This window comes from Ixodes scapularis, unplaced genomic scaffold, assembly GCF_016920785.2.
Source record: "Ixodes scapularis isolate PalLabHiFi unplaced genomic scaffold, ASM1692078v2 ptg000922l_1___fragment_2___debris__unscaffolded, whole genome shotgun sequence".
NCBI lineage: Eukaryota > Metazoa > Arthropoda > Arachnida > Ixodida > Ixodidae > Ixodes > Ixodes scapularis.
Window position 1 is genome coordinate 55,761 of NW_024610069.1, and position 69,239 is coordinate 124,999.

General features: G+C 44.1%; 1 protein-coding gene and 1 non-coding gene across 2 annotated transcripts; both read right to left on the reverse strand.

The window, feature by feature from the left end:
• Nucleotides 1-5,453: 5,453 nt before the first annotated feature.
• On the reverse strand, nucleotides 5,454-5,526 carry Trnak-cuu. Its single transcript has one exon. It is a non-coding gene; the product is annotated as a tRNA-Lys (tRNA).
• Nucleotides 5,527-32,557: 27,031 nt separating this feature from the next.
• Nucleotides 32,558-44,826, reverse strand: LOC8053001 (putative defense protein). The gene is made up of 3 exons (XM_042288034.1): nucleotides 44,637-44,826; nucleotides 37,213-37,426; nucleotides 32,558-32,804 (listed from the first exon to the last, which is right to left on the reverse strand). The coding sequence occupies exons 1-3, from the start codon at nucleotides 44,824-44,826 to the stop codon at nucleotides 32,738-32,740; spliced, it is 471 nt and encodes a 156-aa protein (XP_042143968.1). The 3' UTR covers nucleotides 32,558-32,737.
• Between the last annotated feature and the right edge of the window lie 24,413 nt (nucleotides 44,827-69,239).

Consider the following 69,239-nt stretch of genomic DNA (forward strand, 5'->3'; position numbering starts at 1 on the left):
AGTGGAGTTTTTGGAAGCTCAGCATAAGGAATCAGTTTTAACTGATATGAGTCTACCGAGGAAGGTGATATAAGGTGCAGAAGAAAAGCAATGGTTTTCAAAACTTTATTATGAACTTGCCACTCACTGCGTATGTAGAGGTGCAGTTCTGAATAGACCCGATTTTTAGCATGTGGGGTTCAATACCTTAAGAAAGGTATATCCTACAGTTGAGTGTCGGATGCCACATCTGTTCTTAAGCTCGGAGCCAGTAATCAGTCATGTATGTAGCATATTTTCAGTGAAACAAGTTGAGAAGTGATAGGTAGGAGGAAACTGTCGCTAGTACATGCTCAGGCTGGTGCGCTGGGAAAGCGGCTAGCGTGTTCTTGCGCGTTCTAAAATTATGTCTCGATTGAAAATATTGATCACCCTGTCAGGAGCTTGATCACATCCATTTATATAGTACGACTCATTGGGGCTGTGGCCTAAGCAAGCCGTAATTCTGGAATCCTTGTAAATAATCCTCGGAAAATGTTCTCCGGATGTAGCGATGTACCCACGCCACTTTCCAAAGAGATTGAAAGGATGTCCCTGCATGAATTTGCAGCATTTCAAGAAAGTTGCACAAGTTCTTTGGATGTTCTGAGAACGTTCTTCGAACCTTGTTACGATATCTGAATGTTGATTGAATGTCCTGGTAATGTTTATGTCGTTCCCAGAAGATTCTAATAATATCCCTTTGAAAACATTCCCCGATGTAGCGAGAAGTGTCTGCGCCCCATTCTGACAACGTTGATATACTTTTTTTACGTAAATTTGCAACATTCCAAGATTGTTGCCGATGTTCTTTTGAACATTCCCGGAATGTTCTCAGAACGTTCTCGTGCTACGTGGGAAGTTTCGTCGGTGCCGGAACCTAACCAAGGTTGAAGCCCGTCTTCAAGCTCGCATCCACGAGGACGCCTTGAATGTGAGAGCGACAATTTACCGCGGGAGGACGTGTCCCGTTCCTCCCGAGCAGCTCAAACTCGACGCAACTCGTCTCAAAAAGGGGCAGAAATCGTCCGGCAAGACGCCTCACAAGCGAGACGCGTCTTCGTCGCCCAAGAAAGCCGGAAAGGACTGCACGTTCTGAGGCCGTCAGACGCGCCCCCGCGTTCAGAGTCCCGCCCGGCTGGCGAAGTTTCACTTCCTTCGTCGCCTAGGACACTTCGAGAACGCCTGCGAGAAGCGGAACAGAGGCCTGAACTTTGTTCACCTTCCTGCCGTGTCGGCCAGGGATCGTGGCAAATTTTGCAAGGTAGCTAGTTTGACTTCAAAGTCGACTACAGGGCTGTGGCCACTGTTGTACCAACCACGTTTTCCGGAGCACCTCGGCGTCTTGAAAAGCCGGAAGGACAGCTGGTGGTGCCTGGGAACTATCCCTTGAAATTCCTCGGAACGTTCCAAGCCACGCTGAGCTGGAAAGGAGTGTCACTCATGTAGCGGATGCTTGTCTTATCCTCTCAAGAACCCTCACTCCTTGGGTTTCCTGCCATCCAGAAGCTTGGCGTTGTGAAGATCGGTGACGCCCACTGCAGTCCCGACCAACGGACAAATCTTCAGGGTGACATCCTCGAGGGCTTGGTGAAACTCAAGGACGAGTACGTGGTTCGCCTCCAGCCAGGTGCAAAGCCGTTCTCGCTCAACGTCCCTCGGCGCGTACCGTTATTTCTTCATGACGTCGTCCGCAGGGGACTGGACAAGCTTGAAGCCGACGGTGTTATCTAAAAAGTCGATGATCCAGCGGACTGGTACTCGGGCATTGGCATCGTCCCAAGTCTGCAGGAAGCTTGATGCCACGGCCAGCTTTCACCACGTCAAGAACCCTGCAGACAGCCAGCTCCTCACTACCTTCACAGCACTCTTTGGACGGTACTGTTTCTGTCGCCAGCCATTTGGGATTTGCTCCGCTCCAGAGTATTTCCCGCGCCAGATGGGAAGTATTCTCGAAGGCCTGGATGGAATCGTCCACATGATCGACGATATCCTCGTCTTTGCATGCACGCAAGAGGAGCATGACCAGCGTCTGAAGGAGGTGTTGGGTCGTCTCAGCAGAGCCGGTGTCAAGCTGAACCGAAATAAGTGTGTCTTCTCAGCTCCGAACTTCAAGTTCTTGGGAGTCACGTTTAGCGCTAACGGCATTGGCCCCGATCCCAACAAGCTCAAGTCTCTGGCGAAATTGGAAGCTCCGGTGGACGTCAGAAGTTTCAGGAGACTGCTGGGAATGGTTAACCATGCAGGCCGTTTTCTTCCCCACCTGTCCGACGTGACTGCACCGATCCGAGCTCTCCTTTTAAAGAACAGTGCGTGGTGCTGGGCTCCCAATCAGGAGATGGCTTTCGAACGACTGAAGGACATGCTCAGCTCCAAATTTTGTGTGGTCAAGTAAGACCCCTCGTACCCTACACCGGTGTCTGCTGACGCGAGCTGCTATGGACTGGGAGCCGTCATGCTGCAAGAGCAGCCATCAGGAAAGCGTCGTGCAGTCGTCTACGCTTCGCGGTCTCTTACGCCAACGGAGACTCGGTACAATCAGACTGAAAAGGAAGCACTGGCTATAACGTGGGCAGTCGAGCACTTTAACCGGTTTGTACGAGGCATCAGGTTCAACTTTGATACCGATCACAGACCCCTCGTCACGCTGCTGAGTTCTGTAGAACTGAACACAATTCCTCCTGGTGACCAGCTAGTGGATGAGGATCCGTCTGATGCCCTACCAGTACAAGGTTCTGTACATGCCCGGGAAGCTTCTGGCAACAGCAGACATTCATTCCCGCGCTCCTCTGAAGGCCCCCGAAAACCAAGTCGACAAAGTCGAGCTGTTTGTATGGAAGCTGCTCATGGACGTCGAAGGTCTCACGTCCTCTCGTCTCGATCGTCTTAGCAAGCACCAATCCGAGGACGGAGTCTGTGTGGCTTGCTCAGGTTCTGCGAGGGTGGCTCTCCAAGGAAGCTGTCCAAGGAAGCTGTCCAATGTTCCTGTTCATTTTCAAGCCCACTGGAGGGAATGAAGCAGCATCACAGCATTCCAAGGGCAGCTGCTGAAGGACTGTCGTATCCTGGTTTCAAAGTCCCTTTGAAAGGAGATGCCCTAACTCCTCCCCGAAGGTCACCAAAGCATCGGGCGATGTAAAGCCAGGGCTCGTGACTCGGTCTGGTGGCTCGCCATAAACAGCGAGTTAGAACAGCTGGTTGGCACCTGTGAGAAGTGTGCGCAGACCAAGGTTCAGCCCTGTGAGCCACCTTTCGGAACTCCCACTTCAGGCTGTCCGCGGCAGCGAGTCGGGGTAAACTTGTTTAAACAGAAGGGTCACAACTATGCCGTCACAGTAGACTACTACTCTCGCTTCTCAAAATAGGTGAGCCTTACGCCTACGACATCAAGTTTTGTCATCGCTGTCATGATGAAGAGGTACTTCGCTCGTTTTGGAATCCCGGACTCTGTGGTATCAGACAACGGTCCACAGTTTTCTTTAAGAGTTTGCTTCCTTTCCGGCTACCTATGGGTTCGCACATCAGACAAGCAGCCTGAGGTACCCCCAAGCAAACGGGGAAGCAGAGCGCATGTTCCAGACGCTCAAACAAATTTTTGTCAAGTCGGACGACCCTCACATGGCATTGCTTGTCTATCGCGACACCTCCGGCGTGACTGGCTACAGCCCCTCGGAACTGCTATCGGGACGGCGCCTACAGACTCGGCTTACAGGGGTCAACATATCCCTCACTCCCAAGTGGCCATCACCGAAGGTCGTCAGACGTAGAGAGAATGTGGTGCAAAGTCGTCAAAGGAAAGACTTCAACTTTCGTCACGCGGCACTGTCGCTGCGGCTTTTGGAAGCAGGCGAGGACGTTTGTGTCCAGGTCATTTCGTGTATAGCAAAAGTATTCAGCCTGGCACAGCGACCCCGATCCTACGTCACCGAGACACCTAGTCCAGCCGTCCGAGTGACCCAGTTCTATGCCTGCCAGCCACACCTGGTCAGTCAAGCCCCGTAGCTGAGCCGCGAGTCAAAGCTGTGACTCGTGACTTGACGAATGTGCCTAGCACTTCTGCGACAAGCGCTTCTCAAGGTGTTCGGCTCACCCCTTAGGGCGGTGGGTGAAGCCAACAAAGGGACTCAATTTATAAGCTCGAGGTTAGGCTGCACAAGACCCCTCGAGTTCAAAAGGGGGATGTAGTGTTGTGCCCACCTAACAGATGGCGTCACCGTTCCACACGGCGACATTACATTCTTCTTCCCGGGAGCGGCGGGGAAATAAAAGTGTTTTTCGTTTAGCGCTCACTGGGTGCGCAGCTCGTTTTAATCCCTCCTCGGCCACCTCGGCTGCTGTCTTATCGTGGCCGCCTGGTCGCAGTTGTCGCGACCGGTCCTGTCATCCTGTTTTATCGTGTCCTCAATTTCCCAGGCTTCTTAGATGATCGTAGACAAGGGCCGAAAAATAGACAGAGGCAAGATGCTGTCGTAAACACCGGCGTGACACTGGCGCAATTCTTAAATGATCCGTGAGTCAGAAGCAGTGGCGTAGGCAGGGGGGGGAGGTGAAGTGGGGGACTCCAGAGGGGAACCGTGCGCGCATGCGCAGCACGAACAGCAGCGCCACCGCAGCGGTGTGACTTCAAAGAGTTAAGTTCGTTTATTGGAAGACCTCTTGCTATTGGAGCGTGTTGCAATCGTTGACGTACGAGCGTAAAACAGCAAAACAATTAAGACAAAACATGTTTGCGCGGAAGAGAAGCGAGGTGTCGCTACATGTCTTATTCGTGGGCCTTTAGCCAGACGAGATCGCAGCGTCGCCGTTGTGCCGCGCCTGACACTCGGAAAACTATACGGGAACGGGGAAGTACAAAAAAACAAGAAAACCTTACATGTGTCTAAAATCTAAACGTTTGCTGACCTCGTCTCAAAATGGATTACGGACCACAAACTAAGCAGCGAACTACAGCCGAACAAACAAAACGAACTGACCGCAAAGGAACGCCCTGTGATCAAGTATTGGTTCCAGTAAACGGGGGCCGCGTTCCAACGGCATATTTTCCAGACTGAGTTGTCTTAGAAATGTTGCCCCCTATTGACTGAGCATCATTACAACATACCTGGGCGAAGATTTCGCTATCGCAAACGACGTTTAGTTTTAGTGGTTACGCTGCGCTTATAGGGGATTATAGAAATCTCCACAGCCGCCTCAGTGCTTCTAAGTTCAGAACTAAAGTGGGCTCGTTCGTCGAAATAAGAACAATGAGCTCACAAATGTCGTTCATTCGCATTAATTAGGATAAACGAGGTCAGATGGTGCTACACAGTTAAGAAGGGAATGCAAAAATAGTAGGAAGTTGATACCGCAGCACTCTAATACATCAATGGCAGTTAAAACATCAATCAACTTTTAGAAAAAAGATCGTCATAATGAAGAAGAAAAAAAAAAATGAGCGCCCAACGTGGGGCTCGAACCCACGACCCCGAGATTAAGAGTCTCGTGCTCTACCGACTGAGCTAGCCGGGCGATGATGCGAACTCTGATAAGTTGCAGTACTGAAATGTACATTTTAAAAATCTGGCCGGGCATTTCTTGGTAGTGTCTTCTGGTTTTGCGTGGCTGTGAAAGTGAAAGTGCGAGCTCTAAGCCACGCTCCTGAAGGAAATCGTGCCTTGATCAATTTATTTCGTGGTTTTTGAGATATTTTGTTTTATTTATGATGTTTCATGCATGCTGTGAATATGCCGGTGTGGCGTCCTTCGGCTTTTTCAAGTAGTCAATGTGGCAGTTTTTTTTCTGCAGGTCCCCAGCATCAGGCACTTTTTTTATACAAATGCACTTTTTTAATAATAATATTAATATTAATAATAATAATATTATTATGATTAATCGTTTATTGCACGAACACATAAAACTCGGTGCAGACACGGGTCCATCAAAGCCGTCTAGGCTTTTTACGGTGAAAAACACCTTGATGAGCATACCTGCCCTGATGTCATACAGAAAATCACAAATGCTAACAAATTTTGTTTCTGGATACACTTAGGTAAAAGAAGTTAATTCACTATGATTATTCTCAGTATATGACACCACATTACCATAAAATCTAAAGCAGGGATGCACACCACTTCAGAATAAATAACACAAGACAAAATGCTCTTACTATCGGTCTTGAGATGGGCCTTAGCATACGCATTTAAGAATTTTCTTTAATTTTCGCATTGACGTTCTGTTATGTAAGTCTTCGTGAAGTTCATTAAATGTTTGTACATGAAAATACCTCACGCTTTCTCCTTAACACGCTCTTCTTCTGAGCACCTCATGCATTTATTCATGCATTCATTCATTCAGTTGTTGACTTTCCGCGCTCGTGAACGGCGAGTAGCCTAAGTAGTGAAGCACAGAATCAAAAGGAGCACACACAAGAAATTTACGGCACGTGCAACAGCTAGTATCTATTATGGGGGAACAGCAAATAGGTAACAGCTAAATATTAGCCATTGAACGACTAAACGTTGATTGCTCTTGAAAGACGTAGACACGCTCTTGGGGTAATAATAATAATAAGTGATAACAATAATAATAATAATAATAATTTTATTGAACACGCATTTAACAAGGCAGATACACGGGCCTGTCAAAGCAAGAGGCGGCTTGTGGGACAGCAACCTACAGTTCATGCTTGAAAGACTCCCCACAAACAAGTTCACGATTCAAACTCACCTACAGAGACAGAACAATGTAGGTGATAATAGGGATTCCAACATATGCACGCAACAATATACAGTCCCAACTTCTCTCCAATACCTGGAATTGATTCTTTCAATTTAATAATAATAATAATAATAATCGGTTGGCGGCAGAAAAAAAAAGTGGATGGCAGTACGCCGTGGGTTGCACGCACTAAGCCAGGGGTCAACGCTGCTGCGTCTGTTTTTCAATGATAACCTCCCTAGGCTCAACGGAGAGCCCTTCTGGATGACCCGTTCCCGCGCCAGAAAAATGAACTTCAAATTTCTATGCGTGAAGGACGGCAACATCTTTGCAAAGAGAGACGAGAAGGACCGTCCCATCGAAATCTACCGACACGCTGACCTCGAAAAAATAATGTAACTTGATAGCTTCGTTTCAGTTTCCTTTTTTTCAGCTATCGGATTTTTCGAGCCCTAAGAGTAGTTTCGCACTTAGCGACAGCATCACATATACTGTGGTACACGTAAATATTCGAAACATTATAAAATATTGGGACCAGTTTTGTGTTTTGATAAGAAATGTCATCGCCGACGTTGATGTGTTCGTACTATCGGAAATCAACGCTCATGACGGATCAACTAAATGTTATCATCTGGATGGTTTTAACCAATTTTGTTTCACACGACACGGCAGAACAGGGGATGGTATATCCGTATTTGTAAGGAATGGGTGGCATGCAGAACGTCGGGATCTCACGTTCGAAGCAGCCGAATACTTAGCTCTAAAAATAACAAACTCACAATGCAGTTTCTTTTTACTTGCTCTGTAGAGACCACCACCTGAAAGCATTCCCAGCTTTATTCGGGAGCTCCGGGCGGCGTTCGAGGGCCTGGAAGCTCAACGCTGTTTATGCGTTTCGGGAGATATTAGCATTGATACGCTGGCGCTTTCTAAAAGCCACGTGGTGTATTATTTAAATTTGATTGAGGATTTTGGAGTTGACTGGCTGATTAACTCGGCCACAAGAGAGGGGCATGTTTTGAACAAGTTGGTGCCAACCTGTATAGATCATTTGAACATAAAAGCGCCTGACGCTTTAATCAGATCAGTCGTGATTGGCCAGAAATTGGCGGACCATTTTTTTGTTACGTATTGTTGTGTTTTTGGGGAGAATGTGCCGCAGCGCTACCAACCCCGACGAACAATCACTAGAGTTGATTAGAAACGTTATGCTGAGTTCATCAGGACTTACCGGTGGGAGGATCTTGTTGGCTCGTCAAGTACATTCGAACTTTATGACAGGTTTAATGAAGTTCTAAATTCTCTAAAGATAAATTGCGTAAAAGATGGAGAAGTTCGAAAAAAAAAAAGCCTGACCTTCCGTGGTTGGATGGTGGCATTTTGGCAGCAGTTAAGCAAAAGGAGCTGGCATGGGCTCGCAGCAGGAATAATCCAAAGAGTAAACAGCTAAGACAAGACGTTAAGATATCCAGAAACCGCGCCAACGCTATGTTGCGCTCGGCTAAAAGAATGCATTACAAAAATTAATTTCTTCAATCATCTCGTGACTTTGCCAAGACATAGAGTCCTATAAACGAACGCCGTGGTATGCCGGTACGGGCAGCCTTTGAATCGGAGATCTGCTTTGGACGCAATGCATTCTCAGTTGCAAACGACTTTAATGCTTAGATCGCTTTGTTTTTGAGAGTTGTCAAAGACCGGGAGGAAAGAACCCTAACACTGAAAAGAACCGTAGCTCCGTCGGGTTTCCTTCCCTGCTTGGACAGGCAGGAGTTGCATCCTTTAATGTCTGGCCTCAGCTCCAACAAACCGGCTGGTGGTGACAACATTGGAATGGGTGAGCACCGAAGGAACTTTGACACCTTGTGTAATGTGCTACTCATTAGTCTAAGCGAAATACTAACTTCTGGTTGCATACCGGTCAACCTAAAAACTGCAACGGTTAGCCGTTATTCAAGGGTGGGACTAGAGGAAAGTTTGAAAGTTATCGCCCAATATGAATCTTGCCTCCGTTGTCTAAAATTTTGGAGAAGCATCTGTTCAAAGTTATGACTTCATTTTTGACAAGCATAACCTTATGTCATCCTGCCAATACGGTTTTGTCAAGGGTCGCGGTATTCACCTCTACTGGAAGAGCTATCGGACGTGTTTAACACTAGTTTTGACAATAATCAATATCTCCCGTGCTCTGTTTCTTGATGTATCCAAGGTGTTTGACACAGTTAGTCATGACACACTGCTTCAAGAACTTAATGTTTCTGGTTTCAGAGGTCCATTTCTTTCACTTCTTACTAACCTTTTAACTTACCGGTCTCAGATGACTTTTCTTGGCGATATAGGCGATATAGATATATATACATTTGCACTATAGTACCGCGATAGATATGCTGCAGGATGACGCTATATACCTGTTCGATTGGTTTGCGCCAAACCGTATTAATATCAATTGCTCAAAAACAAAACTGGTCTGTTTTTCAAACCCGCTGACGAGTGTTTGCCTAGATACGCCCTTGATTTTGCATACGTCATGTTGTGCCGATTGTACACGCGTTCCTGTTGAATATGTTTGTGATGTTAAGTATATGGGAATTGTGTTCGGTTCTGATTTATCCTGGAACGCACAGATGGCAAATATTTGCAAAAGAATGAGAAGAGTATCCTGTCTGCTGTATTCTATTGAAGTGTTTGTCCCGATGTCAATTCGGATACTTATTATGCAAGCACTGGGATATTGTATTTTAAGATATGGCATTACTTCATTTGGAAACTGTCCCAGGAGATGGCATAAGAGGATTGATGGAATCTTGAAAGGTGTGCTGAGAAGCGTATCTTACAACTCGGAGTTTCTTGCAGAGGACAACTTGTTTAAATCGTTGCAGTTGCCTAAATTTCAGACCCTTTTCAAGCACACTATTATCAGCAGGCACTACTGGGACAGTTCCTTTAAGAATCCCAAGTATGTGTCTAGGTCGTTCAGGAGAAATCAACGGTTTGAAGGGCCCAGCAAAAGAACGCGTTATGGAGAGACGCAAGATATTTTTATGTACCAAAAAATTAAAGCCGTTTACAACTCCCTGTAACACCGAATTAGAGCGCAGCTGATGAGGAGGAGGAGGGAAGAGTACTGAGGTTCACGTGTTATCGGGGGGGAGGGATGGTCACGTGACCTTGGAGGGGTCATATGACCCCCTCGCTAAGGTCCCGTGGGGGTCATGTGACCTGGGGGTGTCACGTGACCACGGGGGTCACGTGACCTCGAGGGGTCACCTGGCCTGAAGAGAAAATTTTCCGCTAGATTTAGCGGGGAAATTTTTCCGCTAGATTTAGCGGAGAGATTTTTCCGCTAGGTTTAGCGGGTAAAATATTCCGCTAGATTTAGCGGGGAAACTTTTCCGCTAGATTTAGCGGGGAAAATATTCCGCTAGATTTAGCGGGGAAATTTTTCCGCTAGATTTAGCGCAAGAATTTACCCATAATGCACCGCGCGGTTACGCCGACGGCGACGGCGACGCCGACGCCGCTCAAGCCGGAAACGGGCGCCTAAGAGCTGCGCTCTAAAATATTTAATGAGCTTCACGAAGGCTTAGATTACATAGAGTAGGCGGAAAAGTTACAGAAAGCTCTCAAGTGTGTTTGCTAAAACCCATCTCAAGACCGATCGAGAAAAAAAAATTCTGATGTTTTGTGTATCCGTGCTCAGTTTGATGGTAATGTGGTGTCAGACAGTGTGAGCAATCATATTAGTTTTTTTTAATTGAGTGACTCCGGAAACAAATTTTGTTATCATTTGTGATATTCTGTTTCACTTCACGAGCCGCATGCGCGTCAAGGTGGTGTTCATCATACAAACCCTAGATGGCTTTGATGAACCCGTTTCTGTACCTGGTTGTGTGTTCGTGCAATGAACTAGTATTATTATTATTATTATTATTATTGTGTTTTTATCATTATTATCATTATCATTATTAACGTGTGCGAAAAAAGTTTGTTTCTATCTTAAACATCGCTTCATAAGGAGGATGCTCACTGTTTAACATATGAGTCTGTGTTTTGCGTGTTGGTTTGCTTTGCTTGCAACGGCGTCGGGAGAATTTTGTTTAAAACGCTGCATGAAATCATCAATCCTCCGAGCCTGTTATCTCAACTGTGTCTTAGGATTCCACGTGTGCCTATTCGTTTTCTGTCAACTTTTTATGTTTTTAGAACGTTTAGTCCGGAAACCCAATTGTGAGAATGGCACAGCGTTTGAATCGTTACTCCGAAAAACTTGAAATTTTCCACCCTTGCTAGAGGACGTTTGTCCTTTCTATTAAAATCTTGCCCATGCAGGATGGGCATTGCTGAATTGGCTCTGTTATGTCTGAATTTCGTCATCTACATGGCGTGCTTTCTTGTGGTGCACTTGTTTTCCTACGGTCTTGTGTTCCGTGTCGAGTGTTACGGCCTTGTTTTTATTTTATTCTACTAATTACTCGTGTACGGCCTAGTATTATGCTAAAAAATCTTTTCTGCGGAGATGAGTATAATGTATTTTTTATTCAGCAGTGTACCAGCACCATAAACTTAGGTTTGTTCCTGGACACTGTATAATAAAGATTGATTATTATCATTATTATTATTATTATTCAACGCCTCGACACCCTGCACTCATTTGATGGACGCAGATTACCCTATCTTGCCACGCTAGAGGTGACCCATCTCTTTGAAATCCTACGAAGATCTACTCAGAACATCCCGGTGAGCCACCACCGACCGCCATCAAAACGACGACATTGCTCCGGTGCCTCCGAAGCTTGGAACGCTCGTCCATCAACAACCGGTGCTTGTCACTCGACTCCTACTTGAGCTGCAACGCTTGACCTATGTGCTTCGTGAGGTGAATCCGAACCTGGTCAGAACTGTCGTTTTTGGCCTCGGCTGCCAGGGCAGGTTTCCGCCTTATTACCCTGCAGAGCTTTGTGTTCGTCCAAAGCCAGCTGTCCAGCAAGACCATCTTCGCGGTGAGCTAGTCGATTTCTCGTTTATCTGCACGAGTCTTCTGAGCAGAGACTGAACTGGTGCAGACCATGGCTTCATGTGTGGAATGCGCTAAGTGCAGCAAAGAAATTCGGAACGATGGCAAACACCTGATTTGTACGACCAGCAAGAACGCTTTCCATCTTACTAAAAACTGCGCAGGCGTTTCTGAATCAAGGTTTACCGCCATGAGTCAAGTGAAGAGAGACAATTGGATCTGCAGGTCTTGTCGCAATAATGAGAACCTCTCAGTTCCAAGCCCAGCGCATTCCAGTGCACCAAATCCATGAAAAGAAACTGGCTCCGTAAGGGGAGAACTAGCATCCATGAACGCAAAACTTGAAGCCTTACTCTCCCTGAAACAGAGCGTCGACTCCTTGGAAGTGCTCCCCGCCAAGCTTGACGAACTCCTCGCCCTAGGGCCTATTGTTGAGTGCCTCCAGACGACAGTGAAAGACGTCCAAACATGCATTGCTGATTTCTCTGCAAAATATAACTCTCTTTTAACGCTAGCAACATCAAATAATCAAACGGTGAAAGCCCTCCAGGCCGAGGTCTCGGATCTCCAAGCCAAGATACAGTCCCAAGCAACAGAGATCCTAAAAATACGTACTGAGCAAAATGACAGCGAACAGTACTCGCGTCTTGCTAACATGGAACTGCACGGGCTGCCGACCTCTCCGGGAGAAAATCTCGTAGCGTCTATAGCCGAGCTCGCGAGTAAGCTGTCTATTGCTAAGACATTCCAGTGTTCTGATATTCAGGAAGTACATCGCTTGCCAGGCAGGCGGGACGGGATTGCACCAGTCCTAATCCGATTCTCTTCAGTCAGTCTGAAGGAAGCCTGGATGGCTGAGCGTGGTGCCCTTCGTTTGCTGAGTCAAACAGGGGACATCCCACGGCTTTACTTCAATGATAACCTGACCCGAGCGAGCAAGGAGCTGTTTTGGCTAGCAAGACAGAAAGGCAAGGCTCAGGGCTACAAATTCGTATGGGTGAAAAGGGGAAAAATATTTGCCAAGAAGAGTGAGGGTTCTGACCTCATTCGTGTCAACCAGATAACGGACATTGACAGCATTGTATAGGCCCCTAATGAATTTTGCTCGAGTGTCAGATTTTCACAGACTTCGTAATTCTTTTGAAGATTCTCTAGACTCATCCTGCACAGTAGTTCATGTTAATATCAGGAGCCTTCGAAAACATTGGAATGAATTCAAAGTAATATGTAGTGATATCAACACTTCAGTTGACGTTTTTGTTCTCTCCGAAATTAATATTGCAGCAGAAATTACAAGTCAGTTTTCTATGCCAAACTATAACAGTACGTTTACCACTCGGCCATGTGGCAGAGGGGGTGGGATTGCAGTCTATGTTCGTGACAACTGGTCCATCAATAACCTAACGGTTACGTTCAGTCACGCCGAATGTATTGCGTTCAATATCACAAGTGAACTTAGCTCTATATGTTTTTTTAGCAATATATAGGCCTCCATCAGAACACGTACGCAATTTTTTGGATGAACTAGATGGTGCTCTTCGGCAGTTGTCCACTCACGATCAATTATGCATCCTCGGCGATTTTAACATCGACATTTTGACCCCCCAAAGCCTTCAGTATGCACTTACCTCAACACTCTCTCTGGTAACGGGATTAGCAGCTTGATAAATGCTCCAACCCGTGAAGAAATTCTCTCGGGTCGGTTGGTCGTCTCATGTATAGACCATATCAATCTCCGAACTTGTTCACAAAGAGTCCAGTCAGCAATTATCACACAGAAGCTTGCAGATCATTACTTTATTTCATGTCGGTGATCCAATGTTAACCCTGCCCCGCAAAATACCTTACTGGGCACTAGAACATCTGTTATTGACACCGCTAAATTTGATCGTCTTGTTTCTTCCTTCGACTGGAATGGGTTTCTTCAATCAGTTAGTTCCACGGGCACATACCAAAAGTTCGCTCATGTCATTAATATGTTTTACGTTTCCTCAAGAAAAGAAATCTGCGTTAAAAGACGTCGGCCTAATCACTACTGGTTGAGTGCAGACATTTTGGCGGCAATAGCGGAAAAGAATAACTTGTGGGCTCGATATAGGCGTTCGCCTAGTAATACTGTACTTAAATCGAACTATCAAATTTGCAGAAACATGGTAAATGCTATGATTCGCTCGGCAAAGCGAAAGTATTTTCATAAAAAATTTTCAGAGTCTCGCTCGAACATGACACAGACTTGGATTCTCGTCAATGAGTTTCGTGGCAACCCTTCTACAAGTTCTGTTGATAACGTTTTGAAAAAAAAAACTTCGGTCCAAATCTTTCAACAGTTGTAAGAGATTTCAACAGTTTTTTTGCGACCTTTTCTGGTAAAAGCAGAGATTCTTCCATCACTTTCGACAATGTCGTCGCAGCTTCTGCTTTTCTTCCACCGCTCAATGATGTCGACCTGCACTCGTTACTATTTAGTTTCAAGTCTTCCAAATCTCCAGGCATTGACGGCATCCGAGTTTCCGATCTCCGCAGAAATTATGAGGTTATCAAGCATGTATTGCTTCATATGTTGAATGGCTTTATTGAGAGTTGCGTTCTTCCAGATGAACTAAAAACTGCTATTGTAAGGCCCTTATACAAAGGAGGTGGAGCGAATAAGATTGAAAATTACCGCCCAATTTCTATATTACCAATTATTGTTCAAATCCTAGAAAAACACGTATTCCAAGTTATGTCATCCTTTCTAGACGTGCATAATGTCCTCTCACCTAGTCAGTTTGGTTTTATTTGGGGAAAAGGAACTCAACCTCTGCTGGAAGACTTTTCTGATTTACTCTTTTCCGGTTTTGAAAGAAATCGTGTTAGCTGTGCCCTTTTTTTAGACGTTTGAAGGCGTTTGATACGGTCAGCCATTCAGTCCTCTTGGGAAAGCTGCATAGCTACGGCTTTCGTGGCCCGTTTTTTTCTTTTCTGTCCAATTACCTTTTAAATCGCTCACAGCTTGTAATTGCAGCTGAGTCCCGCAGTCCGCGAACAATGCTAAGAGCAGGGGCACCCCAGGACTCAATTTTGTCTCCACTTCTATTTAATCTGTTGGTTAATGATATTTCAACATCTCTCTCTGAAGCCAAGCTTTATCAATATGCGGACGATACCGTAATAGTCACTCGACATCTTAATTTCGAAAATGCCGCCCGCTCACTACAGTGTGCTGCGACTACAGTCATGGACTGGTTTCAGCGAAACCTTATGGATGTGAACGTAAATAAGACTAAACTTATCTGTTTCCATAATCCCCTTAAGTACGTCCGTCTCGATTTCCCTTTTGTTTTACATCACTCAAAATGTGTACCATGCAAGTGTGTTTCATTGGAATATGTTGAATCTGTCAAGTACCTTGGAATTTTATTTGACTGCGGCCTAACTTGGAGTGCTCAATTCGTGTCACTTTGTGCAAAGCTAAGGAGTGTACGTTGTCTTTTATATAACACCAAATCGCTTATGCCGTTTTCTGTACGTAAAATAATCGCCCACACACTTGCATATAGCGTGTTAAGGTATGGGATTACAGTGTTTGGAAACTGTTCTACCCAGTCGCATGGTAAAATAGATAGCATTTTAAGAAATATTTTGAAAAGTGTATCTTACGGCTTGCAAATACCTGACGACAGTGACCTGTTTAATTTCCTGCAATTCCCATGTCTCAGAAGTATTTTTACTCGAACTGTTGTCCAACGTTACTTCTGGTCTGATGATTTCAAGAGAGAAAACGTACCTACTCATTCCCTTCGTTTTCAAGAAACATTTAAAGTCCCTTTTGTCCGTACTCGATATGGTAGGAATACGCGCGAATATTATGTGCCTGAGACGTTTAACAATTTGCACTCTGAAATTCTGCAGGCTAATTCTTTGAGACAGCTGAAGAAATGTATGAAAGTTCATCTTTCCGGAGGAGAGATTACATAATGTTTATATTTAGTTGCGTATGTATTTGTGTACATATTATTCATGTTTTGTGCACTCCTAACTGCTTTATTCTTGTTTTTAACGTCCACGTTGCTTTATTATTGCGAATTTTTGTACTGACTTTGTTCTTGGTCGTTTCACAATTGTGTCTATATTTACTACATTTGCATTTGTGTATATATTAGTCATCCTGTCTTGTGCACTCCTAACTGTTTTATGATCGTTTTCTTTCCCGTTTTCTGCTTTCTTTGTGCTAATTTTTTACTGACTGTGTTCTTGGACATTCAACCTCTGTCTCTTTCTTTTTTCTTTTTTTTTGGGGGGGCGGCGTCACACAAGCCACCGTTGGCTTTGATTGCCCCCGCACTCCTGTATGAATTTATGAATGTTCCTGAATACAAATTTATTATTATTATTATTATTATTATTATTATTATTATTATTATTATTATTATTATTATTATTGTATCTGTCTCTAACAACTCTTTGAAGTCGGGTGCATTTTCGGAGGCGTGGATCGTTGCCGTAGTCATTCCTGTGCACAAGTAAGGTAACAGGGGACGTCCGCAGTTACCGAGCGGTCTTGCTACCATCTACCTTCTCGAAGTTATTTGCAATGGCAGATAAAAAAACTCTGTCATTTTCTTTCAAAACTGAAATAGTGCCTGTCCAGCACGTATTCATACCCGGACGCTCTAGAACGACAAATGTGGTTGCTTTTATGTCTGCGATCTCAAAGGCCGTGTGCAGTAAGGGGCAGGTCGATTCTATACTTTTTGACCTTAGTAAGGCCTTTGATGTTGTAGACCACGACATTCTGCTGTCGAAACTATGGCAGTATGGTGTATGTGGGACATTGCACCACTGGCTGCAAGATTATTTATTGCACGAAGCATGCGTTGTTCGAGTAAACGGAAAATACTCGTTGAGATATGGCGTCACTTCCGGGGTCCCTCAGGGGTCGTTGCTGGAGCCTCTACTTTTTTTCTATTTTTTCAATGACGTGTCTAAGTTTATCTCCAATTTTCAGTTTTGCAATATGCAGATTATATTAAGATATTTCGTGAAATTCGCAGTGTCACTGATTGTAGAATGCTTCAGGAGGATGCTTGTTCATTCTATAATTGGTGTATGACTATAACAACCTCATCTTAAATAAGGCTAAAACTATAATTAACTGCACGCGAAAAACGCACAGCATGTTTCCACTACACTATTCACTCAGAGGTTCTGAGTTTTGTTAGCGAAATTTGAAACTTTGCTGTGATATTTGATTCTTCTCTCCGCTTTGACGCACATATAGATCAAATGATTATGTCCGCCTTGCGTACTCTGGGTGATGCCTGAAGGATGTCTAGAGTGTTTTCGAAACCGAAGATATTCTTTGTTCACTACTGCGTGTTAGCTCGATCCCATCGGGAATACGCCTCGGTGGTCTGGAACAGGATCTGTCCCAGCAGCTCCATTAGGCTAGAGCGAGTACAAAATAAATTCCAGTCAATCTATAGACATAGGGACTTTAACGATAACTAATATTGGTTACGCAATGATTGTTTAATGAGCGCTCTACATTTGTCTAGTTTACATCAACGCCGTGAAAAAGTTGATGTTTCATTTTTCTTTAAAGCCATTCACGGCTTTCTTGACTGTCCTGACTTGCTGGCTCAGATATCCCTCAGGGTTCCATAGACGGCGACCCGTTCGCCTATGCTTTTTTATTTTTCAGTCGCGTCAAATGTACACAATACAGTGTTTCGTATGGAAAAGACCTACAATGGTCTTGACAGTCACCTGGACATCTTTTGTGGACAAAAAGATTTCTTTTTTTAATCCTTGTGTCTGTTGTGTGACTCCAGATAATACTTTCGTGGACGTCTGTCGTTAACGCTGATCTTATTTAAATAAAATATATGACATTTTCGTACGGGTACAGTGAACGGCTTTTAGTGCCCTCCAGCATGTTTTTCTCCGTTTGGCTGTACTCTAATAAATTTAAATGGGACAATGAAAGTAAAAGAAACGTTACAAAACGGACGAAGTTGCAAATGGTAAGACAAAAAATACGATTTTGTTTTAATTTATATAATCGCATTCGTATCTACAGGGTGCCGCTGTAAGGACCAACACATTTGGCACGCCTTGCAAAATCGGAAGTAAAACGTACATACCCGAATTTCAGTACGCTAACGTAGTTTGCCAGGAAGTTCTATGTATATTTTTTGTGGAGCTTGAGTCAGAGATGATAAAATATTAAAATCAGAACAAAAAAAAAAAAAAGACAACCGCGCACTTCCTACACTCTAAAAAAAAAAAAGGTGTCGTCTTACACCCTTTTGTCCCATATAATGGACCCTAAACTTCAGTACGACGCACAGCGCGCTATATTTGAACAGACGGCCCAAAATTTTATGAGGGGCTTGATAACGGTGCGATGTAACTTATTATATAGCGAAACGACGTATGAAGGACCACGGAAAGAAAACACTGGGGATTTCCAGTGGGACCAAGCAGACCCGGATTATGTTTCTTTTTTTGTAGTCAGTAACACATACTCTACATTAGCGTTTTTAATAAGTTGTATCACACGGCTATCACACCTCTCGTTAAAGATGGTACCGTCAGTTACCGCTCATTCACACTGGAAGCGGATCCGCGTTCGCAAAGCGGTTGCGAACGCGGTTGTATAAGGATCCAGTACAATTGCACGCGCACTTGATGTCATCGATGCGCGTGCAATTGTACTGGATCTTTATACAACCGCGTTCGCAACCGCTTTGCAAACGCGGATCCGCTTCCAGTGTGAATGAGCGGTTAGACGTGAGTGCGCTTTACATCTAACTGAAGTTACGGGTTGTCTCATATGGGACAAAGGGTATAAGAACACACCCTTTTTTTCAAAGAATGGATGCCCTGTACCTGACGTTCGTCGTCTGTACACCGGTTTGTGACCTCCCTCTTAGGTGGGAGGTCACATATTTTAATAAAAGTATTAACTATCGCCATTATCCTGCTAATCGCCAACACCTGCCATTGTATCTTAGCATTTTTGCGTTGAGAGAGCCACTCGGGGGCGTGTTCATGAACCATTGTGGAGACGTCAAACAGGCTGGTATGAGGCATAGAAGGCATACGGCCATCGATGTTGCTTTATTTATAATATTTTACTAATTAAGTTCTTAAGAAAATAGACATAAAACGTTTTACGAAACTACGTTCGCGTGCCTAATTTAGGCTTTGTGCGTCTGTAACTCGAATTTTGTACGGTGTGCCGAATGAGATGGTCCTTACTAGCGGACCCTGTACATGTCTAAAATAACGTTTTACGCGACAATGGTTCGAGCTCCAGAATATGTGGCATTTGTTATAACCGAAATTAAATATCTTAAAAAAAAATGATTTCGGTTCGCTTATGAATGATCATCCCAGGAAGCATACAGTATTGCGCCAATATTGGTGTCGGATCGGAAAGTCGGGCCAATATCATTCTGATGCTGCCAATATTGGCGCTGGACCGTAACGATCGGGCCAGTATTTCTGCGATGTGGCCGATGTCGGTGGAATATCACTTGGGTCGGCCAGCGTCACGCTGATGTACTATCGGGGAAAAATGAAATGCGAACAGAGGAGCGCGTGGCTCGCGGTACAGGCTGCGCCGCCTAGAAGTGAGCCTAGGAGCGAGGGTGTGTGGCCTACTTAGACGTGTTCACGCCCCTCCCTCTGCGCTCCCCAAGCTTCAGCAGTGCGCCTCTTAGTGCGCTGAAAGCTATCATCGCTATCTTTGCTGGCTCAGCGCGTGCGGTGCAAAGAAGCTCGCCGCTCTCGCCGAGCAAGCAAAGATAGCGGTGACAGCAGTGACAACTTTCAGCGCACTGAGAGGCGCACTGCCGAAGCTGGGGGAGCGCTAATCGAGGGGCGTGAACACATCGAAATAGGCCACGCACCCTCGCCCCTAGGTTTACTTCCAGGCGGCACAGCCTGTACCGCGAGCCACGCGCTCCTCTGTTCGCATTTCATTTTTCCCCGATAGTACAGTGTCGAGCGCCGTTTTCCGGTAATTCGTCGGGTCTAAACCGGCTATATCGGGCGGTATTAGGGACTCTTGGCCGTTTCTGAAACGATACTGAATCGGTCAATCGCGCCGGCCAACTGTGGCGGCCGCCACGGCTGGCCGGCGCCGAAGCCGAGAGCGCTCCGGGCAATCAGTGGCCGGAACTGGGTTTTTCCGTACAAACTAACGGAAAAACCTTTTTTTCTAGTAACTTTTATTGGAGATTAGTACAAAACGGGGGGGGGGGGGGTGATGTTTTCTAAAATCTTTAGTTTAAAGGTTAGTAGCATAATTATTATTGTTTTTATACAACCACGTCTCAGTGGTGATTTCACGTAGCGCGACCCGACGTCGCATCTCAGCTTCGGCAGTAATTCGCGGCGCGTCCGCTTGGGTGTCGGGGGTGGTACCCTTTAGGCCCCTTCCACCGTACCTGTTTCGAAACCAAAATGGCCGATTAAAGCCAAAATAGAAGTCACGTACAGTTCCTCGAGTGGCGAGTGCAGGAGAAATGGCGGCGTTGCGATTGCGATCGCTATTAGCCCGGTTCTCGAGTACGGAACGGTGCCGCTTTTTCGGAGGAGGCTCCATGGCAGCTTCCTAACTGATCGGTTCTAGTAACGTTGGCTTGGCCCAAGTCTGCTGACACCGCAGTGGCCGCGGCCATGTTAACCGATATTCGCCCATTTCTGCCGGAACTCGAAGCATATCGCAGATTCTGACTAATTCTTAAAACGATCGTTAATCGACATTGGCCCATACTGGGCCGTGGTGCGAAATATGGAACTGGGCCAATATTGTGAACAATATTACCCCGGCGCTGGCCCAGTGTCAAAGTGCTGCCTGTGATTAAATATGCATTTTTGTATAAATCGAAATAGGAACTGTCACGTGGAAAGTATTTCATAATTGTGCCGCCATAATCAAGAAAATACAGCGTGGTGAGGGCAATCCTATTTTATTTATTACTTTGTTTTTCTTGATAAAAATTATTTCTTCCTTTTTTTTCTGATCAACGTTGATAGAACATAGCGTTTTAGTCGCGTGCATTTAGCTTTCTTTTAGCTATTTGTCATTCGTGATTCGCAGTGCCTCGGGCCGTTCAATTTTATTGTCAACATACTTTAGTCATTACTGTAATAAGGGTGCCTCGTTTTTCTTTAGGATCCCGCCCCACCTGCGGTACACGGTTTTCTGTGAAGCCGTGAAGAAAGGCGACGATGCGAGTTGGAAGTTTCTCTGGGAAAAACTGCAGGAGTCGGAAGACCCGGCTGAACGGTCGGACATCGTCAAGGCACTCAGCTGCTCCAAGAGCGCTACTGTTCTCGCAGAGTAAGTTTGGGTATTCAGATTCTTAAGTTACTAAAACGGTACATTTTTCTTTACGCCCCACAGGAATTTGTTCAAAGCGGAACTTACCCGCGTTCTTTTTACCAGTAACTCGCAAAGGCAACTGTGCAAACGATATCGAAATTCCCGACACGGTGAATGCCCTGGCGGCTGGGTCTTGGTGTCATTCCGGTCATGTCACTTTAGTTCCAATAAATGTCCGATGTATATAACTGTGCTCAAGTTTAGTCGTAGTCGTTATAAACAACTAGATATTTAACTGTTATTTTACATAGGTTCTCACAGATCCACATCATCACTGCGTTGAGGGTCACCGGTGAATCATGCCACAGCTGTCAACAGTGCGGCCTCGAATATTCCGTTTCTTTTAGTTTTTTGGTGCGAGCGCGAAGTTTTTGAAAATAAACTTGCTTTTATCATTTCTATACATCCGGGAAGCACATAATGTGCCGTGAGTTTATTGTGCGTTTATTACAGCTTGCAACACTTGCTTGCGAAGAGCTTAAGGTGCTTTCGAATGGGCTGCACAGACGACACTCTTGAGATTCATCCGTGTTCCTCAGAACGATCGAGACATTTTTCTTTTTAATTTATTGAGAACAAGAGTGCGTCACGAGAATGGTTTAATTAAAATTTTCTACTGATGCGTGTAGTGCCTCGAAGTCTTAGTGATATTTGGTGGGTGTATGTAGGGGCTTGAAATGAATTATTGCTTTTGGATTTTAAGCAGCTCCTTGGTGTAACTGTGGTAATCGCGAGGGAAAGAGGTTTATCGCACCCTTTACTCTGTCAATTAACTTTTGTCTGAAGTTCTGACGTTACCCCCCCCCCCCCCCCCCCCCCCCTCTGAGCAATACCTTGGTACGTTATGATTCACCTCGGTAGTGTCGCGAGTCCACTTTGGTTTGGAACCAGTCGCGCGTGACGACAATAGAATATCGATTAAGTACGCTCGACTAAGTAGAGTTCTAGCAGTACGTATAGGAGCAAACGCAAGGCGCCGTGTCTTTGCATCAGCGTGGCTACCTCCACGCTGCGTATGCGAGTCGTCGCCTTGTGTCAATTCATGCCCGCTCTCAGTTTTGGCTCCGCGCACGCTCAATCTGGAACAAGCAACGCTAAACGTAAATGCACAGCGTGCTTACGTTCGCTCGCATACGCGGTGCTAAAGCGCACTAGTTTCACTTACCGCCGGCAGTGGACTGCGGTCTATACACCGTTTTCATTGAAGTTCGACCGCAGTCCACACCGCGATTTGAGGGCGCCAACCAAGTGGTGGCCGTAAAGTTGCTAGATAAGAGCTTCCTACAAGTAGCGACATTCTTTGAAGCGCCGACTGCGTGACGGTGCAGGTTATAGGAAGCGAACGGGGGCGCACAGCAGAGAAGTTCCCAGAGGTTTCTGGTTGATTTTTCTGGTTGGAAGTTCCCAGAGGAACTTCCAACCAGAAAAATAAAACGAGCACTGTGACAATCCAATCATTTTCCCGCTTGATTGGCTGCGTCAGATCGGGGTATGGGCTGTGATCGGATGTGGATATAATCATGTGTAACTAAGCATGAATCACTGCCGACGATCGCCTGCAAACTGAATACCATAGAATAATGCGGAGAGTGAGTTCGTCTGCTTGTTTTGCAGTGGTTGTGGTGACGTCAGAACGCCGAGCTCTAATTGGCTCTCATTGAAGGAGAGTGGGTAGACCTCGAACCAAGCTGCCTCGAGGGCTACACATTGCCCCTCAATCAGAGCCAATCGGAGCTCGGCGTTCTTACGTCACCACAAACCCTGCAAAAGAAACGGACAAACTTCTGCTGTGCATACCCTAGTTACACTAGCGCACTCGACTGTCATTAAGCCAAGGGTCGTTGGCATCTCCGAAATTTCACTGAGCTCAACTAAGTTGTCCGGTATTACACGGTACATAGGCTTAAAAACCACAGTCGTGATGCGTGTCACGGTACACCGATGAAACCGAAACAAAATCAAAATTGATGACACATTACTATTCTCTATATAAAAAGTGATGTAGATGAAATATATCAACATTATTCATTTATTATACACGTTTAGAACAATAGAAAATAAGCTCCTTTTTGTTTTTATGGTAAAAAACGATGGTCAGAACGTTTCACATGTAATCAAGCACGAGAGACATAACGAAAGTCTTATTGGCATCGACATCGCAATGGCTCTAATGGCCGAGCTTTGACTTTCGTGACGTTCCGTTCTCGTTCTAGTGGCCAGCTCTGGCCCCAACTCATACCTTTTCCGGCAATATTTGCCGGTACAATATTTTCTAGATACCTCCCAATCTTCCGCAATATTGAGTGCTTCACTGGTGCTGGCCGCGGGCGGCCATGCGGCGGTCGCCGCCATCTTTAGCTCTGTTGGTGCGAGCGCCCATCAGTTAACTGAGGTAGGCCAGCTCAGTTGAACTCAATTATGGTTATCGGCTCAGTGGCAGTTGGCACCGCCACGTAGCTCCGGCCGACCACGATTGAGTCAAGTGTCGCTAGCTTAAGTACAGTAAATAGTGTTAGCGTAACTAGGATATAAGTATGACTCACAACCAACACTTGCCTGCGGATACGTATGCTGGACTATAACTTTCCAACAACTGTCGCCTACGAGCTAAGTATGCTGGACTAAGTATGATTCGCCGCTAAGTGTGGACGAAGGGCCAAGTATGCTGAACTAAGAATAACTCGCCGCCGACAATCACCTTTGAAATATGTATGGTGGACTAAATGTAACTCGCCATCGCCAGTATCCTGCGGACTACCTATGACTCGGCGCCGACGGTCATCCCGCACTTGCCAAATATCTCATTTTGAGATTAGTCACCTCCCAATCTCTAAACATCAAGGCAAATTACTAGTTCACTCAACGAGGTTGGTTTTTGCCGTGCTTCCCCAGCAGCGGCGAACGTTATCGCTTAGCGTCTTATTTATGTAATTAAATTGAGCAGCTGGCATTGTTTAAAGCTTTTAGAGCGCAGCTCTTAGGCGCCCGTTCCCGGCTTGAGCGGCGTCGGCGTCGCCGTCGGCGTAACCGCGAGTAACCCTCGTAGCCCTCACGAGGGTTACGAGGGTTATGAGAGTTACCCTCATGAGGGTCACGAGGGTTATGAGAGTTACCCTCACGAGGATCACGAGAGTTACCCTTACGAGGGTCACGAGAGTTACCCTCACGAGGGTCGCGAGGGTTACCCTCACGAGGGTCACGAGGGTTATGAGAGTTACCCTCACGAGGGTAACGAGAGTTACCCGCACGAGGGTCACGAGAGTTGCCCTCACAAGTGTTACTAGGGTTACCCAAGTCACGCGACCCCCCCGGGGTCACGTGACCTAGGGATACCACCCCGAGGTCCCGTGACCCCCCGTCGACGTCATCGCCGCTAATTACGTCATCAGTGACGTCACTGATAGCGTCACCGGCATCCGAATCGTCATCGGCATCATCACTGATGACATCATCAGTGACGTCATTGATGACGTCGCCGGCATCCGCATCGTCATCGTCATAATCACTGATGACGTCATCAGTGACGTCACTGATGACGTCACCGGCATCCGCATCGTCATCATCATCACTGATGACGTCATCAGTGACGTTACTGATGACGTTATCGGTATCCGCATCGTGATCGTCACGTGACCCGTGACTCCCAGGTCACGTGATTCCCCAATGTCACGTGACCCCCCGCCCCCCGAGGTCAAGGCATGTAGTTGGGCTAGTTGGTGGTACATAATGTTAGGAGGGAACAGCGCAAAAAAGGACGAAAGACGAGGTCGAAGAAACACACAGACAGGGCGCTGACTTACAACTGAAAGTTTATTGCTCTGAAGAAAGAGAAATAAACGCAGAAAGGAGGAAGGGGAGAGAACAAACAAATCAAACCAATAACAAGCGGCATCACCCACGCCCACGCTCCGTCACTTGACCCCCGAGGTCACTTGACCCCCCCCCCCCCCCTCCAGTACCCTTCTCTCCTCCTCCTCAAGAGCTGCGCTCTAATTCGGCGTTACAGGGAGTTGTAAACGGCTTTCATTTTTTGAGCATGCAAACAATATCGGGCACAGATTACCTTCGACGAAAGTGGTCTGTACCGAACCAAGGGTATAAACGCCATCATGGATTTCTTTACAACTGCACACAAGATGTTCAGGACTGCGTACGAAGAAGATAGAATGAAACATAGCCTCGAGCTTTTGTGGTAACTTGACGATTGATTTGCTGGTCAGATGAAGCTGCCAGCGAAATCCGGAATTGGCTCCCTCATGACGATGCTCAAGTCAGTTCGCCATCGAAGCAAGCCGGGCAAATTAATAATACAAACAAATGTAACTGGCGGTAAGTTAATAGATTGGCTTGATATAAAATCAATGACTCTAAATTGAAAACACCAAAAAAGTTTGAATTATCATTTATAATACCTGAGCAGCGAGATGGACGTCTTCAACTCTGGTCATCGAGTGACATACCCGTCTAATACGTTGGTTCAGGGCTTCGTTGGTGTTTCGTGCCACAAAGTGGAGAAAGTACAGCGTAATAAAAAGAAAGAAAAATTCAGATGAAAACTGCTGAAGGCCCACTCTCAGAAGAGTGTATGCAAATTTACTCCTGAATTTTGATTCTACGCTTCATACGAAGCGAAGCAAAATAAATAGAAAGTACTGCAATCGAAATCTTATTCAGAAGCAGCCATGTCTCCAAGCATCGTTCGTGCCGAGCCCCGCTCAATGGAAGCAGCCTAAGAGGCTGCGAGATGACGAGCGTTACGCGAAGAAGACAAGGGAAATACACTCACATAACAAAGCTTGCTCCACGCAATGGGGTTGGAATTCTTTTGAATTCGATAATGGCAAGCCAACTGCTCTTTTCCTTCCAAAGAGCGTTGTCGTTTGACGCTGAGTACAAGAAATGTTTCTATCGTTCCCTGACTTGCTTCTACACTTGAAGCCACAGCAAGCAGGTATTTAGGAGCTGCGAAATATACAACTTTAAGGCGTGATTACTTAAAAACAAACTTGCACCTTGGCGCTAAACGGCTGAGAAGAGAGAATCCGGAGTGATGCAGCAGTGTAGTTGTCCACAAAGTAATGGCTTATGACGGTGATTTGAAACAATGATAATAATAGTTACCGCACACATGTCACATGGGTTCTGCTGTCCAATAAATCCGCTGCAAATCAGGCCGTCCTCTGTTAGAGTGAGTCTGTGGTCCACAAAACATTCCATAATGAAAATGCGGTACCCTAAAAGTTTTAGTGACACTAGTCTCAATCTTGATAATACAGATATTATTAAAATAAATGTCGGAGTACCTTGACATCTTAGTGTTCAGTGACCGCGCCGCGCTCGTTATCTAACTTATGAGCGTCGTTTTTTATGATGGTAAATTTCTTCTCCTGAAAGATTTTTCTTTCGCCGATGTATGTGACTGGGAAACCGCAACATGGCACTTTATAGACATCCGCTGGCGCGGCATAATCCGTTCAAGTGTTGACATTGACCTTTGTGGCATCTGGATGATCCCTCTTGCCAGTCCGTGTGCCAACGCATTGCTTATTTCTTGTACATAGAAAACACTGATGCGCGTGGTTCGGCAGAGCTGTATGCCTGCCTGCCTGTGGCTGTATGAGTCGATGACCTTGGCCTTGGCGGCGGATAATACGATGGATGAAATTGCTCGTGTACCATTTTTCCTAAGGTCGGCAATTACGGGGTGCTCCTTCTTTTTTTGATTAGTTCCAGACGAAATTATAATCTTCATCCTTGTATAAAACGGCAGGCGAAAATATGAGCAAACCGTATTTGGTTGAAACGATTCATCACACAATGAGCTCTAGTGAATCTTGCCATTCGTCAAGGTTGAGGTTATCGGCACCTCCAGTGTTAGGCAAATCCGCAGAAAACTGCACACCCGCATGCTATCTGGAGATGGGGTCAGAGTCACCCACTAGGCGAACACTTGGATGAACTATACCATGACAACTAGATCGATTATTAAACAAAAAGAGAAGCTATAATATTACTTGCTCAGATGAAATAGCCTCACACACGCTTAAAAAAAAGCCCGTGTGTTTGCTTTCCCGCAGGACACTCGGAGAGCCAATCACCGCAACTTACGGAGGCAGATCAGGGAATCACGATGCCGAAACATATGTTTAGACGAAAAACCGTAGCCTGAGTTGTGACATTAAGCAATGCAAGCGTGACGTTTTGCATTGCCTAATGGCACAACGCAGACTGCGTTTATTGGTCTAAACATATGTTTCGGAATCGTCATTCGCTGAGCTGCCTCCGTAAGTTGCGGTGATTGGCTCTTCGAGTGTTGTGCGTGAAAGTTGACGCACAGATGTTCTTTAGAGTGTACGTCGGCAAAACGAAGATCTGCCAACACCATAACGATGCTAGCAGCCACTGAACACTGCGACGTCAAGGACCCCCAATGACCTTGAAAATATCATCAACGCCCAGCCTGACTCCTGATTCAGATTTTCTTACAATATTGTCGCATTTAATCTATGCCAAAAACAATTAATAGTCTGTTGGCACCTCGCCAACGGCAAGCGTCAAAAGTCTTCGCAATATCCCTAATACAATTGCAGAAACACTCCCAAAGAAAAAGAAAAAAAAATACACAATATTTTGCCTCAATGGCCATAGCTATAAGGTCCCTGAAGAGTCCAAGTAGGATTGGTCCCTCAGAATTGTTGCTTGATTGGACGTCTTTCTTTAAATATCGATCTTGCAAACAAGTGAAATAGATTAGAAAACTGAAGAAATAATCATGCATCTTGGTAGTTCAGACAAATATTGAAACTTCAAATATGCGTTTGGGTGCACGTCAAGACGTTTAAGTTTTTATTGCATAGCAATCAAGTGGATTTAAAAAAAAGATTAGAGGGTATAAACAAACGAATTGAATAAAATAAGATAAAGCAAACGGGCGATCTATTGGGACAAAATCATATTCATAATTCTCAGAAAATTAAAATAATCTAACAGAGAATACTGTTTTGTGTGGCGTTGTCTCGGGGTTTCGATTACAATGGACTTCACCTGTTACACTCATAAAATGGCAGCTAGGATGCCCGTTGCATAAAAGATCGGTGACGTTTCACATGCAGCTACATGCGGTCCGTCCTTTTGCCAAAGTCGGAGATCCGGACCGAGGACGTGCCCTCTCTGCTGAGCTCTCTATCCACGAACCATGACGGCAAAGCAGTGGCTTTTAAGTTCCTCCGTTCTCAGTGGCCGTCTATTCACCAGAGGTAAAGTAGCGATTGGTCAAAGGTGTTTTTATTAGTCAATCTGAAGCTCTGTCTGGTGTGAACAAGCGTGACAGCATGATGCAACGTTAAAAGCACAGCACTGCACCAAGACACGGAATAGTCAGATTTGTCGACACCCTAAGAAATCTGGAGAGTAAACTTTTCGGCAACGACTTATGTAAGTGAATTCCTGCAATCAGCGGTTGCGGCTCGGTGAATGACAAGGCAAAAATATGTTTAGACCTCACAAATATTAGTCTGAGCTTGCACACTGAGCATGGTTAAAGGTTGGGTTCAGTGTTGCCGTGCCAGAACGCTTCCTTTATTCCTGAACTTACATACAGCCCTGTTATTCACCAACGTTCCTTAATTTATTGCAGCAATTGACTCTCCTAACTGGATTACGAAAAAGTAAACGCTCAAGAATTTTTTTAATGAAGTGATCCTGCACAATATTTGAATTCTGATTTTACTGTTCTTTTAATATTTGTCTAATTGACTCTGCTAAATGCGCTTTCTACGTTCATCAAATATACTGCAATTGCAATTTGTTTCTTGCGCACACTTTGTATTCATTGACTCTTCCGTTATATCTTTTTTTGTGCTGCTGTTTTTTCTTATAACCGTAATCTCGCGGCAAGCATACACAGCTTATGCGAGCATATTATTCCTATTATAAAACGATAAGCTAAAAATATCTGCCTATTTCTGTAAACGTATAAATACTATCTATTTAAGTCCGACAATATTGATTTAATTATTTCGTAAGTTAAACATCTTCGAAACTATCGTCTTCGCGGCCAGTTGTCTTCGTAATTTATAAACAAATAATTTGCGAAGTTTTTACTAAGCAGATAGAGATGACAAAATTATAAATGTGGTACGTATAAAGCGTTCCCCTTCCTAAAAGGTTAAAATATCTGCTTTTTGTTGAATGCACCTAAAATACCTTTCATAATGGACAATAATTTTTATAAAAAGAGTAGTCACCTTAACTTTACATATTAAATAATATTGTAACAGTCCGCATTTTTTTCTCACTTCGTATATACTGTGCGTATGTGTGTGTCTTGGTTAGTATTGTCGTAGGTTTTTCGCACATAAACTCACACAAATATATAAGGACTGAGTGCATAACATTATTCCGTTAAATTACAGGGGAAACCGTTCTCTCAAACATTAGGGTGCTTCCTTTTTTATATAGCGACCCTAACAATCGTAATGCCAAAACCAACCCTATAATACAATTTGTGTTTTAAAAAATAACGTTTGCGGTACCAGACAAACTTCTTTCTTAATATCATCTAGGTATCAGTTTAAATTTTTTTTATGATGCCCGTGAGGCATTGTGCACATTTGCGCGCTAGCAATCGTAGAGCATGAAAGCTTAAGGTCACAAATTAGAACAGTCATATCACAAAAGACTGCGCCATCGCGGCAGCTATTCTTTGAAGTAGCAGATAATTAGTATGAACGCATCTTGTAGAAATTTTAAATTATATGAAGTAGCTTCTCTGATACAGTAATTTATTCTGCGCTAATTTTCCACAGAATTGTTTACAAATAAAAAAAATATTGTCGCAATCTTGGGGCTGCCGGCGTGGAGTCGCAGCTTTACAAGAAAGCCATAAGCACAGTAGATAGTTATTAGTCTGGAAAGATAGCCATTGTTTTACAAAACATATAATTAAGAACAGCAGCCACGTAACCAGGATTTCATTTAGGGAGGGGGCGCGGGAGGTGCCCCTTGCAAAATATCATAGATGGGGGAAGAAGGACAGAAATCCCAGCAAAACTGAGCATTTCTGGAGAGGGGGCGGGGGAAGGGCGGGCCCCTTGGGCCACCCTCCTGGCTACGTGCCTGAAGAATACCAAACGGACTCTGGAATGTTTGTCACACTATAGCATAGAGTTTCAAAATTACAAATGAAGCGCACAAAATACAAGGACGACAAAGTTTGTACCCTCTATAAATAAATTGTTTGTTCTGTCTCCATTCGCGTATTGGTGTGTATTGTTACTTTTAGTTTAAAATTCTTGTTAACTAGATAAAATCACCACCGTTTCCCATTGAATTACAACAAAGTATTTCAAAGGGTAGGTCTAATCATGCACCCTATATGTCAGGTATCTCCAATCGCCAGAAGTTCTATTCCATATCGAGGAATCTTTCATCGAGTCTGCTAGCCACTCGGACAATATAGAAGAGGTAAGTTTACAATTTTTGGTTCGTCTAGTTTAGTACCTTGAACAATTGACAACGTCAATTCGCAGTGCCCACGTCAGTCCAACATTTCAGCTTTCCACTTACCACTCCGTTCACCGTTGAGCTGACAGAACGATGGAGGCTACATAATCGATGGACTAGTAATATAATCATCTGTCGCAACGTACGTCATGCTCTCGCCTATACCAAGAAGCACAAAGCGGAGTCAGGCGATAAAAGAGGGACAGTTGAGTGGTTTGGCAAGCGCATAGTTCCCACTGAACTGTAATCTTAATGTACAACACAGTATACCAACCTGGTTCCACTGGGAAAACAAACAACCAAGAGCGCTGGAAGACATGAAAGAAAAAACGCTTTCTGGTTGTATTCGGATGACTAGCCACATTCAGTTATTGAATTTGAGCTTTCTTTTATATGCTTGCCTTCACGTCGACTTCAATTGGAAGGCTTTATACAAACTCCTTTAGGAGCTGTTCTAACCGGGTGCTAATACCTTGTTGGTTTGTTTCACTAGCAGATATTTTGTTAGCACCATTGTTTACGTTTGAGCATCCCCACGCGATTTACCATTAAGGAATACGGCACAAGTTGTTTCATGCTTAAAAATACACCAATTAAATTCCATATTTTGCTGAGCATAAAACAAGCCCATAAGGGTATTGTCCCAGGAGGAGAAGTTGCAGTTAATTCCCTCCGTATTCTCGAGGGGAAATATAAAGTTGCGTTACTTCTTTAAATATGACGCACTATTTTCCCAATTTATTTACTCCGTAAATTATTAGGTTTTACTGAACTTGTTCGCTAAAATTAAAAGTATATCTATCAAGGCCGGCACTATGTTATCCCCCCCCCCCCCCTTCCCCGGCCGGCTCGACATTTTAGCGTTTTCTAACGTTTAAAATAACAAAATAATTTAGTTGCTTCTTATCCTTGTTTAATAGTCTTAAAAAATAGGCAATATTCTGCGCGACAGAGAAAACAATAAAATGCATAAAAACAAATTAGTTAACAAATTTGACAATAATACCTGTCTTTTTGGATATTTGTTTTTGCAAGATTGAACATTTATCTAGTATTATTATTATTCTGAAAACAGGTTTTTAAAACACCAGAAATGCAAACAATCTTGAGACAACTAAAACGGCATCCCGCATGCAAAGATATCACAGATTAAACTAAATGACAACATATTTTCAGATCAAGTGTTTCATTTTATCCTTCATGGTATTGAAGCGGGAACTTAAAGTAGTGATGTAATAACTATGATTCCTAAGTTGATTGCGGGCGTTATATGACTGTTGTCTGCAGCTTTTAATTGTTTTCAGTAGCATGCCGGAATATTTTGCTCTATGAAATTCTAACTACGGGTTATTTTGGCAACGTACACCCACGCTCGTGCTCTTGCGGGCGTCAACCGTGCGATGTATTGGTTTATTGTGCAATAAACATAATAGTATTGTTTAATATTATGCTAATGATACAAACGTTGTGCTTTATAATTTCTATTACTCAGCTAGTACGCTCGAGTAATATGAGTGTGTTCGTCTTGTACCTATTCATTGGTCCTCCTTTGATCCGCACCACTGTCAATGTCCACATGAAAGGGGTTTTCATAAGCAGTAATGCCATTCAACCCTTTAAATATCACGGAATGACTTTCTGCTAAGAGTCAGTTAGGTTTTGCGTTTTAACTATTGACCTTAGGGGTACCTGAAAGTTTGAATGAACACCTTTCTTCTCTTGCAGCTGCATTTGTTTTACAAGCACAACAAGAAGACTACCATGATTCCTGAATGGCGCTACAAGCAAGTTCAGGAAGAAAAAAAGATGCAGGACACTTGGCAGACGAAATACTATCCCATCATCAAAAACTGGCTGGAAAAAACGGTGCCCTTGTGAAACTTCGCCCGTTTGCTAGAATAAAGCCTGTTCTTCTGGAGCGTGGAAAACAACAGACACGTGTGTTCTTAAAACACTTTTTTTTTAAAGTAGCATTTAGGCATGAAAGCACTATGTACACGTGGAAAAGTGGATCATGGGAAGAATACGTTAATCTTGGGCTGTTCGTTGCCGAGAGAGACTTGAACGACAGTTCGTTCAGGCGGAATATCGGCGATATTGATGAGCGCGCTGGACGTTCCGGTCCCTCAATAGCCCGCACTCTGGCTCAGGAGGTTGGCGTAAAATTCACTGTAGGACTTGACGACAGTCGCTCTGTAAGAACAAATCGGTAAAGGTAATTATATTTGGGCCAAGCTACAGCAGGTAGATAAATTAAGAAATACACTCTGGCGTTTTTCCATTTGCCTTTTGCTTCTCAAACGTCCCAGAGGACATATTGATATGCACATGTATTTTTTTAACATGAAATGTAGAAGGTTTATAATACGTTTTGATGGGGTTACGTGTCGAGGCTCAAAGCAAGCCCAACAAACTTGACACCTTGACCGTGCCTACTTTGCGAACGCGCTCCTGTGCATTGCAACAATTGTTCACTGCATCATGCACGTAGCAGAAGATTCCGCAGAATAGCATATTCCAGTTTGATCAACCTATTGCCATATGCACGCTAATGAAGTATAAAATATGTTCGATTCATTAGTGAGTCTGCTGTTATGACTTCTGCCGGCATATATTCACCTCAACAACCTAACATCCACTAATTAACTGTTATGCAAATTTCCGGGATTATAAGGACAGCCTTTTTCGCTATTTTTACTCATATGATCGGGTTAACAAAATATTTAGACCTCGAGAATCGTTCACCTGATGAGACGCAGTCGAACCACTACATATATTTGGTGCATCTGTTGCGGGTGATTCGGAGCAAATAAATATAAACATAAACGTATTCGCGTCAACCACTGTAGTAAAAAAAACTCCGGGCTCTCGCAAAGCAATACTCATTTACTCTTTTATTTGGTGAATCAAGATATATGTGGGCAAAGTTTAGAATAGCTTGCCGTTATATCATTAAGACGTACAGGTTTTAAACACCAAACTCATAGTTTCATCCTCCTACAACTAAAGCGTACCGTGATGTGTTCCACCCGAGACTGGGGCGGAAGAAGGAAAGCAGTTTTTATGGTGGTAGGAAAAGAAACGGTTAAAGACAGTGTCTGTAACTCAGCTAAATATTTTATTTATTCACCTAAGCGAAATATTTAATTTATTCACCTGAGCTAAAGTCGTATTTAATCACCTCTGTTAGGCAGAGCTCCTTGCAGCTTGTTAGTAGATAAAAACAAAGTTTGTGAGTTTAATTTTTTTTAATTAGTTTTTGTTTTGTTGTTGTCAAGACTCTCTAGTAGAAGACTGAGTGGAAAGTGCTGAATCGCCTTGCAATATTTGTTAGTACGAATGAGTTGGTTGCTGTTGTGTCAACTGCTTTATTTTGAAGTAATAAAAATTCACGTCAAACGCGAACATAAAATTTGTGAAGTTATCTGTCCATAACACGTGTCGAACCTGTTCAAAAATACCAATCCTTTGCCAAACAACGGATAGACGCCGGACTGACACATTTGTCTTTTTGCGTCGTAATGAAAAAGCCTGTAAAATTTCTGTAATCATTCGTTGACTTTGACGCACTAAAGTTGCCATTTTTCTTAAATAAGTGGTTACAATCGTGCTTGTCACAATGTACTGCCAAGTTGCCTCCACTGTAAAAATTGGTAAATTCTGACACCCCCTCTCACATAAAATACAGCCCTAAACTTAAGTTTGACGTACAAGGCAGTAACGTTGAACCGACGGGAGTGGCTTGAGAGTCGAATTGAACAAATTATTCAAATAGCTCATGCACCTGTGACTGACTGCAAAAAAGTAATCGCGGTCTATTGTCCTGCTGCAAAACATCAGTCTTTTTTATTCTGTACTCTTTGATACGTAGTACTTTACATGTTTAAAATTACATCGCACCGTTATCAAGCCCCAGGTAAAAGTTCGGCCGTCAGTTTGATGTCAGTGCGCTGGACATCGAAGTAAAGTTTTGGGATGCATTATATGTGAAAAAGAGATTAAGGGTGCGAAAAAGGGGGTAAGGCTACACCCCTTTTTTAGAGTGGGATAACGATGATCTGATCAATAGAGCATGTTTTCTTAACCTCCTATTAACACATGCGCCGGATTGCCTATGTATACTTTCCCGCAGAACAGTCTAATGCTTTAATTTACGGTTACAACACACGGCACGTACATTACACTGTGTTTCTCTTTTTTCACATAAAAATGTGCTAGCTCTCCCACTGACAACTTTGGCGCATAGACGCCCCAACTTCGAAGGCGCCAAGGAGACCGCTAAAAAAACCATGATGTTGCGGTTCTTTTTTTTTTCTTTTTGAGGTTGTGCGAAACGCTATTTACGTACTCATGGCATGCACGTGTTGTTGGGAGTCTTTGAATGTCGAAAGTTTGTTTTATTCTATACCTCAGCAAAAAATATTTGTCGGGAAAAAAATGGCATTGAGGCATACGGGGAGGGGCAGTTTCGTTGTGTGAGCGTAGAAACCTTTTGTTATCTGTTGTGTTTTACCTCAATTCCACGTGCCTAGCAGCAAGAAGTGTGTATTGGGTCAAGCGTTCATCCTGTGTTGAGCGACATTTTTCTTTACAGCTGTGACCGAGACATTGATGGCAATCTTGGAAGTGACGTGATCACAGTGTTTAAATACGTTGCTACCTTTTGACATCCGTAGTCCCGCAAAAATGAGTATGTTCAAAGTAGAGCGAGTTTTATTAAAATCAGGTTGGAAGGGTTCAAACTGCATGCTGGCGGGTTGACCTTTACGAGAGACGACCCAGTATATCGACGGTTACAGCTTTTAGAGAATAAACTTCAATTTTCGGATGGGCATGCGTGCTGGAGTTGCAACCTTAGGATCCAGAAAAGCATACTTCCTTTTGGCTCCAGTTACTCAAAACTGATAAAGTGGGTATCGTGGTGGGGTGACTGCGGGAGAGGTTGGTTAAGTGATGCTGACACCGTCTGTTCACTAGTATAGTTAATCAAGCGACAAGGCTCACTGGCGGAGGCTATCCAGATGACTTACTGGCAGGACTGGCGGAAAGCCAGTTAAAAAGCTTCGAGACAATATAAGGCTGAGCGGTTATCTTTTATGTATAAATAACGTATAGCACAGCCTCAAAAAAATAGAACACAACGTCACAGTGTGCCAGTGGTTTTCTCGGCGCTTTCGGTGTGGGTGTGTGTGTGTGTGGGGGGGGGGGGGGGGGGGGGGGGCTGTATGCGCTAAAGTTGACAGCAAGCAGATTTTATCTAAAAAAAAAATACAGGATAATGTATGTGCCGTGTGCCGTCGGTGGAGTTTACAAAATTAAACTGTCTGTGGGAAAGTGTATATAGAGCAAGATGGCATATGAGTTAACTTGAGGTTCAGAGAACATGCTCTATCGATCAGATCATTGCCATTGCGGAACATGGCAGTATACTGTGAACGGTGTGATTGCAACCCCATAGTTGATAAAACCAACATTTTATGGCGCAACGGTCAACAGCTGTCTAGAAAAAAGTTAGGGGCTTTCTTATTTACAAAGCACAAGGACAGAGGCGTCAGTACGGCGTCGATCGCGTTGTTTGATAAAGAGCTTGCATTCTTGATCAGATTTGACACTTGTCCGGGACAGAGAATTTCATGTATTTTATGGTTTGTTTTTCACGTTAATTTCTGCTTCTTCAAAATATATCAGTTAAGATTGGGCGCTCCGTATGGGGGTACTTTATCTTCTCGTCCTTTTCTGTCACTGTTTTTTCTTCACCGCTAACTGTTTAGAACAAGTCAGGGGGGGGGGGGGGGGGGGAGTTCTGTGTGAACCTTGCAGGTTTGAGAGCCACGTTTAGAAATATTGTGTATCCTAATATTGTGAACTCATCTGATAGAATCAATGCAGTTCACAAGTGCTGTCCAACCTAAAATAAAAAATATATTGCGCATCGTAGTTTTTGTGTGTGCGTGTTGGCGTAGGTTCTGTGCGTGTCTTTGAGAAACAGAATGTTCTGCGGTGTGGATTTGTGTATATGAGGTGGTGATTAACTAAAATATTCAGCTCACTTAAAGACATCCCTGTTTTTTTGTTTTTTTTTTTCTTTTTTCCCACTGTCAAATCTTTTCCCCTCCTGTCCCAGTTCTTGGTTAAATAGGTCATGACAAACTTCCACCAGCTCGCCTGCGCACTGACTGTACTGACTAAAACTTGTAATAACTATTGCGTGTAACGCGTGAATAATATATTTTTCTTGGTGTGACACCGAGTATAAAATCTTCCAGATTTTCTTTCCAGACTTAACCGCTTGAGTTCTGCTTTGAGATAGTTGTTGGGTCAAATATGTATTGTTAAATAATAAAAAAGCAAAGTCTAATTGTACGAAGGGGAATACACGCTTAACGCGTCTACTACGTGAACTTCGCACCAGACTCCCTGTAGTCTGGTTTTAACACGTCATCACGTTCGCTTGATTATCAACGAATATTACGGGGTTTAGCCCACGCTCTTTATGGGTCGAGGCTTTACAGAGCAGATTGTCAATAACTATGTCACCTGCCTCCTTCAAAATTTATGCTCGCGGACAGTTTCGGTGTTCGGGCTAAACATTGGCGCGTACCTAAACATGACCGGACCGGACGTGCCGTGCGGCGCCTTCCAGTTGAGCGTGGCCGCCTTCTTGTTTCTGCTGTTCTCGTGCGTGATGGACGAGCACTGGGGCACCAGTTGCACCCCGGGACCGCCCAGAAACTCCCCGATCACCTCCCGGGTTTGTGGGTTGAAGCCCTGGACCAGGAAGCCCTTGAAGGACGGGCCGCTCGTCGTGATTGTCACTGCAAGAGAAGAGGAACAGTAGAAAATTGGCAGCGACCTTTACTCCTAAGAATCTTCGAATGCTGCGAATGCACGTAACTAAAGAGCGAACGTTTACATTTGTTTAGAAGACATTGAACGTCACGTGAGTTTATGGTGTCAAGTCCCGGGGTCATGTGACACCAGAACGTCACGTGACAAAGGGGTGTCTCGAGACGTCACGGTGCATTCTAAAAATCTAGTGCTTCTACTTTCACGCAAAGCACACTGGAGAGAAACAATTGTTGCAATCTGTGGAGAAACTCGGCGAACATTGAGGCTGTAAATATGTTTAGACTAGGGTGCTTCAATGTCTTTCTGTTTAGGGTGATGCCACCCCCTGTAAAGCCCGATGCCGACAGCACGCGCCCACGGGTAAAATACAAAGAAATTGACGAAAACAAAATGTCGCCACAGCACAGTCAGCGTCACAAACGCGTGCACACACTCTGAAGAAAAAAGCGTGCACAAACGCGCTTCTTAAGAAAAAAAGAAAAATCGAATTGTGGGACAAAATGGACAGATGTCTCTATTTTAAGGAAAGCGCTCATGAAGGCACCCTAGTTTCGACCTAAAAAAAACAAAAAACAGACAGCGCTGTTGAACGTCGCACGTGGTGAAACGTCATGCTCAGTTCCACGGCGCAAAGTGTAAATTTAGATTTTCATTCTTGTCATTGGCCGAATTCGAATCGTAGATTACAAAGACTGTCTCTCACTAGTGCTTTGCAGGGAAGTAGACGCATTAGGTTTTTTTTTTTTTTTTTGTGTTGCGTGGCGTGACGTAATATAGGGCTTACGCGAATGCACAGACGCACGAATGAAAATGTCCTTGGAGAAAGAATTTCCGTTACAAATACTTTCATGCTTTAGAATCAACACAGTAGTTTTGAACAACAAAATACCTCTCAGTATTGCAACCATAGAGCAGGTCATGCGATACTCGACGTCAAGGGCGTTTTTCGCGACGTTGGGGATACAAACGCCACGAGCGGTTGTCTCGGGAAAATGCTTTCCTAGTGCAAGCGTTTCTCCAAAGTGTTATTATCGGTGACAGTGATTGTTGGGGATAACAGTTATCGAAGAGCGTAAGATCACGCAGAGTGCACATGGTGCTTAGATTAATTATATTAACTTTGAACAGCATGCATTGTGTTCCACACTTTTCTTAAAACGTATATATAAATAGAGTGCTCATTATTTTTCATGTACAAAGTTTTATTCATGTTGCTGCAAAATATTAACGAGGAATGTAAATTTTACGTGTGTATTACTCAGTTACATTTCAAGGAAGGAGTGCAACTCGGAACAGGTATACTTAGCCTTAAACAATGGGCCACTGTGATGGTTCAAATACCATGGGTATGTGAAATTGTTAGGCGGGTGATAATTTTATTTCTTCTGTGCGTGATTTGAAATGCCGCGCGCTGGCAGGTCTACAAAGAATATCAACCAATATTTACCGTTTCGAAAATCGTTCAACAAAGATAGTCAATAACGTTTCAGCAGATGGTCAATGCTATCTAAATACAATAAACGCTAATTCTTTGATTAGCGTGTAACAATGAGAAAAATTAAGAATGTGGATAGAGGGAGAAATAAAAATAAATAAGGTTGTCCAAAGTTCCTATTCACTTTTTTTTTTAAAGAGCGAAAAAAAAATGACGTGGAAAAACCAACATGTATTTATAGTAAACGTTAGGAGACCTATTCTGGGGTCTACACGCCTGGCACCTCATTCTGGTGGTGATATTGTGGCGCTTACCAAAGCGTAAAACAATTCATTTATTAATTTATTTATTCTGATAACCCCACAGCGACCGTGAGGTCCAGATAGCAGGAGAGGGGAAAATACAAATTGAACTTGACCCGAAGTACACTGAGTTGTGTATACATTCAAAACAGGTGCCGTACCCAAAGGTAATCAGAGTGAAATAATAATAAACAGAAACAAAAGAGGAGATACCTGGAGTAGCGTAAAGATAATGGACCCCTAGGTATATGCAATGTGTAAGCTTGTAGAAGAAACAAGTATTTAATATTTGATATTGCATGATAGAATTGAGAGTTTACATTTGTTGAGACTATATCTCTTGAGGTAGTTGATTCCAGCTGAATATAGTGCGATGAAAACGGGAATACTTCTAGATGTATATTTTGCTTCTAAGAGACCTAATTAAAGAATAATGCGAGCGTGTGATCTAAATTATGTCAGAGGATTGAAAACGTGTAACGAAATACTAACAGAATGTCATATGTACAAATGTAAGGCAGCCGATAGCATACATTCACCATGCCAGTAACACGCTTACACCTTCCCCAGTTTCTTTTTGTAGTCCCAATAAAATGAGAATAAATTGGAGGACATCGTTGTTTCCCTGAAGCACTAGACAATCCCGCGTGTGGGCGATGGTGCAATACTAAGGACTCTTATCGGAATGTACGCGCAGTCTACTTCAACTTTCCACTAAATACAAATGGCGAAATTAGCCCCTATTTTGTTTCACATGAAGTCCGACCGCAGCCAACGCACTGATCTGATGGAGACAATCAAATTGCGCAAAAAGTGCCTCGTCACGGCGCGCTCGTTTTCTTTGTCGGTTTGTTATCACCGGTTAGGTCAATCACGCCCAAATAAACGCGGTGCATCTAGTGTGCGTGAGTAATTTAGTCCCTGCACTCTAAGGGATGGCTGCGTGACTACTTACTCGCAATACACTCGAAGAGCCACTATCTGCGATCTACGCAATCAGCTCAGGGAATGGTGAGGCGGAACATCTGTTTAGAGCCTAAAACTAAGTCCGCACTGCGTCATTAGGCAATGCAAGCATGACGCTTTTCATTGCGTACTGTCACAGCGCAGACTTCATTTTTAGCTCTAAAGTCCTTATAACGTATTTTCCGCCTCATTATTCGCTGAGCTCATTCAGTAGATCGCAGAGATTGCCTCTTTGAGTGTTTTGCAAATAAGTAGACGCGCAAGCATTTGTTTTTAGAGTGTTGTAGGAGATGGATAATTGCGAAGAGCGCCGTGATGACGAACTTGTGCCGCTGTTCGATTTGCTAGATCAAATCCTGGCGTTCGGCTGGACAGAACCAACGAAGCCACAGGAGCGTGTGGAGTGGAGCTACACGCGCTTGACGCCCATGCTGTAGGCAAGAGAAACCACCCGAGCAGGGCGCCCGTCGGTTCTGAATTAACGTCTATCAACATCCAGCGATCCGGCGTTGCTACGTTCGATAGCGCTGATCAATTCGCCAATGATTTAAAATAGGTCATCCCTCTCACACACAGCGAGGCCGAATAGCCGGATGTTGATAGCCGCTAATCAGGCAACCGGCCTTCGGGCGTGGTTCCTTTCGCCTCCAGCGTAACGTACGAACGTGTGCACTCTAAAAAAAGTATGTGCGTCTACTTTCACGCACACTACTCGGAGAGCCAACCAGCGCAACTTACGGAGGCAGCACAGCGAATGACGATGCCGAAACATCTGTTTAGACCAAAAAACGCAGACTGAGTTGTGACATTAAGCAACGCAAGCGTGACGTTTTGCATTGCTCAATGTCAAAACTCAGACTGCGTTTTTTGGTCTAAACATATGTTTCGGCATCATCATTCGCTGAGCTGCCCCCGTAACTTGCGCTGGTTGGCTCTCCGACTGGTGTGCGTGAAAGAAGACGCACAGACTTTCTTTAGAGTGCGTAGCCGGAGAACGCCACTCCTGTGAAGTCATTGGCTTCTTACGCCTCTATGCATACCTATAACAAAGGGACCTTATAGTGGGCGGCTAATCAGTTCGCGAACCTCCTCGCGTGGCACGTGGTCCTGACCCAAGTGTGCGGAGTGGTTCGCCGATTGCACGAGGGTTTATGCTGAACATACCTTCAGGCTGGCCGTTTACACAGCGCATGACTCAGCACTCGGTAACTGATATCCAACCTCTCTAGCTCAGTAATTATGTAATCTAGAACTATTGAGGCGCTTCGACCCGTAGGACGCTAAATTCATAGGTTTGTTTTCCAAAGGAGATCAAACGTTTACTAATCTACAGCTTTTATGGTCTTCATTTATTTTCATGCTATTGTCGTATTCACGGTGATTTATATATATTTTTTCTTAAATCGAATTTATGAAGCTAATATTACCGACTATAATTTCAACATTTCCTTTTTCGCTGTTGATGTACACAAGCAAACCTTACACACATTCAATAATTTTCACCAATAAACATGCTAAAAACTGACACTTTGAGTGTCCATTTCAAGATTAAACTTCGAGGTAGTTTTTCCAAAAGTGTAATTTTCCACTCGTTTTGCAATAGTATGAGTGTATTGTAAACCTTTCCCAGAGGAGTGAAATGGTATTACACCTTTGAGAATCATAGCTTGCCCCACCTAAAACCATTCGAAAAAATTCTGGCTCCTCTTTTTTTACAACCACTACCAAGCATTGTTTTGCAAACGCTAATGACAATTGCCACCGAGCGGGTGCTGAGCCACTATTATTTCATTTTGTTTCATTTTATTACCTTAAGACCCTTTATGTGAGGCACTACAAAGGGGGATACATCAAATTAACCTGATCATCATAACATTAACATTAAAAAAGAATAAAAAAAAATTAAAACGCATAATTACGAAGGCATTTTTCAGAAAACTTAACAACGCTTCCTAGGGACGTTTATTTCAGTACTGCGCGGACATTTGCTTCCAAGGGCAACATTGGGCACACACCTCATAGAATGGTGTGTGCAAGTTTGTTTTACAAGTTCTCATAGAACTTGTAAAACAAACCCACCAAAAAGAATTCGAAAGCCGTGGATAACCTCAGAACATTTAGGGCAAATTCATATTGTTATGTTTAGTTTATGGAACAGTGAACAATTACGTACAAAGGAGGAAGAAGCGGGAGCAGTCAATAAAATTAAACACACTCCAACAGACATATGTGTGCCTTGTCTCAATATCTCGTATTACCTGATGGAGGAGCTACAACTTCGGCTGCAGGTCCTCCACATTAACACGCAACTCCGATCGTGCCAGCAATTAGAGCACTTCTCGCAAAGCTTTGTAACAATGCGGACCCTAATCGTTACCATCCGCCAGCAGGACCCTCCCCTGTTTCCGGACTCTGAGGGTCAGGATGCTATTAAATGACTCCGACTGTGACAGAGTGAGTGCCCACAACCGATAGGACGCCTACATCACGCATGCAAACGTCAATTTATATCTTAAAGGAGCGATGCAACAATTCTTGTACTTTGCACAAATACCGCTAAAAGCGGATCCCTAACGTTAATGACCTATGAAACACGCGTTCGTTCTTCACCCCACGCAATAGAAGTCCCAGAAAAAAATTTAAGAAAAACGAGCAGCGTTCACTCCCTCACCTCACAGCCAGAACAAGCGACCACGTGATCTGGAGCCGATTATATGCCGCCAGTGTTGATCATAGCCACGCGCTGGGGTTGGCAAAGTGCAGGGCACGCGCTGAGTTCCAGACATTGTTATGGCTCGGCTGTTGTCGTCGTTGCAGCGATTGGACACGGGTCACTACCCGAATGCTTTTCGAGCTAGCAATTATGACGAGCCCAAGTCGAGTTCCCACGCAATGCTCGGGTTCAATCTATGAACCGCATTCAAATATCGTCACTTGGGTGTACTGCGATCCTCACGTTACGTCATCAAATTTCGCAAAAGAGAGATTGAATGAAAATGATTGCTTTTGTCCTTGAAATTACACCGCAACAAAGGAGGTTCTTGGCCAGTGGCGTTACGTGTGGGTATCCTTGAGTCCCAGGTGTACCAGTAAGCTCGTGTAGAGTGAAAAACATTCCAATTGAATATCGTTACACCGGACACCGACTTGACATTACAACAACGAAAATGTCTTCGCATCGTGAGACCGCTTTCAGGATAAATTTCTGACGTGTTCGAAACCTCGGCACAAGAAAGACAACTGCTCAAGGGACGCCTCGACGACCGAGCACAAGGTCCCGAAGAAACAAAAATGACAGTACATCCATTGAAGACATACTGGCGCTCTGCACACTGGCCAACATCAATATGAGAGCGGCCGACGAAGTCAAACATATATTAGGGGCGTATCAGAGGACGGCTATAAATATATAATTGTCCGGAGTGCGATGACAATAATCTTTATTACCGAGGCATGCCATTGTCTCAATGAGATCAAGCGCGCTCGCATCCCGGCGGTAGCAGCGGTCGACACCATCATTACCCTCATGGCACCTTCAGCCCAAGTTTTCATCACCAACGGCGTCTAAACCCCCGTCCGAAACATCATTCGTGGTCAGCTGCGCCTTATGTTTCCCGATCATCCTACCGCGTTCAGCAATTCCATCGAGAACACAACCCGCCTATATTTGCGCAATGTCACAACGGAGGAGCTATCCTCAGCCACTCCACAGGCCCCTTCTATTACCATGATCTCTCGTTTTCGAGCTTATCCGATCTTGCAACCACTACCAGAACCACGTGGCTCTTACCAGCCGTCCTTTTCCAGCCCATTATACCGAATACCACAAGCCCAAATCCGGTGCCGATCAGTGGTTTCCAGTCATTCGGCGCCACGCTTGTGTTCACTGTGGTATTCGCAGCGATATAGCTCGATTTTGCAACCATCGAATTGCTGAGGATCAAGGGAATCAGGAGTACCTGTACACACCTCGCTCCGACTACCACCGCCGGCCAGCATAAACTCCATGACCCTATGAACATAGGTATACCAGCTAGACTCCCCCTGCCCGTCCTCGCTTCACTTCTTCCAGACCGTCCCCACGCCGACGAATCCCGTCGCCCTACCCACGCTCGTCCATGCCATTCAAACCACCGTATCAACCTTCCACGTGCCACTCTAGCATGGGTAGCACGTGGGTTTCACGTGTATTGAATCCATGGTGTTCTCGAAGCACACGCGTTGTGGCACCTGGTACGGGCTTTTTTTTCTCTAGCATTCCTCCCGCTGTTTCTCTCGTCACGTGTCCATGGATTATTTCTTGTTTAGGAGCATTTGAGACAAAGTATTACCATGTGCGGGAATCAATAGCCACGTTTGAACATATCGCGGGCACTTTCATCATCGTCCGTCAATGTACGAAGAGTTGCTAATAACGGCGAAAGGGACGCGGTCACACCAATAACGGCGTACGTGCAACGTATGTGGCCGTACCTGTGACGATGTCTCCCGGCGCGTAGTGTGCTTTGGACTGGACGACAGCGTAAGGCGACGTCGGGTTGGGCAGCGCGGCCGTTGTGCCGTGCCTGGGCATGAAGGAGTCACAGGCTCCGACGGGGGCGCCGTCCGGGAAGCCCCGCGTGGCCTGCACCAGCAACAGCACTCCGAGCACCGCTACCTTCATCTTGCCGCCAAGGGGTGTCGCCTGCGGGGAACGGCGGACTTTAGAGGACTGGCCACCACTTGCGTTTCTTCAGTGGTCTTTGACTACAGTGTCTCGACCAACCTACTGCTTACAAACAAGCCCCCAATCGCCCAGGACGGGAGTAGGCATTGTGCGTGCGCAGAAACCAGATTCGTCCGAAGGGACGCATCTGCACATGCGCGGTGCCGACAGCAGCGCCACCGCAGTGGCGTGACGTCAGAAAGTTCAGTTGCTTTATAGAGCCTCTGGTTCTGAGATTTCTTTTTGTTGAGTTCCATTTTAATTTTTAAATTAGGGCGCCATAGACTCTCTACATAAACTACGCTTCTGAGTGGCGTCACTTCGACCATCTTCTTGTTCAAAATTATTGATTCAAGCTACGTCGTCACGCTTTGTCTGAATATTCTGGAAACGCTTTTCTGTCCTCCAGAAATATAAGGGCGGTTCGCAGTACAAGTGCATGATGGAAGGGAACTGAGGAAAAAAGCCGCATTTGTGCAGCTTCACGACTCCTGAGCCCACACCCCAATTGGAAACAGCGGCAGGATACAAAAGAAGTGCATCACTTTGCAAACAAACAAACAAAACTGAAAAAAATACGCAGGTCAGTAAATCAATGTACAGCATTCCAATGTAGCAGATAAATTAGCTCTGCTAAACAGAAAGTTTAGTAAAAAATAAAGACAAAGTCAAATTCAAGCGTTCAAGATCTTCAAGACATTCAAGGGTTCAAGATTCAAGATATGCAGCACTACTATGTATTACTATACTCATTCACTGATTTCATTCTCAACGGATATAACTGTAACTTATAAATGAGGGCATTGAGTGGAATATTTACTTAAGTCAGTGTTATGCAATTCACACTAAAAGAAAGCTAAATCTTTGATATAATTTACTGTTGATGTTAAAGGATCAATATAATTAGTATTAAAGAAATTAAGTAGGTCTGGAAGCACGCTGGATAGCACTTGCTCACCACATGCTGTTCTACAACTGAGGACTTTCCAGTTGTCTAGGCTACAAGTGTGATATGTTGCCAACTTCAGTGACAAGAATGCTAGCTAGTTTACTAAGATTGACATTATTTCTTATTTTAGAACTATAACTTAGACATAACCGATATTTAAAGATTTTGTAAATATGCATTAAATTTAACTTAGTGAACAAAGGTTCACTAGGCTAATCATATAAAAACTTTACATATTATTCGCAACATCTTTTTTGTAGCTAAGTATCTTGTTCAAATTTGCCATTGTGGTACTTCCCCAGACGAGGTGACAGTAGTGTCTATGTGAAAGAAATAACCAGTCCTAAATTAACAATTTAGCATTTTCTGGCAAATTAGAGCGGTGACGATACATAATGCCAATCACACGTGACAGCTTCATCAAGTTATGGTTTAGATGTTCATCCCAAGTCAGATGTTGCATGAAAACAACACCAAGAGTCTTAAAACTTGTCAAAACTTCTATTTTTCTCAAATTCAAAAACGATGTCTTCTGTAATATTGTAATAGCTGCATTTTTATTCTTCGGTTCAAACAAAATAGCCTTAGTCTTGTTCACATTGATCTTTAAAGCGTTAGCTTGACACCAACTACTAAACTTCTGCAGAAATTGATTCGCCCTATATTCTAAGTCATCACAGCAAACACCTGTGAAAAACAAACTTGTATCGTAAGCATAGCTGATATATTTTGTATATTTATTTACGCTGACAATGTCATTAATATATAAATTGAAAAAAGGGCCTAAGATGCTGCCTTGTGGAACGCCGGATATGATAGTTTGGATATCTGAAAAGCACCCGTTGATATGAACATATTGTTTACGATGAGCAAGATATTATGAAATGATAGCTGATGCTGGTCCGCGAAATCCGTACCTTTCAGGTTTTTTTTTTTATCAGAAAGTCATAATTTAAATAATCAAAGGCTTTCGTAAAATCAACGAAAATAGCAAGAGTCATCTGTTTATTCTCAAAGCTACGCAAAATACATTCATTTCTTCCAAAAGGGCCAGTTGTGTAGACCGGCCTTTACGAAATCCGAATCGCGATGAAGTGATTATATTACTTTTGTCCGCAAACGTTAGCATACGGGACAACAAAAGTTTCTCAAAACCTTTTGAAAAAACACATAAAATGAAATAGGCCTCTAATTCCCGAAATCGTTTTTGTCACCCTTTTTGTACAAAACCGATACTCATGCGATTTGCATTTTCTGCGCGAAAACCCCGGCTTGCAAACGCAAATTAAAAGTATACGTCACACAGGGAGATGTGATGTCCAACACGTATTTTGTTGGCCCTATTTCCATGTCGTCAGCGTCGCAACTTTTACTATTTCTTAGTGCTAAGAATGCATGCGTCACCTCGGCTTCCACAACTGGCTGAAGAAATATGGAACACTCATATTTATTTTCAATTTAAGCACAGGCTTTTTCTCCTGAGTTATCTAGTGGCAAGTTCCGAAAATAGTTATTAAACACTTTTGGCAGTTCTCGATCTCTTAGGTCAGTTCCATGTTTACAGCTTTTATCTATTTGTTTTATTTGAGATGAACGATTAAGAACGTTATTAGGCTTCCTCCACATGATGTCCGTTCTTTGCGCTGATCATAGAAATAAGTTGTTGAAATATCTTTCTCTGGTACTCTTTAATTATTTTGTAAGTTTATTACGGTAGACCTTAAAAACCTTAAGACATTCCGGCTCTCTCGTTTCCACAAAAAGCGTAGCACAATATTTTTTTTTATTTATCTTGCTTTGCAGCTCTGGAGTAACTCATGGCTTACGAATTTTCCTTGGTAGCCCAACTGATTTATATGGGAAGCATGCCCTATATAGCTGCAGGAGTTTATTTAAGAACACACTGTACGCCTCATCTGCATCATAATTTTCATACACTTCAGTCCAATCCAGTCAAGACAGCTCATGCCTAAACCTAGAAAGGTTATAACTTGGTAAGGGTCGCCAGTTTTGCCCGCTTTGCACTAAGCAACAACATGCCTGCGCCAAATAGAATGTCGGCGAGTGAAAATCCGATATTCTAAGGGCAGCTTTTTAGTGTCTGTATGGTACTCCGCATGGGGTAGGGGAACGCGGGTCGAACTACAGAGAAAAAAGCGCTTCACAAGAGCCACTGCTCCCAATGAAATCTCGGGAAAATTCATTTATTTGCAATGGTCGCGGCAAGCCTAAGTGTAGCGGCATTCATGACTTAATGGCTGGTTATAACCATAACATAAAAAAATTCATGCGACCTGGTAAAAATTCATCATCATAAAAATCTCGTACCGATAAGTAAAGGAAAGTTTACGTCACACACAAAACACGATTGGTGTAAGCCATCCTTTTTTCCCTAGTTTTGGGTTTTTGCGATGTTTGTGGTCGCTAATTCTTTGTCAGAATATGCAACAGTGTTTTCGGATGCCTATAGGCAACCTGAAATAAATATCAGTCGAAGGATGACGCAGACGAAAAATGACGCTCCTGCCTGTGCGCCGACGAAACATGTCTGCGCCTCGTGTGCCGCGCGCTTCAATGCTAATCAGCAGTATCTTGTTTGTTCGACTGATTTTGGCCGCAAAATTTACTGCAAATGCCGAATTGTTGGTCTGGAGGAACACGACATTTACGTGAAAACCGGGAACAAGTACCTTAAAGTGTTCCAGCAGCACTCGACGGCAGAGCCTATCCCCAAAATCTGCAGGCGCTTTAGGTTCCACCGCCAACAACAACCTGGACGGCTCGAGGGGTAGGTCGGCCGTAACCCAAGAATGCCCTGCCCGTTTGTTTGCGCGAGTTTTATGCGTGCCATCAACAAACTGACAAACAAGATTGAAAGCATGACGGCTGAATTTTTATGCCTCCTGGCAAAAAACCCTGGGCTTCTCTCGGAGTTATACAGCTCTGCAAGAACGTCGTTGAGCGGATTCCGCTAATGCCATCCTCACAGCCAATTTACGCTACTGTCGCGGCCCAGGCCGCGGCTGGTCCTAGATGCCGGCTTGACGCCTCTCCTGCGCCAGCTTGACTAACCCTGAACGCGCGCGATCGACTAAAGTCCTTCATTGGCCGTGAGGACCAGCCGGACCGTTTGACATCACGATTGAGCGCAGTGGCTACTGGTGCACGTAACTTCCCAATGCAGAATCTTGTAGTGTGCGGGGATTAGCCCAGATCACGGAACATGGCAGACAACGGCTATGTTCTGGCCAAGCCTCACCGACGAGCCAAGCTATCGTGAGGTACCGCTATACCCGACAAGATAAACGCTCTTGCCCCTTGTCGAGCCATTTTTAGACGTAAACACTTTTCTATCTTTGAAGATTATAACTAAATTTCATCGCACACATCGGTTTATTTGGCCTGTGACGGAGCAGTTTTTGCAGCACTAAACCAACAAGAAGACTGGCCCGAGGGAAAAATCTTTCACCACTAATTTTTGCGCCTTCACAAGAGACGTGAGGGGCTTGAGAATCAATGCCGATGAGTGCATGTCCAATCTAATTCAAGTAAATTTGATGTTTTTTTTCTTTGCCTCACAGAAACATGGCTGTGTAAATGCATGTCCGACGCAAACTATTGTGCTCGTAATCTTAAAGTGTATCGCGGAGATAGGGATTAGCAGTCGACCGGTCAGAAACTTGGTGGTGGCGTCTTGGACGCTACTGAGGCGTCTATTTTTTCACACCGTCGTTTTGACCTGGAATCTTATTCCGAAGGTGTTTGGGTAGAAATTAAAGCTAACGATGGTTTCAGCTACAATAATATTTAAAAAAACAAGCGAGCTGGTGATGATTCATGGTAATAAAACCCGAGACTCAGGAACACAGAAGGGGACGAACACAACACAACGTCTCAATCGTTGAGACGTTGTGTTGTGTTCGTCCCCTTCTGTGTTCCTGAGTCTCGGGTTTTATTACCATGTTTCAGCTACCTTGTTGCAAACTATTATTTCCCATTACGTTTTGTCCAATAAATTTTTATAAAATTTTTTTTAGATGCTTAGATATAGTATTGACTTTAGCAGGTATATAGGTCAGATTTATGAAGATTTTATTTAATCTACCTTCTGCGGATTGGTCTTCGGGACTCGTAAATTGCAACACCACCAAAACAAACAATGCATTATCGTTATTACCGTTTATGGACTTCCGTTAACTGGGCCAACTAAAGAAAATTAAAATAGTACTGGCAATGTCATTGGAATTATTCTGTGTAACGTTCTAGTTGACTCCGTAACTCCTGGTTTAAGTACTTTGGTTCACATATATGTACTACGTCTGCCCTTCGTGGTTCTGTTCTCTCTACCGCATAAAAGGCCTCCAGCTCGTTAATTCAGTTATAACTGCTATCACAAGGGTGATTAACTGGGCACGTACACATACATCCAAATTTTTTACTGTTGTGAGGTTTTGGCGATGACAGACGTTGAGACAGCGAGGGCGACGTTTACAGCAGTTATAATAAACGTCATTTATATATTTGTGCCACACTATATTTCTAGGCCCTCAATATACCCTGAATGGATTCCAAAAAGGCTGAAAAGCTCTTTGAGCAGAAAATATAATTTTTTTTAATTAGTCAAGCGAACTCGTTCTGCTTTATTCTGCACCAAATTGAGACTAAAAACCTTATGCACGGGATAAACGTTTACATAATGACCAAATGGAGAGCAGCTTGAATCGTCGCCCGAAAAAATTTTGGCGGTTTGCAAAAAAGCATACGCGTGATACCAACCATGGTTTTTGCTTGCGTAACCAACTAGATGACAATGATAGCTATAGTTATTCTCCTTCACTGGTTGCGAATATTTTTTCTCGGATGCTTCAGCAGCTGTTACTCAACCTGTGAGCAAATTGTTCAGCCCCAGAAAGATTTTTTGTGCGGTATAAAAGTATATTGCGAAGAAATCAAAGATGCTATAAGAAATCTCAAACCGCAATTATCTACAGGTACTGATTGTATTACAAGTTTTATTATTAACGGTTTTAATTAATTGCTTATATCTGTATTGGCACAAATTTTAACACGTCTCTTAGTTTATGTGTTTTTCCATCGCTATGGAAGAAAGCAGTTGTGCTCCTTTTTTGAAGGTTACGGATGCTTATATTACTGTAAACTATCGTCCAATTTCATTGCTGTGTGGTTTTCCTTGAATTCCTGAGTGGATTATGCGTAACGTTTTTTTTTTTTATTTCCGTGGTAAGTTTGTGGGTTTCTTAATCGGTTGGAACTAATCTGTTTTTTACATTGCAGCTGTTACGGGCTAGTTTCCCCAGGATCGTGTCCCCCGCGAAGAAATGAAGACACCGAACTCTGGACACCTACCGCCGTCTATGAGCGATGGCGGCAAGCCACGTATATGGTTGCCGCCGTCGCTCATAAATGGCGGCAGCCTTACCACTCTGGCTTGCCGACTTGCCGCCGGCCATTACTTTCAATTGTACAGCTCCGCTGGTCTTCCTTCTTCACCAGAGTGAAAAGGCTGAAAGATTTTTTTACTACACTACTCCCGACGTCTTGAACAAAGGACCAGTTGATTGCATTAATTTTGATATGACGAAAGCTTTTGATAAAGCTAACCATCAGTTTCTGCTGCACAAGTTGTTGCTATATTGTTGTTGCCCTGGTCTGTGTATCTGGTTTTATAGTTATCTTTCATCACGTTTCAATTGCGTCCGCATTGGTAACAGTTATTAAAAGAAACTTCTTTCGACATCTGCTGTCTCCCCGGGATCTATTCTCGGGCCTATTTTATGTTTAATGTGTGTAAACAACTTAGCTTCAAAAGTAGAAAATGCTGAGTTAATGCTGTTTGCAGACGACATAAAATTTTTCACAAGTGTACGGTATCTTAACGACTGCAATTTTCTGCAGCAAAACGTCAACAAGATAGGACGGAGGTGTTCATTCAACAGCATATCTTTCATTTTTTCAAAAACTAATGTCTTATCGTTATGCCAACATCACAAAGCAGTGTGTTACCATCATCTCCTGGAAGGAACGCTGATTAATTGTGTCTGTTGTGAGAGACCTGGGTGCGTGCATATTGGTGCTTTACCGTTTTCAGCTCACGTGTCTTTTATTGTTGGAAATGCGACAAAGATGCTGGGTGTGAAATGTCACATTACTCAGAAGTTCCCAAATCCAGGATTCCTAATTCATTTAGCTGTGCCAGTTTAAGGTTTGAATCCTGTTCTGCAGCTTGGAATTTATTATCCAAAACTCAGCTCATAGAAATTGAAAGTGTGCGATAGAAGTAGATATGTATTGTATACGATAGGCCCTTTCCAACGCTGATTTTATTTTCACTAAAATTTATTTTCTGGATAAAGCGTTTTTGAGGCCCTTGTCAGATAGGAGATCAGATCATGATTTGTCTAGTTTAAGATAGTAAACGGCCTCATAGATATTGGTTTGCTTTTTGGTGATTTCACAATCCATGTTCCTTCCCCAGGTAGCACCGAGTTCTGGGCCAAAACTTGGCTTTTGTCTGGGAGTTTAGGGCATTTAAAAGCCCGAAGAAGCCAAAGTAGAGCCAAAATTCACCTTCCTTGGAAACAGTCTGGGTATTTTGGCCCTAATTCGCCAAACAAATGCCAAACTTAGGCTTCACTGCCTGGTAGTTCGGCTTTCATTTGGCATCTTTGGGCCTAAATAGCCTAACAAATGCCAGAGTTAGGCTTACTGCTCTGTAGTTCGGTAGATATTTGGCATTTTTGGGCCAAAATCGCCAAACTAATGCCAAAGTTAGGCTTCACTTTTTGATAGTTCGGCTGTCATCTGGCACCTTCGGGACAATATCGCCACCGATGCGCCAGAGTTAGGCTTACTACCTTGTAGTTCGATTGACATCTGGCATCTTTGGGCCCAAGTCGCCAAACAAGTGCCAAAGTTAGGCTTCGCTTCCTGACAGTTCGCCTATCATCTGGTAGCTACGGGCCAAAGTTGCCAGACAAGTGCCAAAGTTAGGCTTCGCTTCCCGATAGTTCGGCTGTCATCTTGCAGATACGGGCCAAAGTTGCCAAACAAGTGTCAAAGTTAGGCCTCGCTTCCTGATAGTTCGGCTGTCATCCGGCAGCTTTGGGCCAAAGTCGCCAAACAAGTGCCAGAGTTAGGCTTCGCTTCCCAATAGTTCGGCTGTCATCTGGCAGCTACGGGCCAAAGTTGCCAAACAAGTGCCAGAACTAGGCATACCACTTTGGAGTTCGGCTGATGAGGTATTTGATGTACGCGGGTGGTCTTCATCTTAATTAAATAAAAATCAAGTTTTATTTGGCTGGCCACTTTATCTTATTTTGTTCACCCGACTTTTTGCGATGCGATCTAGTCGCGGAGAGGCTGAGCCAATCAACGGCGTTCGGAGCGAGAGTTTTTCAGAAGCGACTTGCCAACGAAGTCGTTGGACTCGCTCATCGCGCACACCAAAGTGACCATCTAATTATTATTTTTTTTTTACGATGCGATTTAGTCGCACCGCGCGACTGCTTACATCTCCGCTGTGAATGAGCCTTTACAGAAAGTGCTGCCATCGAGCTAGCGCTGCGCGAGACTGATGTGCGCATGTCTCCTCAACAGATATTATTATTAGGTGGCACATTGGAAAAGCGAGCGTGGCTCTGTGCTTGTCTTGCAATGTGATCGAGCACTGTCAAATCCTAGCGATAACAAAGAGCGGAATTAAACGACCGGGGCTCCGTGGCGCCGCCCCCGCATCACACTTGGGGAATTAAAATGAAATCCCGGAACTTGTACTATCTTAGCGTGTTGGTACTTTTTAAATATTTAGAAAGTGGAGACACAAAAGAGACGATACAGACAGGACAATCTTTCAACTTCAACAACATTTATTTTCGGCTTCAAGCTCAAAGCCCGCCCGCTCCGTTGAAATACGGGAAAGAAACATCTTCGGGGAAGGAGAAAGAGCGGAAAAAGTGTACGCGATCCCCCCGTCCTGCGGGGCCAGGTATATCGGGCAAACGTTGCGATGCCTCGACGACCGACTCCGAGAACATCAAATGGACGCCGAAAGATCTGCTTCTCAGCAGCCGATCGTCATTCACTGGAGAAAATTTCCCGGCTGCGCTCCTAATTTTACCGGCACAAAAGCCATGGGAGGCCACTGCGAGCGAGTCAGGACAGAAATAATTGAGGCCTATCGGATGGCGACAAGCCCGCAAAACATAAGCACCCCTTCCATTTCGCTCTCAAGAAAGGAGATAATCTTTCTGAGGTATACAATGGAAGCCGAACGCTGACAGACTAGGCAAGGCGACAAGGTCACCGGCAGAAGCGACCTTTCCTTTCATTCCGTACCATTTCATTCGAGAGAAGGCTGGGATTCCCCCGTCCCTTATTTCCCTACTGTTGAACAGGTCGGGATACACTCTCTCCCCTGCAGCGTTCGCTGTACATCAAAGTTTTTGTGTGTTTTTTTTTTTTTTTTTTACAAGTTGTTTTCGTTTTTTGTTTGTTTTTTTGTTTACTCTAAAGCGTCGAAAATGCAGAGGGAGATTAGCTGCGTTGTTGATGCCCCTTCGACCTCGCCTTTTGCAAATCCTCCCTACCTGCTTTTTTGTCTTCGTGTGGCTGTCACCGAGCGCGACACCCGCTTGAAGCAAATGAAAAGGGTGGAGCTAGAGTGCCTTCATGCGCGCTTCGCATAGAGTGATGCCAACTGCCCGTTTCCCTTTCCCACACCCTCTTCCACCGCCATTTTGTTTCTCTCATAGTTTCCCCGTGCGCCGGAAAGTGGCCTTTGTGTCCATCGGTAATCCCATCCGAGGGGGAAAATGCTAATCCTCCCTCCGTGGGTTCCACAACGCTGCTCCGAACTTCTGAGATAAGGTGCTTGTTTCCGGGAGGGTTATAAGCCCCACGGATTATCGCCGAGGAACAAAATGGCTGCTGGTTTGTCGGCGAGTGGTATTACAAAGGGTGGCATCACCCTAGCAATGCGCACATGAAGGCTCCCTATAGTCAGTTACAGGTTAAGAAGGTAGCGGCAAATGCCCCTCAAAGGGAATCGGATATCCCTCCGCCACCTTCGCATCCAATAGCGTCCCACCGTTTCCGTGACGTCGCGGCCAACGCGCGAGGAGGGACTTGCCTTTCTGTACATATTTGCTTTATCTTTCGACTTTGACTTAGCATTGTGGAAGCCACGAGAGGGAGATTAGCGTTCTCCACCACCGACGGAAACAAATACGACTTTCGGGGATTAGCTTCCCCCCTCCGATGGATACAAAGGCTGCTTTCAGGGGCTCGGTTCCCTCTCCGATGAATACAAAGGCCGCTTTCTTAAAAAGTGGGATCGGAGACAAGTGGGAATCCATTGAAGCGGAACAAGGAGCGTTTCCAGTGAACTCTTCTTTCGACTGCGGAGAGATTTGAAACGGGCGCATCACACTTGTGGGAGGAGCTTCTCCTACCTTCTTGACTTGTAACCGACTATAGGTGGAGCGAAACGCTTGACCTCTCAATGTAGGACGCGTAGGACAAGAACGTTTGGACGAAAATTTGTCACGTGACTCTCTCTGCCACGCTGATTGGATCTCTGGGGCTGTTGTTTTCGCCGTTTGCATAGTTATACAAAAAGGCGGGCCACGTAGGTTCGGTTTTCGAAATGCGCTGTTCAGTGTTCGGTTGTCTTCGTGCGTTGCAGACGCGGTCGTGTTTTTTTCGTCGTAAACGGCCGGAACGCGTCCATGCCAATTTTTTGGTAACAGGCATTTTTTTCACCGGAGTTCGTAGAATTTTTGTGATGTGTTTGTTCGACACGCTTTGACAAAAACTGCTCTTCGCCGACGACGAGACGTCAGTTGAATGTGCGCAACCTTCTTACTCAAGTGTGTTTGTGGGGTGCCTGAGTTGGAGTATGCATCTTTTAAGGACTACATGGTATCGCTTTTTTATTAGTAAGTACACTGCAAGCATGCTTCTGATAGTAGTCCTGCTTTATTTGTTTGTGTGACGAGTTTTGCTCGATATGAGGACAGTGTTAATTCTGTTTTATAATTTGCTTCTCGTTTTACAGAGAAGCGTGACCTTTGTAAATATAATCGAGAATACAGTGTGTGCAATGATATTGGTTTAATAAACTTCTGGGAGCGATCGAAAAAATTTGTTTGTCTGTATATGTGATTGGATGTGCAATAAATGATATGCAACGTACACATACTTGTACGACGTTCGGCCAATATGGAGCAGACGCATCGTAGAGTATTCGGAGAATATTGCGCGAACGCTAGGCCGGGAAAAACGGATGTACGGCATTGCTTGCCGGATATCAAACAGTGGTGCAAAACTGGACGTTTGAGTGATATTGGAACCGAGTTTCTGCCGGTACTGTCACGACAGTGCGAAGTATTGCCGTTCTGCTTGGGAGCGATGGTGATGACATCTGATCATCATGTTTCCAACGCTTATTTAATTTAATTATCTTCTGGGGCGCGTGAAAGAGCACTTCTGTGACACACCAGAGATATTCCAAACTTGGGCAGGCCACTTGGTTTTCTTTGCCGCACTTATTTGGCACTTCAGTGGGTAGCCAGAGAAGAGCCACACTTCGGCATGCCCCGAATCGCCAAATTAAGATTTACTGCGGCAGTTATGGCTCAAGTCTGGCACTACTTTGGCACTCCTGTGGCAGACCAGAGAAAAGCGAAACTTTGACATGTCTAAACTAAAATATCCAAATTAGGCGTTGCTCTGGCAGTTATGGCTGAGGTATGGCACCAAATTTGGCGCTCCCCTGGCGGACCAGAGAAACGCCAAACCTTGGCATGCCCCGAATTCCCGGATTAGGATTTACTATGGCAGTTATGGTTGAAGTATGGCACCAACTTTGGCGCTCCTCTGGCGGAGCAGAGAAAAGTCAAACTTTGGCACGTCCCAAATACCGAAATTAGGCGTTGCTCTGGCAGTTATGGCTGAAGTATGGCACAAACTTTGGCGCTCCTCTGGCGGAGCAGAGAAACGCCAAACCTTGACATGCCCCGAATTCCCAGATTAGGATTTACTCTGGTAGTTATGGCTCAAATATGGCACCAACTTTGGCACTCCACTGGCGTACTAGAGAAAGCCAAACTTTGGCATGCCCTAGGATCGGCCAACTAAGGCTATAGTTAGGCACCGTACTTTGGCACTGATGAGTGCCATGGTGCAAAAACCTAACTGCGCCGAAGTTGGGCCCTTATGTTTGCCAGACCTTTGCCCAAGTTGGGCATTCCTCTGGCGTGCTACGTGGGTCTCTTTTGACAAGAAATCGCTCTGCATTTTATGTTGATGTGGCGAGTTTTTCCTCCCCTTTGACCCGCATACAATCCCTTTTTAATCGCTTTGATAATGCAAGTATCGCTACTGATGGATCACAGAGCATACATTGAACTTTGTTAAGTAGATGCAATCAAATTTCATGTTCCTTAACAAGTTACGGCAATCCACATTTTTCTACATATTTTTGTTTTCAAAATTTTTGTCATTAAAGTTGTGAAGCGATAATAATGCATAGAGAAGAGAAACAAGGGAAACAAAGGACAAATATAAATCTCCAAGCAGAGCTAGGTGACTGTTGTGCGACTGAAAAAATATGCCTGGTTTTTGTATCGGCCAAAGGATATGTTTCTGACGCGCACCAGTCACCCACCTCTGTTTGAAGGTTTGCATTCGACCTTTGTTCCCCTTATTCCGCTCCTCCGGGGATTATTGTCGTTATTCTTGTCAGCTCATGTGCATCTTTGCATTGATAGCTATGTAAAAGTTTTAGAGACCTTTATGAGGCATCCTGTATTTCATTTTCCTTGCGATAGAAGCAGGCCAACAGTATACATTCAGCAAGACAGATTAGAACAGTAATATTCAAAAGTATGGCGAGAGTTTGTTATGTCTCCTTGTTCCTGAAGCGATAACGTCTCGTTGGAATTGCAAATGAAGGCATAAAACACGGTAATCTCCATATAAAGCTTGAGAGGACGGAGACTTGGGCGAGTTGGTTGCTCCTGCTTGGGTGAAACAGCGCACAAGATTTCCACACAAAAAAACAAGCACACAAAAAAAAAAACCATGTACACTGCGCTAACAACTCAAGTTTGTATTTCTTCTTTTTCTGATCATCTTCCTTGTCTTCGTTCTGTTAAACGTTCTGTTAGAGAAAATTATACAGTGATAATTTAAGTGTGAAATTTCATAAAGAATAAAAATAATAAATTAAATAATAAATGCTGCGCTTTAAATGAACAAACTGAAAATAAAACCGTCGTTCCTCTCATCTTGTCGCAAGATAGTCCATTTCTTTCTGTGATAACGTAAGAGAGGGGGTGCTGGCACAGGCTTCTTCTAACCTAACTTTATTCTCAGCTTCAGTAATTTTCCTTGTAGCTGGTCGCCACTCCTGCTGATGGCAGTGCAGTTGGTCTTGTCCACCGAGAAACCGCAGTCTCTGAAATGAATCCTCAGATGTCCGGAAATGACTTTGTAAATGGTGTATTGATATTTACGCAGTCTGACGTTGATACATCTGCCGGTTTGCCCTGTATACTGCTTTCTAGATAGCAGGGAAATTGAATACACCACTCCTTCCGTACATGGAACGAATAGGTTCTCGTTCTTTTTTGAACAAGTTTAGACCCGGTTTGAGGAAGAAGAAAAATTCACCTTTCAGCATAAACTGGAAAGCTTGTACAGAGCAGAGAACACCACATCTATGTTTATGTGGTTTCCAATCTTCTTTAGAACGTGAGAGATATTGTAAATGTATGGCACTGCGACAGGTCTCTGAGTTTTATTGCGTGCCTTGCGTTGAGTTACTCCTTTTTCTTGATAGTCTTCAGGAGTATCTCCGCAACAGAGATTGATAAGGGAATCGGGTATCCCGCTGCTTGCAGCTTTTCGATTTGTGCCTCAAAGCTTATTTTTACCGAATGCGGGCATGTACAGAAAAAAGATGATCACAGAAAGAATTACTAACGTGAGTTGTTAGTCAGCGAATTGTACGTATGTTTGTTGTGTGCTGTCTTACGCGTGTAAATATTGTGCGCTGTTTCACCCAAGTAATCTCCAAAGCGACAGACATGAGACCCCTACTAACAGAGTGAATTTTCATCTTCAACGAGAAGCAGGACAAGATTGGCCGCAATTGTGTTGTGCACATGTTTAGACAGAGGGAGCTTCAGTTAAGTAATTTTTGTTGTTTCATTGCTAGTAACTAGAAAAGAAGCAAGGTAACGATAATATTCTAATCCTGGAAAGTGCATACAACGATGTCTATACTCAACCAGCTTGCCTGCACCCTTGCTTTTACTTCATGAGGTAACAAGCGTCGCTTCGGACGCACTCAATGAGTTCTGAGTGCGACTGTATGTTGTGACCTTTTGAATACATAGCTTTGTGCAGCTGCCCATTACCTTATTGATGCAGTTACTTTCGCATGTTCGCGTGATATGGTCCAGATTGATACAGCCGTTTTCCTCGAGCCAGTGCTTGTTTATATATTCCACCCCATTCTTGTACTCTCTGCACCTCCCCAAGCAAGGAACGTTCACCTCTGGCAATGCTGTTTTCTTTTACGTTCCTCGTAGGCGGCCTGGCTTTTGTTTGTTTAGTTTTTACTTTACCTTTGTCCTCTAGGATTATCCCCTTGTCGCGAAGTGGTTGGGAGCCCTCCGCAAAGAGGAAAAAGCTTTCTGCGTCGACGGCCGCTGTCAATGTTATCATTAGAGGATGCCGATCAGAGTGGGTCGGGAATTCCCGCCGCTCTTGGGGGCGATCAACAACGGCATTTTTTCCTCTCTCTCGGACCTATTTTTTGCCCAGGGCTCTGGCACAGATGGAAAGGCCGTCCGGGTTTCCTATTTTCCGATCGGTACGCGTCTCTGTCATACAGGAAGTGTGGCTCGCTGGAGACCACCCCGCTTTCTGCGGTGGCGCTCTGGCCCACAAGATTGTACCGCAAACAAAAATTGGTTTGGGACGCGCTTCAGCTGTAATGATCGCATTTCCGATTAGGTCTTGCGGGCGTACCCCCTTCGACCGCATTGAGTAACCGGGTCGACGAAATTGCGCCTTCCGTCTTAGTTTCTTCTTGGTTTTTTCGATCAACTTCTTTGTTTCGCCTTCCGCCGGTTCTTCGGGTAGCGGAAATAGCCTTTCCGACCGGAGTACGGAAACTTGAATGGTCCCCAAACCCGCATCCAAAACAAAACAAATATAAAAAAGCCGAGAGTGTTTTAAAAGTCGACTGTGTTATAAATACCCCCAAAATACTGGTTTCTTGGCTGGTTATCTCTTGAAACCTGATTTTAATATTTTGTTTTGTTTAAGAGAAGCTGCAACTTTTTTATTCTGCTTTGGGGTACTGGATTTCCAACCGAAGGTAATCACACTTCGAAATCTTCGTGGAAGGCCTATATATATATATTTTGCATAAAATGTTCTTTACTTTATTTTAATACAAAATAACGCCCTGTTTGTCCTAAATGCTATGAGAATTTGTTTGTGTGTTCATATGTGATTTTTCGGGAAGTTTAGCTGAGTTGTTAGGCACTGTTAGGTGCATTTGTGTGCAAGTTTCTGTGAGTTTAGGGTACTTTCTATGTGCTTGTGTATTAATGTCGGGTGTAACTCTGTCTGCGTTAATGCTTCCGGCGGCAAAACTCTTGTTTAAGGGCGGGTATTTTTGTTTCGTTCTTTAGTACTCAATAAATCTATAGAAAAGAAAGTATGCGGGACTTATTGTTTATCCAGAGGCCGTTAGAACCGTGTGTACAAGAAAGAGAGAGAAAGAAAGAAAGAAAATGAAGGAAAAGATCTATGTTCAACAACGACCTCGTCCGGCGCGAGGAGCAGATCTACCACTCTTCGTCAATCACATTGTGAACGTGCTGTATCATCAGTGGCAGTTGATCGGGTTGGTGTTTCTTTGGTGGGGCAAGGCAGATATTTCAAGAGGTCGAATGCAGGGGGGGGGGGGGGGGGGTTATAGTGGCCGAAATGTGTGGTCTCGTTGCGGACACTCCCACGTCGTGTGTATATTGGAAGGGAAGTCCCCGCAGTGGGTGCAAGAGGAGCACCAGTGGAGCCCCTGTCCCAGTAGGTGAGTATAGTGGGAGGTTATGAGTGTGTGAGTTGGCGCAAATCGTAAGGTGGCGCCCTCTTCATGCCTTACACGCGCCCTTTGCTGGCGACAACGACACGCTCCTTCCCCTGTTGGTCTGTGGAAAACGAACACATGCAGTAATCATTCACACAGATAAAATAACACCGTTAAGAGTATGCGTTCAGAGAGTGAGGGAGAGGAGGAGACGTGAGCGCCCGGGGACGTCAAAACGCCGACCTCTGATTGGAACGACTTGGGGGTAAACTTAAAGTTAGCTGCCTCTGCTTCCGCCAGACTCGTCGAACACGTTCGAATGCCCGAGCTTAACTCCGAGCGTCAACGTCCCTTGTTCTAATGCGTTCGATTAGTGCTGTGGAGACCAAGGCAGCGTTCGCCAGTGCTGTGGAGACCAAGACGAAACAATGTACCTTGCGGTACATTGTTACGTCACAGCGCACTGGCGAGAACTTTGAATTGGGCCTCGTATTTGTATTTTTTTATTAAAAAAAACTACGCACCTCTATAGTGAAACATTTTTTTTTTGTAATGTCCTTACATGTCATTTCAACGCCTAGCATGAAAAAAACAAGTTTTTTTGGCTTGTCAGAGGCCCTTAAGTCTGCCCAGTGAACATTCCAACCTGAGCTTGCCGTTCAAGTGTCCCCGTACTCTTGTCTCCTCATCTCCTTCAGTTTCTCGGCACATCAACAACAAATGTTTCAGGGGCTTGTATCCTTGGCAACGTTCTTTCAGCACCCTTCTTTTAATTGGGGTGTAGTAAAGTAGGGGTGCTGTGGCGTAGAAGATGCGTAACAATTTGAGGGATGTGAAAAGGGTTTGGAAAACGTGTCCTACTAAAAAGTGGTGAACATCCTTTTTATGAGATGTTGCGCCCCTCAAGAACATGTTTGGTGGAGTTTGTTTCGTCGACAATGACAAATAAATTTTGCCTGCAACAAATTTGTTTTTTCTTTGAGAAACATGTTTTGGTGTTTGACATGTTTACATATTAGGCTGCGTGATATATTGACGTGATCAAAGTTGCGTACTTCTAACCTTCGTCATTACGGAGAGGGTTATTTGCGAGTGTCTCTGAATTGCCAAGTATATAAGGCAGTAAAGAGACAGCAGTGTCATAATTCCTCTCTCGCGCGTGGTGTACTGTGTCTATATTGACCGTTTTTGTGTAACTTTCTGCTCGTAAAAACGACACTTCGAGGGCTTCCAAAAGAGGACCTCCTTTTTTTTCTTTTTTTATACTAGTAGTCAAATTCCTCATCACTTTTAGGGTGTTAGCATTCGGGCAAGTTGATTTACACGCTTAAAATTCTCTAAATGTGTTTTATGTTGGCGTCTTGACTTAACCAAATCAACAAAAGCAATACGCACCGACGGAAGAGTAGTCAAGAACTCTATTATTTACTGACAACAAAAAAATAGAGTTGTTGTAACATGATTCTAGGGCAGTATAATTGGCTGTTCCAATGGTAGCAACGACACATACTTGTGATAAAATATTCGGCTTGTAGGTTCTCCCAATAGCACTGTCACATTTTCTTTTATGAACATATACCGGGTGTTTCATTTTAATTCGAACAAATTTATTACAAAGAATGCGTAAAAGATGCACTAATATGGTTTGTGCAGGTGAGCTATACGGCCAGTGGGATGTTATTTGGGTGGCTAATCTTTGCGAGAAGTCCGCTAATTAATTAAAACTTGTCAAATAACTTTTTAATTAGTGAATATCAATATACGGTTCCATTTAAAACTTACTGAGCGTTTTCAGAAACTACCAAATCAACACTTTTTAGAACGACTTGAAGTTCGTGGGAAACTCGGGGGCGCGCCAAAGTTACCACTCGTGAAGCAGGCGCAAAGCTAGCAGTGGCGGAACGCGATAATGATCTAATCACCCGTGTTCCGCTGCTGCAGATAAAATTGTCAAGTTCAACAGGAAAATATTAACGGCAGAAAAAAAGTAGATCAATGCGAGAAATAAGCCATGGATGATGGATCAAAGCCAAAATTGCACCAAGCTTAATTTGTTTAAAAAAAATATGCTTTAGTCTTTCAGAGTGTGTAGGACCAGCATAAATTTTAGAACGTCAATTTTTATACAATTGGAAGCCTATATATGACACATCGCATTTAAAATCATTAGAGGAATGTGATCTCAGTTTTTTTTTTCTTCAAACTGCGGCATGCGGACATTTAATTTTTTTTTTTATTTTGGTTTGTTTTGCAAGTTTTCGAAGGCTGAAAAATTTCTACACTGCAAAAACCTGACCTCTCACAGTTTAAACGCCATTTGCAATTTCCTGAATGAGTTATTCCGCTAACACACTCAGCCCTCGATGTTTTTTTGTTTTTTTTTTCTTTGCTTACACCGGTTTTTATTTACTTTTTTTAGACAAACTTGGAGTGTTTCTTTTTTTTTTCTGTTACTCCTTACCCGAATATGCTCTCTGAGGGAAGAACTTTAAAATTTGAAGAACAGCTTGTGCAGAGTACCGTTAAAATGAGCGTTTCCATCACCAAAAAAACAAACAAAAAAAACATTAATGGCTGTTTAAAACCAACTCATAAAAAACGGACACGGATTATTGGGTCAATGTCACGTTTTTATTCCTTCTTTTGGATGGATAATGAACGGAGATAACGTCAGACGCAAACACTGCGCGAGACGAATATTTGACGCTACATCACGGAGAACCACGTCTGAGTCGTTCTTTGTGGTGGAGGACATATACCTTAAATTTATACGCTTGGTCGACGACATCCTTCTTTGAAATCGTTAAGTTATTTCTCAAGCGGACAGATAACAATTGCTTTCTTTTAATTGTGTCCTTCAGTACTCTAATTTACGCCCTGAAACCTTTGTTACTCCTTTTTAGTAGCGGCTTTGGCTGGAGCAAAGTCGCATTCAGCAGGCAACAGTTCGACAAAGTCCTGGAGACCTAAAGCGGTAGTCCTCAGTCATTCAACTCAGGGTTTCAAGATCAGGAGAGCATTGAACTTGCCCTTGGTCATGAAAAGTGGATAAACACTTTCTTTTAAATACAATAGTACATGCCACCAGCTATGCGTTTCCTTTTCTGGCTTTGATGGTCTTTCAGGAGACGCAAGCCATTTTAGTGTAAGAGCGCAGCTCTCAGGCGCCCGATTCCGGCTCGAGCGGCGCCGCCGTCACCGTCGCCAGTCGTTTTTCATAATGACGGCACACGCGACTCACGGGTGATGTCAGGAGGGCAAAAGTTTCCCGCTAAATTTTGGAAAAAATGTTTCCGATAAATTTAATGGGGAGCATTTTCTGCGAAATTTTGAGGGGAAATTTTCTCGCCAAATTTAGCGAAGAAATCTTTCTTATACATTGATAAATTTAGCGTAAAATTTTCTCACTACTTTTAGTAGGAACATTTACCCGCTAAATTTAGCAAAAACATTTGACTGATTAATTTAGTGGAAAATTTGTCCACTAAATTAAGCAGAAACATTTGTTTGCAAAATTTAGCGGGAAAATTTTCCCGCTAAATTTAGCGGGGAAATTTTGCCCTTGTGACGTCAGACGTCACGTCACGTCTGACGTCACACGTGACCCTTCCCTCCGTACCCTCCCCTTCTCATTCTAAAGAGCTACGCTCTAATTCGGCATTACAGACAATTTTAAACGTCTTTCATGTTTTTATTAATAGTATTCTAATGGTAATCCTAATGTATACAAACTTCCGCAAAGGGGCCCCTTTGATACGGCAATAAAGTGCGGCATAACAAACATTTATATGTGAAAATAAAATTTAGTGAAAAACGATAGCTCGAATATTCCCAGCGGAAACGAATGTCTACGTGAAAAACAAGGCTATTCCGTGCTTGTTTTAGATTCCTATCGGTTATTTATCGGACGATGCTGCGACATCATTAGCAATGCAATAAGATGAGGGAGGGCTTATAAAAAGAATGTATCTGCCGTTTTCACTGTTCGTACGCCAGATTTTCTCGTTTGCGTATCTGATGCAAATATTCGATGGATTGGGTTATTCACGATACTAAGTGCAATAGCCGTGTTAGGATATGACGGTGGCAGCGACGCCGCGGCTTTCGCCCCATGGAGTTCATGTAATAGTCTAGACTGTAGAGGGAAAAATGGGAACAGCAGGGCGTAGCGCCGGTTCCAGTTGGTGGTCCCAATACGCCCATACCTTTGGCAAGTTCTTAATTAATTAGCACAGAGAAGGAGCAAAACATCATTGGCGACTTATTTACTTTGTTGTTGTTGTTTTTTCTGTTTTTCTAGCTTATTTTGGGGGGTGGAAAACACACCAAAATCCCAGATTGTAAAAAAAAAAAGAAAAGTCACGTTGACTAGTATTCGATGGTCGCGACTTTTCGAACGCCCCTAACCTTTCGCCTGCTTTCTTTCTCCGCTCTTCTGTCGCCCTCTTTCTTTCTCTCGGGACAGTCGATGTCAGAGTCCAGCACTTGCCGCGTTCTCCTGCCGTCTCTAACTCCGTGTTTATTGCGACCTTTTCATATATATATATATATATATAGAGAGAGAGAGAGAGAGAATGATAGATAGATAGATATCCCCGCTATTAATTGACAGCTTAAGAAACAAATGGCGTGGCTAATTATGTTGACGCTTCTCTCTTCGCTCTTCCTTCGAAATGCTTATTGGTTAGAGCGCCAATCAGAGTCGCCAAGGACCGAAAAGAAAATGCTTGGGACTCACCACGCCCCGCGTTTCTAAAGTTGTTAGTGACTTAGGTCACTATAAGAATCATAATTAAGTGCCCGAACGACCATTCCGCTTCTTGTTGGAGTGACTGAACCGGTGCACGCCTACTATCCGCCAGTTTTACTATTTGAAGGAGCTATACACTGTTGCAACATGAGAACTTTCAGAGGAGCTGCGCCACACCAATACAGAACTTGGTTTAATGCCAAATGCGTGAAGGCGCATTGGACATGGTATGGAAGTCCGTCCTCGCAGGTGCCAATCTCTAAACAAAAATGCACCGACAGATGCTCTTATTCTGTGACGTCAGGAAAGCGTTACGTGCATTATTTGAAGTATAGATGACTTATACTTCTCATTGTGGACAACCGAATAATTTTCAAAACATACAGGTAAGAAACAAGCCGTATCTTCTTCATGTTTTTACCTTTTGTTTCGTCTAAATGGTTCAGCTATCCAGATGAACAAGTCAAGAAAACGGTGCGTTCGTGCTGAGTGGCGAAGCGCAACTCCTCTACAACAAGGCCGTGGGGTTAAATTTACTATCTAATCCACAATAGGTCAGGATGGGGTAATATTTGGGCGCTGTTGTTAGTCAGCATTTGGCTGGGACTCAATCAGTGAGAACACGGTTCCAACCTGAACGCAGCACTCATGTTCATCCCATGCACGGCCTTCCCCTAGGTTCCGCTAGATTCCAGCACTACAGCTAGGTTATCTAGGAAGTATTCCGTCGTGACGCCATTTCTCTTTCTTAAATTTGGGGACGGAGTCAATGTTGTCTTAAAGGTGCACTTAAGTGATATTTGATATGGTCATTTTATGGGTGGTAACGCGATCTATGCGCTCTGAGCATCCAGAAATTACAGAAATTACAGTCGTGCGTGGCCTGTTAAAAACGTTCAAAGGACGCGGACACACATTTCTCAAGGCGAATTTCCGGAGTGAAGTGGTCGACGAAGGTGTGTGCGCGCGGACGAATCAGCGGATTGTTTCCGTAATCCAAGTAGTCCTAAGCTGCCGCTGCCTCGGACGAACTACGTTTCAGCAACTATTTTTATGGTGCGTGCACGTGATGGACATTCACAATCTGACGCCGTTAGAAGTAGAAATCATTCGGCGGACAAGGCTGTTATATACTCCAACGTCGACGAACGCAACGCGTGGTAGCGCAAAACGACGTGGCAAGCGCGTCATCCAGCGCTGCGCATTTCGATTTCCTGGTCGGTACCAAACATTCCACCGGTAAGTGTGGTTCGTCCGTGTCGTGTGGTCACGCTTCGAAGCACTGATTTGGAGCAGTGTTTAGCATTTCGAAAACAACAAAATTTTTGGGATAACGAGTGCACACCAGCGTTTATTTTCTCCGAAACGTCACACAAATGTCGACGTAAAAAAAAACACAATATAGCGTTTATGAAAACTAGCCACGAGGCAGGTTCGCCGGAGTCGTGCGAATTATACTCCGATGAATCTGCCGGAATACTTTAATAGAAGCGATCCGCCCAATATTCCACAGCGGCCTCTTTCTGACAGATGGCCTGTGTGCTATCATCATAGTTAGCCTTTCACGTTCACTAAGAAACTGTCATAGAACGCAGCGTACGATGCCTAAAGTACTCAAAGAACGCATACGAAATTCTGGCTCGCTTCACGCAGCCCATATAAACAATATAGGATTCGTTTCCATTTTCATGGCCTACCATTACTATCGTTTACACACTAAGACACCCCAGTGGAAAATGTCTGACCGGCTAAATAGCGGATGTTTCATTGGGTTCGCGGTTCTTGTACGTTCGATGGAGATGGTTGTTTCGATCAGGAACACAACGGGTGCGTACGACTAGCATATCATGATATACAGCACACACATTACGTTATTCTTAATTCTATTTAACTCTACCTTTGTAGTGTCTTCCAGCTTCCTAGTTTTACCGGCTTGTTGGGCCTCGTCTCGGGGGTAGAGCATCCGCGAAGCAGTCCACGTCCTCGCACACCCTCGCCCAGGCGAGCGCACGAACGTTAAATATGCACACGAACACAAAAACAGCACACGACATACGGGAAGAACGGCAGGTTCAGATCGCAGAAAGGAGCGTCTGCTAATTTGGGAAGCCACCGTCGTCGGTGGTCGCCGGTTTGTACTCGTCAACGACGCGAATACTGCATGCCCTACTTCGTCGTGAGCTACGCCAATGCCACGGTGTAGCCGACGCGCTGGGTTACGCTGCGTAACATTGCGCTGCACATGACGCTGGAGTAGACCTTGGTTCGCAACCAGCGTCGACCAACGCGATCAGGCGCGTGCGCTCGCCGACGTTACGATGCGCAACGGCTCACCGCTGCTAGTTGGCGTAAGCTACCGCCCGTTATAAAGTATACGATCTACATCCATCTATCCATCCATCCAACTGACGCAGTGGAGCCGACACATCACTCAGGCTCCGGAGATAGGCGAGGAAAAATATAGTTCGCTTGTTTCGAAGCGAAATTTCAGTATTAGGCCTTTTGCACCATGAACAGTCTGCGTCGTTGTCAAAATAGAGTGGCACAACATGCCCGATACTAGGTATAATTATAACGTTTCTAATGTTCGTTGGTCCAGAAAAAAAAAGGTATAGAATGCAAGAACAAAGAGTTCGCATGTTTTTTTGTTGCCGTGAAATCAATAGGTCGTATTGTATTCTGGAACTAGTTAGTTGTTAACTGATGCTAATTAGGCAATATAACACAATTTTTTTTTCAAGAAGCACTTATAGTGATCTTTTTAAAGTTACAACAGACTATAGACGTAATACCTAGATGTCTGGTGCATATAGTGTCGCAGGGTTGCTTGCAAGCGGTGCAAGAGAAACGAAAAAGAACCTTGAGACAAAAGCCGTTTATCTCTTGGTTCGGTCTAATCAGCTTTCGGGTAGCGCTGTGCTATTTGGGTAAAGATATTTCTAAGAAACGAGACAGCGTGAAGGATGTTTTCGATGGTAGTCTCCCAGTAATCAACCAGCATTTCCCTTCCGTGAAACAAACAGTTCGCATGCCGCGTCACTTGTCGCTGCGCAGGAATATGGGACGGAAAGTCCTGATTCTTGGTAGACGCGGCTAAAATAACGCGTGCACCCGTTGCCTATATCAATCCTATAGAGAAAACGCGGCTCCGTGGTAAGTGGGTTAACTGAATAATTCCAGCTATCTGCGCTCTGTAATCCGTTACGAAGAAATGCCGTGGGCTGACTGAGTCTGTTCTAAGCAACCTCCAAAGCCTTTCCAGGCCCCGCATACTTTCACGCATACAAATTGCATTTCCGAATCTCGCACGAAGCACAGTTTCTGCGTGACGTGTCCGAGCGAGCTCCAGCTAAAAGGAAAATTCCGAAACGTATCCGGTCTACGCGGTAAAATAGAAAGATAATTAGAGCAGTGCGAATGCTCGATACAATGCTCCATCTTTCACTGAATACTTTCTATTACCTCTGGAACTGAAAAATTGGCGTGAACTTGGATTTCAAGCATATAACGTTGTTCATTTTAAATTGAATGCGTGGGATGCCTCC

Coding starts and splice junctions, on each gene's coding strand:
- LOC8053001 (XM_042288034.1), bottom strand. CDS start 44,826: ATGAAGGTAGCGGTGCTCGGAGTGCTGTTGCTGGTGCAGGCCACGCGG. Junction 37,427..44,636: donor GCCGGGAGACATCGTCACAG/GTACGGCCACAT, acceptor CTTCTCTTGCAG/TGACAATCACGACGAGCGGC. Junction 32,805..37,212: donor TCCGGTCCGGTCATGTTTAG/GTACGCGCCAAT, acceptor TTGTTCTTACAG/AGCGACTGTCGTCAAGTCCT.